The sequence below is a fragment of the Schistosoma haematobium genome, chromosome 1 (genome assembly GCF_000699445.3).
Source record: "Schistosoma haematobium chromosome 1, whole genome shotgun sequence".
Taxonomy (NCBI): domain Eukaryota; kingdom Metazoa; phylum Platyhelminthes; class Trematoda; order Strigeidida; family Schistosomatidae; genus Schistosoma; species Schistosoma haematobium.
Window position 1 is genome coordinate 61,491,215 of NC_067196.1, and position 60,948 is coordinate 61,552,162.

The following is a 60,948-nucleotide window of genomic DNA, read 5'->3' on the forward strand; positions in this document are numbered from 1 at the left end:
TGAACTCCCGTTTGTTGTGGCAGACGTGTACGACAGTAGAGGCTGAAGATATTCTAAATCGACTTCATGGTCCTAAAGTGTTCTCGAATGTTGACCTAAAAGATGCTTATCTTCAAGTCCCTTTATATCAATCGACCATTTGGTCTAAGTTGTTGTGCTGCCATATTTCAGGAAGTTATGAATAAAGTAGTTAGTGATCTTGAAAGTGTTGAAGTTTATCAAGATGATCTCATTGTTCATGGTTCTGATAAGGTAGTTCATGACGAGAGACGTATTGCTTTATTGCGTCGTTTAGTTGAGAAGAATATTATAGTGAATCCAAATAAGTGTTCATTTTGTGTATCTGGTTTTGAATGCCTTGGATACCTAGTTGATGGTAATGGTTTTAGACCAGAATTGAAACGACTAGCTCCACTGACTAATGCACCGTCTCCGAAAAATCTTACAGAATTACGTTCACTAGTGGGTGCTCTTCAATACTATTCCCGTTTTATTCCTAATTTTTCTTGTCGTGCAAATTGTTTATTTAATATTTTAACATCCAATTCATTCAAATGGAGTGAGGAACAAGAGTCATGCTTACGAAGTCTGCTGAAGTTTCTTCAAAGTGATGCTGTTCTTCGAACGTACTCCCCTAATGTACATTCTGTGCTTATTACTGATGCATCGCCTGTGGGAATTGGTGCAGTTTTGGAACAGGAAGGTAGACCAGTTATTTGTGTTTAACGCAAACTTAATGTTACTGAACAAGGTTATTCACAGACTCATCGAGAAGCATTAGCTGTGTTTTGGGCTGTTAAAAGACTTCATAAATATTTATTCGGAAAGAAATTCACTATTGTTACTGATCATGAAGCTTTAAAGTTTATTTATCATCCCAAAAAATCCTTAGCACGTTCCTCAGTAGCTATGGTTCAGCGATGGAGTATTGCTTTGAGTGCATATGACTATACGGTTCAGCACAGAAGTGCCAAACAGATTCAACATGTTGGTTACATTTCTCGACAGTCATTACAAGATAAACCTATTAATACTTCGGATTGTTTGTTAGTGCAACCTTTACCAGTGAGACGTTCAGATCTCATTAGAGAAACTCGTAGGTATTTTGGATGTATACTCAGTGCTATAAGGAAAGGTTGGAATGCTAATTTGAAACGGAGATTTCCCATCTATTTTTCAAAGCGGGATGAGTTATCTACTACTCCTGATGGTATTCTGTGTTTAAATGATCGTGTTGTCATTCCTCCTTCATTGCGTAAATCTGTTCTTGAAGATCTTCATAGTGGTCATTTAGGTGTTGAGAAAATGACGTCCTTGGCAAGGCTCACATGCTGGTGGCCAGAGATAAATGCAGATATATGTCGTACGGCAAACAATTGTGAGAAATGTCATCAGTTGAAAAATCATCCTTCGAAGTGGGTGCCATGGCCAGTATCGTCTGAGGCCTGGCAGAGGATTCATGCTGACTATTGTGGACCATTTCTTGGTAAATACTACGCACTAGTAGTCATTGATTCTTTTTCAAAGTGGCCTGAAGTTTTTTTCACAACTTCACCAAATTCTGATTTCACAATACAAGCATTAAGAAAGGTGTTTAGTCGAGAAGGTGTTCCCTTGGTGTTGGTGACTGATAATGGCTCACATTTTGCTGCAGATGCAGTCACTACCTGATTGAACGGTATAGGGTGCAAACATCTGTTTACTGCTCCCAGACATCCGTGTTCTAATGGTCAGGCAGAGAATTTTGTTAGGACATTAAAGACTGCTATTGATTCTATAGCCCCCTCAACATTTAATGAGCTGGAGAGGGGAGTAGATACCTTTCTGTTGCAATATAGAAATGCCAGACATTCGGTGACGAAGGAGACTCCAGCGAAGCTATTGAAGGGAAGAATTTTTCGGTCGAATATGAGATGTCTGGAGTCTGCAGAAGTTACATACTATCGAGGAAATGATCTTCGACCATCTACGGGTATTGTTCTGAAGAATGTCGGAAAATCGATGGTGCGAATTCTAGACATCGATGACTTAAGTACACACAGTCGACATGTAGATCAAATACAATTTCAGGAACCAGGTGAGTCAGTTCCAATTTCGATTGTTAATTCTAACGCTAATGAGCATATTCTAGATAATACAGAATCCTTATCCAATACAATGTCAGACAGACTCAGGATGAATTTGAGAAGACGTACGATTGATTACAAACACCTAGACTCCAATTTAAGCTGTGGCGGATGTGGTGTTTGAATGAACTAATGATACCCTCGTACTGGTTGAATGTTTGATTTCGAATTCTGAATACAGTACATTCGTTGTGCCTGTGTCTTCTTAATTCAATTGAGTTAATCCTGGAATTCCTAATTCATACGACAATTAGAATACTATATAGACATGAGAAAAATGAACAAGAGTTGGATGGAACTAGAAAAGAAGGGCCAGGACAGAGTGGGTTAGAGAATGCTGGTCAGCGGCCTATGTTCCATTAGGAGTAACAGGCGTAAGTAAGTAAGTAAAAGATAATGCACAAGAGTTGAAGGGAAGTGAGTAAGGACAAAGAATGTAGAACAGACTTAACAAAAATAAGTAGCGATATTGATATAACAACAGATTTCTATGGAAGAATTTTCGCATATTCTTTTTGTTACACATAATGTTCGGGGTAGTGGAAGCAGGTGACACTGGATCAGTACTTTTCCCCTCTTTAATATGATAAAAAATTATAATTAGACGAAGGTTACATTGATCACGTCATCCCATTCCTTCCTGTTCTCACTACCCCTAAGGCAGATAATCAAAGTGAATGTTTGTGAAAGTGGTTCTGCTGTTAACAGCACATGAATTGAAAGTTTCACAGATTAGGTAGGATCATCAATAACAGCGGAAACTCAGGTCAATGCTTGAAAAGGCTTTTAAAATCTGACTATATTTGAGTAAGTCTACATGAGCGTTAAGGCATTTCACCACCATTATATAATATTTAACAGTCTGTCTGGGAGCATGTGATGGATGTTTCATTTTAAACACAGTTTGAGACTCATGACCTTCGCGGTATATGACAAATATTTTACAAACTGTCACATCGAGAATTAGCAATGAGTTTACTGATGGTGTTGAAAACCGTGGTGAGTAGGGAGCTCTCAAACTGCCATTCAGGTAGTTTATAAATAAGTTCGAAAATAGTTTAAAAAACGCATGAAGAGTACCCGATAGATTCCAACAACTATTCCTTGAAGTATTTAACTGTTTACAGACTCCTTCAGAATACTGTCGCAAAGATCGTAACTACTTTTCCTCTATTCAACAAGCAACACCTTTCTCAAAATCTGAATCATGGCCGAAACCTTCGCAGTTGGAGACGAGCCATAGTATTAAGTTGGATCCATAGAAAATGAATCGGTTGTTAGTGGTAAATACCTCTTGAGAATCAAAGAGTTACTCCGCATATAATGTCAAATACAGTATATCCACAGACTGCTCCAAGAACACCCTTGACAACCAGGAAAGGGACTAAGAGCATATTTAAGGCGTAAAATTCAGCTTTAGGAGAAGACACCCGAGTACATTTTAAAAAAATCATCAAAAGACAAAATTATAGCATAACTCATTGAGAGTCTCAGAGAGACTGTCACTCGGATGCAAACAGAATTTAAAAACAAGGGCATATCATCGCAAAGACTGACGTTCAAGTCGCTGATAAGGTCAAAAACGTCCAGACAATCTGCTGGTACAACTGGAAATTTAACACAGAGTCCGCGAGTTTCAATCAGCGATGTACGTGATCTCGACAGACTCCTAGGGATGTTGGAAAAAAATATCACTTCACAGGCCACGACGACTGAAGAGAGGTGCCTGTACAATGTTTTCTTTTATGTTAAAAATGAATATTCGGATTTGAATTTTTTGCTGACCAAAGGTTATGCACTTCGCATCCGTTATGTTACAGGTTTGATCTCACCCATTATTGAAGCGCGGTTGATTGATCAACTCGCAACTTACAACCACAAATAAAAATAGAACCAGATTTCAATTCAGGTACCAAATTAAAGATGCCGCAAATATTCGGAGTTTGACAACACCGTAACCAATAACACTTTTTATAATCAAAAAGTGCCAACCCAGTCAAATCAAAAGTCAGAAGTGAAGAGGTTCGAAGATATATTTGATAGGCTATCGATATATCGAGAAGTGACCAATCTAAGCTGGCTAGTGATTGTAGGAGATGTGAAGCACGGCGTACCCACTCATGATCTGGTGCGGATGCGTGACTGAATGTCTTCAGCCAGGTGAGTTCATTAAAACCGATGCGGTCAGCATCAAATTTCGAAGACATACAGATCTATTGATTTTGAGGATTTATATACCACTACGTATCCAACCACACAAGACCTTTGTAACCAATACAATTCGAAACAGACGACAAGAACGATGGTCAGAGACGACTCAGACATTTCAGCGAAATACGTTGTAGTATATTATGTCCCAACACTGACAAATACTCAGCAAGGACCAGGGAGACTGATGCTTTGTACTTGACGACTACCCTGATACCAATTAATCCTGAACGAAGTGCACAAGATCAGTGATTAAGAGTCTAAGGTCTTTATTGTATTTAAGACAGAAATAGTTTGGAAACAAGCAAAAGAGGTTGCACCACATCATGAAACAAAAAAGAACGATAATATACGACCAAGTCGAAAAGTGGCTGAACGTAGAAAAAACTGTGAACAACAAGTTGGAAATAAACGAAGAACAGTAAGTTGTATAACAGTGGTAAAGGCGTTGATTGTAAGTTTATAGTAAAAATAATATATACATAGTGATCTACCTAATTAGTAACTGTACAATAATAATGCATATTGTAACAACTGAAATGCCAATATTCGATTTGAACGCAGAACTAAAGAACCTAATTTTATCCGATCAGACAATACTAAGTTCCCCTGTATAGCGCGCAAAGCGTTTTTGAGTTACTCGTACTAAATTGCATCAAAACACAAAACCTGTGTTCAATTTAAATGGTTCAATTTTAAGAAATAGAACAAATTATATCAACAATACAAAATGCCCCAAACGGTACAGCCTGTGCTATACAGTCATAGGGTTTCTATGACACAAATGAGCGTGCTACACCACGAAAGAAATAGTTAATACAAAAGTGTTCAGTATGTGAGAATCAATAGACCTATTCGCAACAAGATGAGATCAGATATCTATCTTCAGCGATTCCAGCAATCTTTCCAGGCAGATAGTCAAAGGTTAACAGTCATACGCTAAACCACGCCGCGACCTTGGGCTTGGTCAAACACAACCTCATTGTCAATAGCCCGGCAATATGCAACAGAAAACTTAGGTAATAAAAGGTACGTCTTTAGTCAAAGTCACACAATAAAAGTTCGGATGACGAAGACTGAAGAACACAAAGTGTGGTTAAAAGAGATCCGAATAAGGGTTAAAATGCATGACGGGAAGAACAAGTAAATGACAGTACTGTCAAACGAAATGCTGCGGAGGGATTTTCAGCGTTTTCTTTTTCGCTACAGATATACTAATGGTCCATGTATAAGTTTTTAAAGTAGGCATCCCTTTAATCTTCGTTGGGATACAACCAAGCATATAAGAGAAACACTATACAGAACAAAGTGCTTACTCGTTTGTCTACGAAAACACCGACCGGCAGCTTGATGCCATGAAGTAGCTTTTCTTTTGCCATTGCATGTGGATAACAATGGATATCACTGCAATTGGAAATATATCGATATACTGGAGGAAAAAACAGAGAAATCCAAGGAGCTTTTGAAGATTGTTACTACATTTATGAATCAATCAATAGGCATGTCCAACTTGACCCAGTTTATCAGCTAGTAAGTGAAAGGTTGAACATTAGCAAGGTTAAAATTCGGATTAGGGGAGAAGGCAGTCGAAACAAAAATGTCAAAACGATTACATGACTATTAAGATCAGGCCCACAGAATAAGCTATTAATAAACCAATGAGAAACCCTAACGATTCGCTTCTTGTTGAAATGTGCGCTGATGTTGCGGCGAGGAACAATAAAAGTTTTATGATCAAATTATCATGTTTATAGAACAATTTCGCCAAAAATTCTCATACTTATCTACGACTATATCGGTTTCATTTTGGAAAGGACAGGAGGCTTGATGGCCTGTGTTAGTTCTGGCACTAATGGCCTCTCGGTTGATCCGACTTTCTTTTGAAAGTCGACAGATAGAGTGTCAACCACATGCTGAGGTACTGACTTCCACTCGTTGATGATTCGATGGGAAAGTCGATAGTCAGCTGACGAGTAATTTGTTCTGGACTGGTGAACGTTTTTGAAATGTCCTCTTAAATCCTCTGTTTTTGATGACAAGAAAAATGAAGGCATATCAGGTGTAAATTTATCACTAAGCAATTTGAAATCTGTAATCAAGTCGCCTTTAGTTTTGCGATATGACAACGGGAATATATTAAGATTGGTCAGTCGAGCATCATATGGAGGCTTCGCTATTCCGGGAATCAACTTAGTTGCTGTTCCCTGAACCTTTTCCAAAAGCTCACTATCTTTTTCTAAGCAGGGGCTAGCCGCTTGTATGCAGTACTCAAGTTTAGGACGCACGAACACTGTATACAAAGTCAAAGACGCTTAACACCGACGTGACTAAAGGCCCTACGTATTGACCATAAAGTTCTGAAACCTTTGGCGGCTATTACACAGCAGTTTGCAATAGTCTTTAAGTCTTGGCTAACGATGACTTAAGTTATTGTATGTCTGGATAACAGGTAGCTCAGTGTTATTCATCGTGTATCTATCTGTACTTTGATGACTTATATGCATCGCAACACACCTGGAATTATCAATCGGCAACTGCCAGGTTTGAGACCATTCAGACAATTTCCCCAGGTCATTTGGGAGTTCCGAGCTATCACCCTTACTTCGTATCGCTCTTCTTATCTTGACATCGTCAGCATATAGCAAGACCGATGATGATAGTACACGAGGAAGGTCATTAACATACAAGAACAATAACACTGGCCCCGACACTGTACCCTGGGACACTCCACTAGGTTTATTATTTCAGCCAGATAGCTTTGAGTTCAATGAATAACACGACACTACCCATTAGGACATGAAAGCTTCACCTTTGGCTTGAAAATAAACTAATTTTCCTAAGTCATTAGGATTAAACCAGGTTCAGGGTATCAATGAAACATACCACTTTTGATTTTGTCTTGCAAATGTACCAAGTAGTAATATTTTTCGACTGACTAAAATTTATTGCATGTCATCAAGATATATTACAGTATGAATAACATACCTACTATTCTTAAGTGGAGTTTAAAAGGTGTTCTATAACAAATGATGTGGGCTGATTTCCATCCTATCAGGGTTTAAGAACTAGAATCAAGTGTTTGGCCGCACTACACAACGACCTTCAATAGCATTCATCCTAATAGTGGCATATTTGATATTAGCGATACTATTGGTAATATGTAGTTCTAATTTCACGAGAACTTAAGTTCACACTGGATCATGGCCACTACTCATAATAATCTTTTGAGGGTTACGAAAACTTTCATATAGTATCAATGGAGTGCGAATCTTCGAAGGTTGTCAGTCTTCAAGAAACCTTAAAGCTCAATCCTAGTACTTCGATTGAAAGTGAATCAACTTTGAACGATCAAACACAGTCTGTGAGTAAACATGAAGAACAAAAAGACAAGGGAAAAGATTTTGGTGGACAATGCGATTCAACAAAAGCCAATCCAAGCTCATTCACTCCCAACTCCGGTATTATCTCATCACTCCAAACGTCATGTTCACCAACAAACACTATACAAGGACACTCATTTATCAGACGAACATTACACAAACCAGCATACTGTCACCATTGTGGCGAGGTTATATGGGGTCTTTTAGGTAGTGGATTTCAATGTGAAAGTAAGTAACTTGGTCTATGAGATTAAGATGCTGTACAAAATCAATGAACGTCCGACGTTCTACATTTGTAGTAAGCTATACTGAGGCAAAAGCTAATTAGGAAGTTGGGAGCCTAAAGCCAGATGCAACTAAAAAGTGTTAACTGTTTGTAATTGAGTGGATATGTCCTTTTGGTTGATTGCGTTAGGAACTCTTTCACTTATTTTACATAAATGGAGGTTGTATGATTGTGAAAAGTATTTGTTGACAAACTGAATTACCTTACATGTTCTAGCAAAACTATAATTATTAAACATAATGTAAGCGAACTACTATTCATGCTTTAAAGATTTAAAACAATTAGTTCGTCAATCAACGTAGTGCAATTCTGCACAAATGTGCGTTAACCAAAGTCACTATAACAAATTGTCACGAAGCGATGAAATTTTTAAAAAAAAAACAGATAGGAGGAGAGTTAAAATAATGTAGTAATACTGATGTGGAGAATGGCTAATCATTGGGAACATGGTTCTAAAAAGTGGAAAGAGAAGCTATGAATGAAGGAATACAGGAAATTTTGATCTATAGGAAGATAAAGAGTGTATGCATCTACTCCATTGTGACTGATTGTGAAGCATGTCACACAACGTCTCTAACCACTGATCAAGGTTACCCAAGCCAGGCAGTTTCCATCTGTCAACATGACTCAGACCACCTGTCATTGACTCAATATAGTGATGGTACATTTTGACTTGGTCGACTTCTTTTCAAAGTTAACTGATAACATCATTTTCGCGAACTGGGTTGAAAGTTTTTTTACAACGCAAATACAAACATATTACTGCTTCATATAATGTGAGTCGTTTACTAAGTCAAGGAGTTCAAACATCTACTCCAAGAGCTTCAGCCTTTATCGATCCTCTACAGTGATGATTAGTGGCAACATGCTTTATTTTGCTTATCATTGTGTTGATGCTGTGGGGAGGTAGACTAGATAGTGTTTCTTCTTATGCTTAAAGTTTGAACTTGCTAGAAATAAGCGACTGTTTAAGCATAATTTCAGGAGACAGTCACTGTTGTCTGTTCGTTGGTCTGGGATATCAAAAGACTCATCCAGTTTTTTCTCAATTTAACTTAGTCTAATGACGAGTGGTATAGCCAACTCCCACAATTACCACATCTGCATATTCGGATTACTGAAGGTGGTCAGAGATCTTGCTGTAAAACTAGTCTTTTATTCTATCCGGGTCACAGTCAGTGGAAGCATAGGCGGAAACTACAAAGAGACAATGGTGTGATTCCCTCTTTTTCTGAATGCTTACTATGGCATTTGGACAGATGTCAAATAAGCGATTGTTGATAGAAATCTAAGCAAAGGGTGCCTGTTCTACTTTTAAACTTAGCGGTGTTCCTATAACCGTAAGACCACTATAAGTTTCTGTCAAATCTCCAGACTGACTAAGTAGGCTTAAGTTAATAATCATGTTAGGATTCTATATGCGCGTTTCGGAGACAATGCGCATAAATGGAATGAGATTCTAAAGACTTGTCTAGTGAGGGTTGTTACCCTATTCGACTTAGGGTTTAGAGCAATAAAAGCTCAAGCATGTGATGTGAAGCACGGTTTCAGAAAATCTGAGATTGTATTTTGTGAACTTAAATCATTAACACTAAATCAACTGCGGGGGGGGGAGGGAGAAATCGGAGATATATTAAGGTTGATGATGGGAATAGAAGAAATATTAGTGAAGCAGGGTCTTGATTATGAATGAGGTGGTCTCGGATACTGTTTGAGATTTAAGAGGGAATTTCTATCTCTTCTTGATGAATCTAAGAGGGGGGCTGGATTAGTAGTGGCTCGAATCATGACCGCACCACCAAAGAGGTGACAGATTGCTGGAGGTTACACCATATCGTGAGTACTTTTTAGTGTGTTGGCTCCGTACTTTAACGCTTTACCAACGGGAACCCATTAGGTTACGTAGTGTCCATTTTTTAGGACCGATCTTTTCTAAACCCAATTTTTGTTACAAGAAGATTGAATCTCCAAAGAAACTAGTTGCTAGGGGAGATATTTTACTGCTGTCACACTCTAGTAGTCGTCAGTACGACTTCATCTTCGGATGTTAAGTTGATACTTTTGGTCTTACCACTCCAACTGACATGCCTAGCATGATACTACCTAATAGACAAGTGTTTTAGTTAATATAGTTTTTTAAACCACAAATAGATAAAAGTTAGACAACCATTGAAAACATGAAAATACCGGGTATTCCAAGTTTTCAATGTTTTCCAACTTTTATCGGTTTGTGATTTCAATGAAGTTCAATAGTCTCCACAACCATCTACTTACAGCATAGTTCTGTTGAACCATCATGATATTCAAAATCTACCACCATATTAAGGCAACATCAGCCGTTTGGCACATGAAATGAAGTAATTCCAACTAATCTCACAATGTTTATTATTATTCAATAGCAAGGAAAAAAATATCCTAATTTCATAGACGTAGTTTGTGCCTCATTAGCTGCGTAGAATTGCCGTCTTATACTTTCTATTTATTGGTATTAATAATCTCTTTAGTCACAATACGTTCATATTATTGTTAAAGTTTTGGGACACTGTCACCACGGATCGTGTTTAACGGACGGCTATTCGATATGATCAGTGGTGACCTAAATATGGTTTTAAATCCACTCCATTAAAATGTGTAGCATTTCATAATGGCCGTTTTCATTCATATAAACATATCTCTTTATTTATACATTGCGTTTTAGTTTGCAACTTACTTGCACATGAACGTTGTCAAACCGTCGTGAGTTCTCCATGTACATCTGTTGCACCTCTTCATATAAAGGTATAGTCATTTTACTTAGTTTCTTGGAAATTATAGTGTAATTTCATGTTTTATGTTCGTTAAGTGCTGAGTCAAATATTTTGCTTATCTGTAAATCGTTGGCTCGACATGCCATCAAATCCTCATAAGGACGATTTAATAAAAAGCCTGCAAATAATAGTAATTTAAGTCGACTCAGCATTCGACTAAAGGTTCACGTACCGGGTTTTATCTTAGTTTCATTTGGATTATTTTATATAAGCGTATACGTTATATATATATGTAATCTATGTAAAATTGTTTTTATCATGTAGATTCACAAGCCTGTTTTTGTATTTCTAGTCATATTTTGTCAATGTATCCATAGTGCAATACAATAAGGTGAATTGATTTCCATGTGTGGTGCGATTTTAGGTGTCCGAAATTTAGAATGATCTATATGGTTTATAGTCATGTTATTGTAGTATGATTTGTTTTTTATATTATTTAGTCTAATGATGCGATTTTTTAAGATAGAAAACATGTATCATATTTTTAAAAAACGTCTACTTTAAATTTTTGTTGAATTTACAGTCTCCAGTATCTCATTGTTGGTCTGATGTGGGTCATTTCAAACGGAAATTTTGCAATGTTTGTCGAAAGCGCTTGGAGGATAGTCTTTCTGTAAGATGTGAAGGTAAGACATTGTGTATTTTTTAGGACTTAATGGCAAAATTACGTTTTTGTGTACTACACGTTTAACAATCTGCAGATAACGTATGTACCTACAAGCATTAGTAATTAGTCATGGTGTGTATATGATTTTTACAACAGTGTGAGCACCTGGTTTTTAACGTATATAAAAATTATACGAAATGGTATAGAGTTTCAATAAGCATATAACTTTGACATTTTCAAAACATCAGTCAACCTGATATACCGTTAAATGAATGTTATTTATTTATTTATTTAAACACACAAACATTAGTACGAAAAGGCACCAAATATATATGTGCCACACTTCGTCATTCGATTTGTGTAAGGACCGGGATACTTTCGGGCGCTCGAACTGACGCAGGTGGTCTTCTTAGGAGGCCACACCCCGAGCCTTTGACCTAAAGGTCTAATCCACAAGGCAGTGGAGCAACGTTGGGAGATGCAGTTCCACAGTAGCCGGTGACCAACAATAGGCTCATACTCCATTTTTTACCTCAGGATCCTGGATCTCATGTGTACCATTGGTCCGGGATCAGGGTTTTTAAACCCACCAACCCGGCTAAAGCGCTGGACGTTCGCTTTTCTTCCTCTCAATTTCGTAAACAACACCCTCGCCGCGAGAAGCAGCTAGTAGGGATTCCTTGGGAGTAGCTGTATACGCGTGGCCATGTGAGAGCATTTCTGGAGGAAGAGCGAACTCTTCTCACCCTCAGCCGTACCAGGGGACTTGACTTGAATAGGATAGTTTACCGCTTACAACACTGAAAGTTATAAATTACTAGATCGGGTGAATTGATGTTTTTTATGGTCATCTTTCTATCTGGTTAATTTGATCATATAACTTGAGGACAATTTCTCTGACTGCCCGACTTTATATACATGCATACACACATACATACATATATGTTTTTGCTCGTTTTCTCAACCTTTGAAGTCCTTAATTCGATCCCACATACAGTCGCAGGTGTGAACTACTTAAAAGTCCGTTATCGATACAGAACAACGGTCAAATACCCTCCATTTTTCAATGGTTTCCTAGTTGTTATCAATCCATGACGAAGTTCCATCTTACAGCTAAAGTAATTTCCACAAATCTTTTAACCAAATAGTTTATATTCTATCAAAATAGAATATTTTAGGAGACAGCTAGATGTAGTGTTTCCGTTAATATCAAGTTCCTTTTCTAATTATCTCTAATTTATAAATTGTTGTGAAGCGGCTAGTTATTGTCTCGCAAAAAAGATTGTTTTATTCTAAATGGTTTGTAAAACGATAGATATAGTTAATTAAATATAATGTTTTCTGACCGGGGCTTTTTTAGCACTTCTTTTTTAGGGTGTGTGGTTGGTAACTCCATGTCCATTCTCCCTTTACATGTGATCGCCAGTAACCCTAGGTGGGACTTCAGGCGGAGTTCTGTAGGGAACAGTGGTGAAAAGTGTATAAAACAACTGTTTTCCTTGAATGTAAATTGTTTAACTGTAAACCAAATAAGTTAGCTTCTACTTATGAGTTTTTGCAAGTGAAATTTTCTCAAAATGTTACTGAATCATTCTACAATAGTTTGGTTTTTCTGCCATTCCATTCTTAAAGAATCATTTCTTATCTACTCCATGATAAAACCAATATTTATGTTTTAAAAAAGATGTGTTATAACTAGAAAATACAATGAATATAAGTTTAATCAATATTTTAAAGTAATACTTTTCACTTATCTTTTACTCGTATAACTTAGTTTGTGAATATTATTGTCATGTGGATTGTCAAGATTATTCTATCAATGACTGTAAACAAGGTGCAACATGTTCACCAGGAAAACCTGTGGTGCGTTATTCTAGTGTGGGTGTGGGTATGGGTGTGTGGGCTAGTAGATTATCTTCAGCATGCATTCCGTTTACTGTTGTATGTATATCACGTCTTGAAAACTAAATGTTGTAATGTCCTTATGTCAGTTTTGAGTTCTCTTTACTTTATATATACAGTGCTGCATGTTCGTTGGGTTACCAATAATGATGTCCGCATAATGTATTTCATATTATTTTTAAATATTACACAAAATAGTGTTAATTATTTTTAAAACATATTTCTTGTCGTGTGTGGAGTTGTACGAGTAAGGCGAAAGATAGGAGTGATGGTTAGTTGGATTTAGTAAAATTAGGACGATGGTTGTATTTTCATATTACCTAACTTTCATGAAATTTTTTAAGGGAATTTGGTTGTTTTATAACATCATCTTATTGCGATGTTATAAACTATGAGATTAGAATCACTTCATATATTTCTTTCTACGAACTAGTTCTTTCTTCCTGTACTATGTCCTTATATGCAATCCTTTTATATATTACCACCACTACTTCTATGAATCCGGTGTTCATCTTGTTGTGCTAATGAGGTATAACAACTTGGACCTATGTACATATATGCCTGGTCCTACGTTGTAGCTGACTGACTGATTGAGATGTTAATAAATTTTTTCATATTGTAAATGGTTATTGCATTCTGGATTGTGTGTTTTCAAAATCATTATTTTGCTCGAAATAAATTCAAATTATTTTTTGTAGGCATTTTATTCCAGTTTTATAATTGAGGTAGTATCTATTTGATAAATAAGGAAACTTGATAATTACTGAAGAGTATACGTTCTATCTTATGGAGCAGTGGCCTAATGAATAAATTACTCTGTTTTCAACCGTTAGGCTGAAGGTTTGAACCCTGTTCTATCTACTTCAGTTTGCAAAGCTGTGTATTATCATCAGCTCTCACAAATTTAGTGTAGATCAAGGCTGATTGAAGTATCTCTGTGCTTGACAAATGATTTAGGTTAATCACAATCGATTGATCACTGGGTGGTGATCAATGTCGTGTGTGTCAGGTCCAATTGTGATTACATCTCAGTCCTACAGGAGATCGGTCACGGCCCGGATAACTCAGTGGTAACGTCTCTCACTGTGTAGCTGAGTGACACGGGATCAAATCCGTCAGGGAGCACCAGTTCCCTCAAGATTACAGGTACACCTTGCTGATGAGTGCCAAGTAGCACGAAACCCGGGTCCAGGGTTTCCTGTCGACTACCTCCAACCACCATCTGATTTAGATTCAATATAGTCTACTGATATTTTTTGTGCAAACTGAATTTTTGAAAATAGTTATGTGATTTGAATCACATTAAAACAGTTGCGTTTAAAATATTTACAATCTTGTCCCATATTATTTTAAAAAAAATCCCAAACTTTTTATACCCCGATCCAAGCTGCTACCTTGACGCGGTGGTCGGGCTTGCCTATCGTGATGACCCAACCGAGCTATATTGGCTGGAACATATGTTCCTGCAGGTTCTGACATGCCAGGCAGGTCGATTGGTGAACGGTAAAACTAAAATCAGCAACTCAAGGTCTGAGGGCGAAGTCGTACTGCTGACTGTAGAGAGGTGTGACAGCAGTAAGGTGTTTCCCTCAGACAACCAGCATCTGCAGCGATGCTGCCTTCCCACAAGGAGGGGTGGGGTTAGAAAAGGTCGACCCTAAAAATGTCACACCTCACCTTACCTCACGGATTTCCGTCTCCGGCGGTAAGGCCCTTTGAAGAACGTAGCTAACACATTAAAAACCTTCCACAAAAAGGCCGTGCGTGACCGGCCTCAAGCAGTTGTCCCTTGGGCTCTGCGGTCACGCTCCCAGGTCGTCAAGACCAACACTAATCCAATTTCCTTTTCAGGTTCCTCAAGAAATACACTTCCACGGTGTGGGCATCCGGTAAGTGATATCAGCCCTCATACCCGTAACAGCACACGAGACCAAGGTGGTCACATTCAAATCCTTCCTACACCTCCTAATACCTCTCTTATCTCCATGACTAACCCTCCTCACGTCTCTTTATCACCTCGCGTCGCTAGGGCAAACGATTCGAGTACGATAAACGCTATTCCTGGTCTCCTGAAACCACGCTCTAAACTACACGTAGGGGCTTTTAACGTACGAACACTTTGCCAAATAGGACAGCAGGCTTCCTTAGCTAGGACTTTAGAATCTCGCGCCATCGATGTGTGCTGCGTCTCCGAAACGCGCATTTAGGATCCAAGTAGCGTCATTCATTTGACTTCACCATGTCAAAATAAAGAACCGACTCGATTCACACTTCGTGTATCTGGAAGCCCTGATTCTGCTTCCCGTGGCCTCGCCGGCGAAGGTATAGCATTGAGTCCTAGGGCAGAACTAGCTCTCTTAGAGTGGATCCCAGTAGACAATGGTTTGTGCGCTGTCCGACTGAACGGAACAGTAAGAATCCGGAAAGATAGGGACACTCGTTGTTGCCTCTTCGTCGTCTCTGCCTATTCTCCCAGAGACTGCAGCTCAGATGATGTAAAAGATGAGTTTTACAGAAAGCTTTCTGACCTTCTCCGAAAAGCTAAGCGCTCGGATGTAGTAATAGTGGCCGGTGACTTTAATGCTCAAGTAGGTAAACTAAGCGATAGGGAAATACACCTAGGTGGATCTTATGGTGTCGTGGCTCAAAGAACAGATAATGACGACCGTCTGTTGCAGCTATGCTCAGATAACCGCCTGTTCCTTGCAAATACTAACTTTAAGCATAAGGAAAAACATCTTTTAACATGGCGACCCCTAATTCGTCCCAACGTTGGACCCAAATAGATCACATCGCTATCAGCCACCGATGGAGGGGCTCGATAGAAGACTGTCGCTCATTCTGGATCACATGCCTAGATTCAGATCATGCTCTAGTGCGAGCGCGTATTTGTTTGCGTCTTACTGGACGTAGGAAAGACGCTGCAAGGAAACCTCTTAGGGCCCTACTTAATGATAGTCAAGCCAAGAGTATATTTCAGGAACAACTAGGAAAACAGTTAGGCAGCCATATATGTGATGCCCACCCCGATGCAGCATGGAATGATATCCGAAAAGTTGTGGAAACAGCAGTGATGTCTGCAAGTACGGTAAACCGCAAGGTTAGGGAGAAACACTGAATCTCAGCAGCATCTACCGCACTGATAGATGCTCGAAAACGTATTCCATCTGGTTCTGAACATAACGAAGAGCGGAGTCAGCTTAAGCGCAAGCTGATAAGAAGTCTACGCAATGATCGTGAACAGTGGTGGGTAGCGAAAGCAAGAGAGATGGAAAAGGCAGCGGCAATAGGTAATAGCAGACAATTGTTCAGACTCGTTAAGGAAACCGGCATTAGGAACCCGACCGTTAGCGAAACAATCTCAGAGAAAGATGGACATATTATTAATTCTTAATCCAGGAGATTGGATCGATGGGCAGAACACTTTAGGGATCAGTTCAACTGGCCTTCAGCCACACTTCGGCTTCCCACGATCTCTAGTCAACCTGAATGGCAAGTTAATGTAGGTCCTCCGTCCCTTTACGAAGTTGAAAAGGCCATAGGAAATCTGAAGCGAGAGAGAGCAGCAGGCTTACTCAGGTTTACTCCTGAGATTTTTAAGGATAGTGGTTCAGTATTAGCAGTGAGATTAACTGAGGTCTTAGGTAGAATTTGGGAACTGGACGTAATCCCATCTGACTGGTCTCAATCACTGATTGTGCCAGTTCATAAGGAAAGACAAAAGTCATCTTGTGACAATCACAGAGGAATCAGTTTGACTAATATAGTATCTAAGATGTTAGCTTCAATAATACTTCGACGTCTAACTAAAGCTCGTGAAGAGCAGATTAGAGAAAACCAGGCCGGTTTTCGACCTGGACGTGGTTGTATAGATCAGATATTCACACTACGTCAGGTTCTAGAAAACAGACACACATTCAGACGCCCCACAATGGTAGTATTTCTCGACCTTAAGGCGGCATTCGACTCTGTTGATCGTGAGGTTCTATGGCAGTGTTTGTCACTGAAAGGAGTACCAAAGAAGTACATTAACCTTATAAAGGCTCTCTACTCGAACACAACTGGTCGAGTGAGAGCTTATGGCGAACTGTCATCAGAATTGATTACCTCAAGTGGTGTTCGTCAGGGCTGTCCACTCTCCCCATTCTTGTTCAACTTTGTGGTCGACGTACTTTTAGAGATAACACTCTCCTCATCTAAATTTCCAAGGGTTGAACTTGTACCGGGAGGTTCACTTGTTGACTTAGAATATGCAGATGACATAGTTTTATTTGGTGAAGACGCTGACAAAATGCAGAGTCTTCTGACCACTCTAAGCAACAATGCAAGCATGTTTGGGATGCAATTCTCTCCCTCGAAATGCAAAATGTTGCTTCAGGATTGGGTTACATCGACACCCGAACTAGTGATAGGGAGTGAAGTAGTTGAGTGTGTCGACCGCTTCACTTATCTTGGAAGTCTCATCAGCCCTTGTGGTTTAGTGTGTGACGAAATCTCAGCACGGATACAGAAGGCTAGACTAGCTTTTGCCAACTTGCGTCATTTATGGCGTAGGCGAGATATCCGTCTATCAACCAAAGAACGTGTTTACTGCGCAGCACGTCGTTCCGTCCTACTTTATGGCAGTGAAACATGGCCGGTAAGAGTAGAGGATATTCGTAGGTTGCTAGTATTCGATCATAGATGTCTTCGAAACATTGCTCGTATATCCTGGGACTACCGAGTAAGTAATGTAGATGTTAGGAAACGGGCACTAGGTAAGGGTCGCAAATCGATTGATGAAGTAGTGAGACTTCATCAGTTGAGATGGCTGGGACACGTGTTACGTATGTCCAACCACCGACTGCCACGACATGCGATGTTTCATGATGTAGGAGTAGGTTGGAAGAAAGCTAGGGGCGGCCAGACCAAAGCATAGCACAAGTCCATGAAGTCACTGACAAGTGAACTGAGTAATGTTGGTAGGTGTAGACTATGTGGTTGGGGACCGCGAGATGATAGCAACCGATGGTTAGAGACCCTGAATGACATGGCTCAAAATCGTTTGCAATGGCGCAGGTGCATCCGCTCTTTGTGTTCTCCCGAATTCTAAACTCCTGAATCCTCCTTGTCTCATTGTTCTCTTCCCAAATTTATTTCACTGGATTATACTCTTTAAATAACATCTCCAAACCCTAATGTTTCTGATTACAGCTTATAATTTTACTACATCTAGCACTACGGGATTTGAATCGACCACTGCATCTCTGTGCTAATGTGGTGTGGCAACTCGAACTGATGTACGTACGTACGAAGTTCTACGTTGTTACTGACTGACTGACTGAAACTTTTTATACCTTAATAAAAAAGCAACAAATTATGACCAATTACAACTTTTTATTGATCACTTTATCAGTTTTGTTTTCATTTCTTGTTAATACTTCCATGCTGTTACTTAAACTTAGCTTGATTCTTAAGACTGACAGGACTTATTACCGTTACCTACACTTACACAACTGTATTTAAATAAATAACGTATATATATATGCTGTATTTTTTATCACACGTATACTTACATATACTGTGATAACCTTATTCAGTGTTAGAGGATACTATATTTTGTACTGTATCACTAAAAGCAGTTGGTATAATTATATGTACCTAATTTTTTTCTACTGGTTAGTATCTACCAACTACCAGAGCATTGTTGCATGTAACGTCATGGAATCTTATACCTTTCTAGGACATTTTTAGTTTAACTTCTAATTCCTGAAGTTACTGAATAGTTCAAAAAACGTCTAATTAAATGTTGACAATAATAATATACTTGTCTATGACCAGCATTAAGAAGAATTCCGGAGGTGAATATAGCAAACTAGTTGATGAGGCTGTAAATCTTTGCCCACTGACGTGGTTAAGACACAGATTGTGTATTCCTAACTAGTGTCCACTTCGACGACTAATGATTTCTGGTGTGCTAATGGGTTGGGAGAAAGCTAGGGCCGGTCAAACTACGATGTGGTATCAGTTCGTGAGGTTATTGACAGTTGGTCTGAGTCATGTTGATAGATGGAAACTGCCTGGCTTGGGTAACCTTGATCAGTGGTTAGAGACGTTGTGTGACATGCTTCACAATCAGTCACAATGGAGTAGATGCATACACTCTTTATCTTCCTATAGATCAAAATTTCCTGTATTCCTTCATTCATAGCTTCTCTTTCCACTTTTTAGAACCATGTTCCCAATGATTAGCCATTCTCCACATCAGTATTACTACATTATTTTAACTCTCCTCCTATCTGTTTTTTTTTTTAAATTTCATCGCTTCGTGACAATTTGTTATAGTGACTTTGGTTAACGCATATTTGTGCAGAATTGCACTACGTTGACTACGCCTGACAGACAGCTATATCGATAGTGAGACAGATATTGCTGACGACGTCTCCAGTATATCGTAAATTTAGAACAGCGTATATAAGCGAACAATATTGTTTTCGACTAGATTCTCGTTGTTCGCTTATATATGTTGTTCCAAATTACAATATAGGAATTTTTCAAATATCATAAATTCGATAATGTTGGAAACCTTAGAACTACTGTATGCAAACTCAGTGGTGTTAAGTTATTGTGGTCGTCATGATACTTGAAGGTCCTTGGTCCGATATTTGGTGAAGCTTTATGTACGCACTGTAGAGGAGTCCCGAAGTAGGACAAAACAATCACTTTGAGATATGTGATTTCCAGAGTTTCTTCGTCTGATACCAGCTTGTAGTAGGAACCAAGTACATACTGCAAAATCTCCATATGCTCACGACTATACATACTAGCTGACAAACGCAACACAATATACCATACTATTTTGAACAGTTTATTCAATTCTTTGGTCAATGTGTTATCTTTCTCATTCAACGATTTCGATGGAGTCGTTTTTTTCAGCATATATTCCTGACAGAATTTCCTGAACTATTGTTACGTTGTTTCGACAACTATTACCATCATAATATCAAAGATCACACAAACTTGTTAAACAAAAATGCAAAAATTATAATTAAATTAGTGAAACTAGCATTAATTGGTCCTGATAAATTTAATTTTATTACACTAATTAAATATTCAAATTCCATCAGCCATCTAAACATATGTCATCCGCAACTGACCAGTTAACTTGTAACCTACATTTCTCAACAAGTACGAAATTATTTATCAAGTAAGCTGGTTGAAAGGCATCCATTCCATTTCACATTCTGATCACACTTTGTTGAAGCGTAAACTGAGTAGTTAAATAACTTTATTCTTTTTTACGTTCACTCCTCATGTTTAAATAACCTATTAGAGCATATATTCATCATAGGGATTTACTATAACCCACATATCATTAAGGTCATTAATCCTTATCAAAAGATCTTTGAAGTAGATTCACATAAATCATTAGATACATGTATCCCTAGTTATTCTTCAAACAACGTAGCAGATTGTAGTTCTTCAGTACAGTTAGACGGTTGCTATACTGTACTAATTTTAAAGAATATTATTTATCCTCCGAAATTTGTTATTTCCACTTTTATATCAGATTCAATTAATACTGACGTTAAATCTCGGCTATACTTCTGCTTAACATCACTTCAAACAGTGATTGCATTATTTTTTTTTAAACAATTGTCTTACATAACATATAATATAATTAACAGAATTGGTTATATCCACAAAATTTATTAGTTTATCAGATGCATTTAAAACATTTTGATTGATCTTTTTAGATACATGATACTTTTTAGTATTTTTAATTCTGGCGGTGTAGAGTAATGAATTATTGTCACACATTGATTTACGCTAGTATTTCGTTTTATTAATTTATTTCATTACTTGTGAAAAATTATTTTAAAAGATTTATTTTCTCTTGCCAACTATTTGTATAACCTACTAAAACGGATTAAAGATGACTTTATGAATATAGGTTTTAGTTTATCAAATGTTGACATTCTATATAACTTGTGCATATATATATATATATATATATATATATATATATATATTATGAGAACAAAATTGCCCTATCACCATATTGATACTAGAAATCCTTTTCTTACCTACATACGCATTTACACTGAGACAGATTTTTTAATCGATTGTACGGTTATTAACATTTTAAAGATAATGTATGGGTGATAGATAGACAAAGGACGCCGGTTAACATGGCTGAACTATAATATCATTTCAAACGTTTACTTTTGATAATGCTTTTTGTACTAGCTATTTCATTGCATGCTGACGGTGTTTTAAACAAATCAAATGATGTCTTCATTTAAATATTTGTTCTCTTGTACTTGAATTCTGTATGTAGTCTATGCTATATCTCTTTCTGTTGTCACTTTTTCTATTGAAAATGTCTAATTTCTAGTGAATTATTATTTTGCTCATTACTTCATTTCATTCCTAAAAAACAGTGTTCGCCACGTCAAACTCATCACTGGAGGGAGGGAAATTTACCAACCAATTCTAAGTGTTTCATATGTCGTAAGACATGCTGGTCATCTGAATGTCTTACAGGTTATCGTTGTCAATGGTGCGGTAGAACTGTGAGTTGTACTACTTGAATATTAATATTTTTACCGCTTACCTTGTAACAGTTGTCGTAGGCACATAGATATATATCATGATATACGATATTAGAAAAGCGGTAAAGTAACTGTACTTATGAGTTTCAATATGTATGTGGTTATTCATTAATTTTATGCTTAAACTCTTTAAGCTGTTCAGATATTTCTTTAATCAATTAGATATTGATTTAGTTCGGAGATAATTTTGTCATGAACTGGTGCTACTTTGATAGATATCACATCCAGTTAGCATAAAATATGACTAAATACTGTGTACTTCCGTGTTATTGATTGGTAAAAGGATAAAAATGACTAATTATCCACTTGATCAGCATTAAGAATGAGTTTTCATCGTCAATAAAGTTTGTATTATATCTATCCATCAAGCAGTTTCAGTATAATGAAATTATTACGGATTGTGGTTAATTATTTCTAGGAAAATAAACTAATGGGAAAAAAAATCAATTTCGGGTAGTTGTCGGAGTATTATCGTTTCTCCTGTTTTTTGTTAACTCGAATTACTTACATTATATCCACAGTCATTTCTACTACATATCAAATAAACACAGTCGTGTTAAATTTATTCCTTTCATAAGATCGATTTCTTAAATAGCCTGTTTTACTAACCATAAACTGTGAAGGGTAATATTGTATGTGGCTTTCGGAGTCCATTATATTTAATCATTCCACCTGAAATTCGGAACATTGGAAACGGGAACCAGTCTATTACTAGTGCAATTCAATATGACGTCTAAAAGGAGATCTTACTTTCACTGTACTCTGATTTCTCATAAAATACACGGTCTTGTCACCTTATGTATATATTACGTTTTTTCAAATCGTCATTCCAACTAGTGTGACCTTACAAGGTTGTAATAAATGGCTGAAATCGTAGGGTTGCTTGAGAAGTATTACAATTTGTGTAGCACGTAATTTTATTGATAGATCACAATTTTTTAAACTACTGATGTTACATATTATGAGAGTAAGTTAAATGGTTTGTAAATGGATTCTAATATTAATCTTTACTAGTCACTTCTTTAGTAATATACAGCAATCATTAAGATTAGTTTTCTTGGTACATATTCCAAAAATAGTATAACTATCGCCAATGTTGTATAAATTTTCTATAATTCAGAGTCATGCAGGATGTATAGAGAAAGTGGATGATGAATGTGATTTCGGTCCTTTACGCGATATCATGTTACCTTCATTCTGTGTTAGCCTCCCACGGATGAATATTCCTATTGAACATGTGATTGGAGTAACTAAACGTCCACGAGGTGAGTTGTTTTACTCTTTTCTAACTAATTATTTAAACAAGTCATTCTGAGGAACTAAAAGGCTTTTCTATTTCTTAGTATTACATTCATTCAATTTGACTCTTACTTTAGTCTTAAGGTTTTAGTTTGATAGTTTAGTTATTTGATATTCGGTCATACAATTTATAACCTATACTTTGTTGCATTTATCTGGATTCAAAACATCGGGTAGTATAATTCAATCTGATACATTTTGTCTGTGGCCTAGGGTTAGGTAATAATATCGAGTGTCGTATGCTATTATATATCGGCATCGGTAGACCAGTAAGGCATATTCTAATATAATATATGGTTCTGTTAAAATTTTATTTTTATTTTTTAGGCGAGGAGAATAACGACAAAATATAAACAACTTCACAAATTTAATATAATCTCTGTATTCTGTATTTGTTTATATCTATACCTTATACCGAAATTGCGTTGAAAATTGATATTCGTTCGTAATTTGTATCAGCAATTTTTAACACAATTGAAGACAATAATTATCATCAAATTGTGATTGATTCTTTTTCGGTATTTTTACGAGACTATGGTTCAGTTGGCTTGAAATTTTAGATGGTTAATAAGCTATATTAATTAGCCATAGATGATAACTTGTGGTGCTTTGAATTACCTTGATGATATGAATTTATCGTATGATAGGTTGACTTTGGTCAGTCTTTCAATGTGTTTTTACATCATTGATTGAATTCAGTTCAACTGATAATTTCGACTTCTGATTTCTGTTTTCTTTCAGGTCGAGCTATTTCAGCTGATTGGTCAAGCAGTGGAGAAAGCAAAGAGGATAGTTGGCAAGATACACGATCTCCGAGAGAAACTATAGACCGTGCTAGTAGTGATGGTAAGAATAAGTTGTTGTTGCTAGATCTAGATTTCATTGCATTCGGTACTTGCTACAATGGTGTATCTACAATTTTGCTGGGCGGTGCCAAATAATACAGAACCTAGTTTCAGTGTCCTGTCGATCACCTCCAACTAATTAACATATCAAAACAGTGCACATAATTTCAAAGCATTTAGACGGGAGGGTGCATCATAACTTGATCAATAGAATTTGATTAGCAGTAAGGACTAGAAAAATATGACATTGGTCGCTACTCAGTGATCGGTCAACTGCAAATCGTAGTATATTTGTTGTTAGATTTAGTTATAGTGATTACACTAAATGTTTGTCATACAAGTGTATTACGTCATGCTTTCATGTCACGATTTATTTGTTTAGCAAAAAAATGTTTCAAAAGAATATACTGGAATAATCTAAGAGAAATTGACAATAGTAAGTGGGGAAAGTTATATATATATATAGTAATGTAATCAAGTATAAATTTATTTATCCCATTTCAACTGATACTAAACCACATTACCTAGGCTAAGTCACCCGTGCATTTGTGTTGATTAGCATTCCCCCAACATTATCATATATTTCGAAATTTCTCATTTATCTTGAAAATTGAGTCAATTCACCAACAACACACATTGGTTGTATTTACGTTTCCTGGATGATTAATTTGATCTTGAAATGGTGGAGAAGATTTGTAGCTCAGGTGGATGATTTTGATGGAGTTAGTACAAGCTGTGAACCACATATGGAGAAATTCGAACGCTTCACTTCTATCTGAAGTTTGTGCTGATGATGTCGTTCAGAAGAACGATGAAAGCTCCACGACCAAACCATCCAGCTCAGGGAACAAAACTCCATCAAAATTAATTTGATCTCATATAAAATCTATTTTCAGATAAAGACGCTATCAAAGTTGTGCGTTCGTCATTAAAAGTTTTATCATAAATTGAGACTGCTTCAAGAATTTATGCTTTCCATTGATTGTTGTTATAAGATAACTATAATCCATATTACAGACGAAAATCCTCTTATCGACATTTTATGTTACAACTTCGCTATTTTATTTTTCAATCCCTTACTAGAATATTTATGTGTATTCGATGGTGTCGGAGCTTTAAAGAGACGTTCATGTCGAAGTTTCAGTTTTTCTAAATCAATGTCTACTTATTCGGCAGTTAAACGGTTTTTGAAAACATTTCATTTAGCTGGTACGCCTGATTATTACAATGTATATGAAGTTAATGAACATGGTATGTTGTCGCCATTTTGTTCAGAAAGAAACTTACACTTTTTTATTTTTTTAGTTATATTTTGTTTTCTTTGTTACATATGTCCCGTTGGCAATTTTCAAATCTAGTTTAGAGAATATTTGTAATATCCATAGTTATCTTGCTTAAAGAACATAAGTGAAAAGAAACCAAGGACTGATCTTAAATAGTTGTTCATTAAATTATCTTATCTGACTTCTTCTGTACAGGGAGCCTGGTTGAATCTTTAAACATTTTACATTATTCAGAAATGAACCTGTAAATCAGTATTTGGATGGTGGGTGACCAAGTACTTTAACCACACTGCCTCGGTGCTCCATTAAATCAAATTGAAGTACACACGTACTTTTATCATGAAAACTTTCAAGCTTTGTTAGATACCTTTTGGCCATTTCATGTAGAAATAATTAATGTCTACCAATAAATTGTGTAACAAATATTTTTAAAATGCGAAGTACTTTCACAAGGTATATTTTATTGTTTCCAGTAAAGTCATTAATCCTATGATATATAACTGTTTAAGAATTACCAGAAATATTTGATATTCCAATCTATCTATTTTCTTACATAATTTTCTGATTATGTTAATATTTGATTTGTAAAAAGTCGTATAACCGTCTTGTAATTATGTTCGATATATGCGTATAGTAAAATGTTAGTATTGTTACTAATATGAGACTATAACGTTGTCTTACTTCTACAATTTGTATTTATTATTAGGTGGAAAGCAACTTCAGTTTATTGTTTCCAGTGAATTACTTAGTTGATTAATATATTTCCTTTTTATCATAGAAGTTTAATACTCGAATAATTTATGTGAAATTGCTTTTTTTCTATACTCTTCGGTTATATTTATCTATGGAACAGTTGTCTACGTACTAATTGTTGATTGATTATTGATCAGCTGCATATGATTAGGCTAAAACAATGGTGATTTGGTTTCTTCACATTACTTTTCATTTCTTTTTTAAAAAGTGAAGTAATAGTAGTAATAGTTAAACTGTCTTGTACATATGTCTAAAATAAATGCTGGATATGTAGTATAATAATAATAATAATAATAATAATAATAATAATAATAATAATAATAATAATAATAATAATAATAATAATAATAAAAGTATATCACAACAATAGAGCTTTGAAACATGATTACAATGTTTTATTCTCTATATATATATATATATATATATATATATATATATATATATATATAAAGAAGGAAACCGTGTGATGACTAGATGGGGAAAAGGGAGAAAATTGAGGAAAAATAGGTGAATAACACTTGAATTAGAAACTGTTGAGTAGAATGTACGAGGGAATACAACTATATGAAATTCAGTGTAATGAGTTAACTAAGTACATGTTCGTGTAATCGAGTTTGAGTTTCGTTTTATTTACGAGCATCAGTGATAAAACCATATTATGTAAACTTAAGTAGATAAAGTAATGTTCAAACCTGAAAACTGTAAACACTAAGCCATTCCTCCATGCAGTTATGTTACTAGTATCCTACATTCTTAGCAGCATTACTCTGTACAACGTGAACAATGGATATGTTTTTGAGATCATAGCTATTTGTCATTGGATTATATGTTCTCAATCCATAATGATTGAATTATTAATTAAAGCAGACAGTATTTAAATAATTATGCAAGTTTTATGTGGGATTTCGCGTTCATATTATGTCTGAATTCACACTAATTTTTTCCATCTTTTTTTGCATAGATGGGACTGAAAACAAACTTAATTATCATGTCAATCTTCGTAGTCAGTTGAGATTTGATTTAAAGCAACCTTCCATATTGATTCGATCTAAAGAACCAGAGGAATCAACGATTACCATTAAAGTGTACGCTGGAGATTTACGGTACGTTTCAAAGTGTTACAAGTTCAGGTTTAGAACCTATGTAAATCTTTATTCTTCATTCGTTTGGTTATATAGATTTGATTATAGTGAATAGTAAAAAAACTGGTTTTTTTTCCAAGGTGGTCCAAATCTCGCTTATTATGTAAATTCATCAATATATGGTTGTCCTAATTCAAAGAAATAGAATGAGATTTTATTATGATTTATCCTCTAATTAATATTAAGTTCTTTTAACGAATTTGCATAAAAATAAAACACTTGATCGAGTTAATTATACCCTCATATATGAGAAAACAACAGTTTGGGAAATTGTTTTTGCCATAAGTCAATATAAATATTTCGTAAAACGTTTTCATATTTACATTTGGATACAGTAGATTGAAATAATAATAATAATAATAATCTATGCGTATGTTTTTGTTTATTTTTATCTTTTGCCTCTTCCCCTTTAATGTATTCTTTAGTTTTAATACTCTCTATTTATGGATTGTATAGAAACTTAATATAAGCCAACTAGTAGGTTAAAAATTTATTTTCAGATCAGTTTATTACGAAAGAACACCAAAAAATATCACTGTTAGATAGAGAAACGTGTCTCACTTGTATATTTTTTATTCAGCTTTAAATCAAACCTATTATTGTTCAACGGTGATGTTTGGCAACTTTTACGGAATCCCCATTTCTAATAGGATATACTGTACTCATCTTGAGTGGTGTATCAACGTTTTGTTACGTATTCATAGTGACTACTTTTTATTTTCTCTTTCTCTTACAGAATACAATTATCGGTTTTATTTTTTCATTTAATTCTTACTTCTTCGCTATTGACTTCATATGAAGTACTTTGGCGTTGTGTTCTTTGCTCTTAATGGTTTAATTTAAGAACTTTCGTTGTCGCTCTGGACAACATCATCGTCTGTTTCACGTAGAAATGAGCTTTTTTGGTGATTTTACAAGTCCTTGTTTTGATGATTTCGTTTCTACATAGTTGTCTTCTTAGATACTGTTGTTCTCAGTTGTTTTTGCACTTATTTTGACTGTCATTTTTGATTAATCTCCTACACTGTGATTAAATGAACTCTTCCGCGTAAATTGATATGTCGATATGTCTACAGGTTGACAATTGATCTGTATGGCATGCTTCTATAAATCTTGTGGCATTCTTATATCTTCTTTTATCCAAAGTTTCAACGTCGCTCTAATTAACTTCGTGGTCGTGATTCTCCACGTGCGTTGATATCAGTAATAACATATCATATCATTCCACTGCTAATCTGTGTTCATTTTTACGACCACCTCATTTGAGGAACATTCATAATCCCTCCAACTGGTTGCTCATCTTTGCCTTGTACCCTGTATTTAACTTCAACAGTACTTACCCAGTCGTTCCGTGATATGTGAGTAATGCTTCGAAGACATCTATGAATTAAAATTGGCAGTCTACACGTTTCTTCTTCTTTCATAGACCATTTTTCACAGCCATGAAGTAATACAGAGTGGAATTCTGCACAATTTATTCATCCTTTAATTGGAAGACGAAAATTTTCATAGCCACGAATGGCGTAAATTGGTCAATGTCAACTGAGCTTTGTGAATCTGTGTCGATATTTAATCAGAAACTGGCACACCAGAGTTGATCAGGCTTTCAAGATAAACAAAATCGTCAATCTGCTCAACTATTTCACTGTCATTTTTAGTAGTTACTGACGCAGACCAGTCCTGAAGCAAAATTTTAGATTTAGAGGGATAAAAACATCCCACTCATGCTTGCATTGTTAATTAGGGCGATCAGAATGCTCTGGATCGCCTAAAATGCATGCATTATAAGTATTTAGTCATTTTCTCTTATATAATTTGAATTTTTTAATAATAGCTAAAATAACAATTATGAGCATGTCCATGATTTAGACTATCATATGATGTTCCTAATGTTGGTCAGTATTTACGTATGATATTAGTTTCTAGTCAAAAAAGGATTGTGTATTATGTGCTCTAAGGAACTGTTGTCTTGATCTTTATATTTTCCATATTGTTGGAGCTTTCTATTATTTTTATAGATTAGATTGTTGAGTAAAATATTTTATTACGAACTCCATACTAGGTTTCTATAGAAAGAAGATTGAATTACCAATTATATGTATTTACTTCATTATGTCCAATTCATTGTATGCTATCATTTATACCAAATATATACATATAAATATCACCTAGGATACAGGGTTTAATTGAAATATTCTGATACATTTTACTTATTAACTTATATGTGGTTAAAAGTAGCATTAAACTTAATATGATGTGATGTGTTTTAGTTTGTATTTTACTCTTAAATGGATCGGACCTTTTTTTCCAGTTGTCCTTATAGTACACTATTTATTGTTTTAGCTACAAATTTATTTATGTACTCGCACAATTTATTAGTTCTTTAAAACCAAAAACAGAACTTTTCTTGTTACAGCTTACTACTTGCTCCTCATGTACCGCCATATGAAGAAGTGACTATTAATTCCGAAACTACTGCATCCAAAGTGGTTGCAATGGCTTTGAATAATTTTGGTTGTGGAGTAAGTTAACATTAAAGATAATATGAAGCTACTTGTTGTTAAGTTGTTTTAAAAACACGAATTTTATCAAGTTCCTAATTGCTATTGAAATAATCAAATAAAAAGCATTTTTCACTTGAGTTGTCTGTCCTTATTGTTAAATCTCGACCGTAGCTGCTACCTTGACATGGTGGTCGGGCTTGCCTATCGTCATGATCCAACCGAGCTATATTGGCTGGAACATACGTTCCTGTAGGTTCTGACATGCCAGGCAGGTCGATTGGAGAACGGTAAGACTAAAATCAGCAACTCAAGGTCTGAGGGCGAAGTCGTACTGCTGACTGTAGAGAGGTGTGACAGCAGTAAGGTGTTTCCCTCAGACAACCAGCATCTGCAGCCATGCTGCCTTCCCACAAGGAAGGAAGGGGTTGGAAAAGGTTGACCCTAAAAATTTCAAGCCTCACGGATTTCCATCTTCGGCGGTAAGGCTCTTTGAAGAACGTAGCTAACACATTAAAAACCTCCCACAAAAAGGCCGTGCGCGACCGGCCTCAAGCAGTTGTCCCTTGGGCTCTGCGGTCACGCTCTCAGGTCGTAAAGACCAACACTAATCCAATTTCCTTTTCAGGTTCCTCAAGAAATACCCTTCCACGGTGTGGGCATCCGGGAAGTGACAGCAGCCCTCATACCCGTAATAGCACACGAGACCAAGTTGGTCAAATTCAAATCCTTCCTACACCTCCTAATAACTCTTATCTCCACGACTAACCCTTCACACGTCCTTTTATCACCTCACACCACTAGAGCAAACGATTTGAGTACGCGGAACATTTTTGCTGGTCTCCTGAAACCACGCTCTAAACTACACGTAGGGGCTTTTAACGTACGAACACTTTGCCAAATAGGACAGCAGGCTTCCTTAGCTAGGACTTTAGAGTCTCGCACCATCGATGTGTGCTGCGTCTCCGAAACGCGCATTTAGGATCTGAGTAGCGTCATTCATTTGACTTCACCATGTCAAAATAAAGAACCGACTAGATTTACGCTTCGTGTATCTGGAAGCCCTGATTCTGCTTCCCGTGGCCTCGCCGGCGAAGGTATAGCATTGAGTCCTAGGGCAGAACTAGCTCTCTTAGAGTGGATCCCAGTAGACAATGGTTTGTGCGCTGTCCGACTGAACGGAACAGTAAGAATCCGGAAAGATAGGGACACTCGTTGTTGCCTCTTCGTCGTCTCTGCCTATTCTCCCAGAGACTGCAGCTCAGATGATGTAAAAGATGAGTTTTACAGAAAGCTTTCCGACCTTCTCCGAAAAGCTAAGCGCTCGGATGTAGTAATAGTGGCCGGTGACTTTAATGCTCAAGTAGGTAAACTAAGCGATAGGGAAATACACCTAGGTGGATCTTATGGTGTCGTGGCTCAAAGAACAGATAATGACGACCGTCTGTTGCAGCTATGCTCAGATAACCGCCTGTTCCTTGCAAATACTAACTTTAAGCATAAGGAAAAACATCTTTTAACATGGCGACCCCCTAATTCGTCCCAACGTTGGACCCAAATAGATCACATCGCTATCAGCCACCGATGGAGGGGCTCGATAGAAGACTTTCGCTCATTCTGGAGCACATGCCTAGATTCAGATCATGCTCTAGTGCGAGCGCGTATTTGTTTGCGTCTTACTGGACGTAGGAAAGACGCTGCAAGGAAACCTCTTAGGGCCCTACTTAATGATAGTCAAGCCAAGAGTATATTTCAGGAACAACTAGGAAAACAGTTAGGCAGCCATATATGTGATGCCCACCCCGATGCAGCATGGAATGATATCCGAAAAGTTGTGGAAACAGCAGTGATGTCTGCAAGTACGGTAAACCGCAAGGTTAGGGAGAAACACTGAATCTCAGCAGCATCTACCGCACTGATAGATGCTCGAAAACGTATTCCATCTGGTTCTGAACATAACGAAGAGCGGAGTCAGCCTAAGCGCAAGCTGACAAGAAGTCTACGCAATGATCGTGAACAGTGGTGGGTAGCGAAAGCAAGAGAGATGGAAAAGGCAGCGGCAATAGGTAATAGCAGACAATTGTTCAGACTCGTTAAGAAAACCGGCATTAGGAACCCGACCGTTAGCGAAACAATCTCAGAGAAAGATGGACATATTATTAATTCTTAATCCAGGAGATTGGATCGATGGGCAGAACACTTTAGGGATCAGTTCAACTGGCCTTCAGCCACACTTCGGCTTCCCACGATCTCTAGTCAACCTGAATGGCAAGTTAATGTAGGTCCTCCGTCCCTTTACGAAGTTGAAAAGGCCATAGGAAATCTGAAGCGAGAGAGAGCAGCAGGCTTACTCAGGTTTACTCTGAGATTTTTAAGGATGGTGGTCCAGTATTAGCAGTGAGATTAACTGAGGTCTTAGGTAGAATTTGGGAACTGGACGTAATCCCATCTGACTGGTCTCAATCACTGATTGTGCCAGTTCATAAGGAAAGACAAAAGTCATCTTGTGACAATCACAGAGGAATCAGTTTGACTAATATAGTATCTAAGATGTTAGCTTCAATAATACTTCGACGTCTAACTAAAGCTCGTGAAGAGCAGATTAGAGAAAACCAGGCCGGTTTTCGACCTGGACGTGGTTGTATAGATCAGATATTCACACTACGTCAGGTTCTAGAAAACAGACACACATTCAGACGCCCCACAATGGTAGTATTTCTCGACCTTAAGGCGGCATTCGACTCTGTTGATCGTGAGGTTCTATGGCAGTGTTTGTCACTGAAAGGAGTACCAAAGAAGTACATTAACCTTATAAAGGCTCTCTACTCGAACACAACTGGTCGAGTGAGAGCTTATGGCGAACTGTCATCAGAATTGATTACCTCAAGTGGTATTCGTCAGGGCTGTCCACTCTCCCCATTCTTGTTCAACTTTGTGGTCGACGTACTTTTAGAGATAACACTCTCCTCATCTAAATTTCCAAGGGTTGAACTTGTACCGGGAGGTTCACTTGTTGACTTAGAATATGCAGATGACATAGTTTTATTTGGTGAAGACGCTGACAAAATGCAGAGTCTTCTGACCACTCTAAGCAACAATGCAAGCATGTTTGGGATGCAATTCTCTCCCTCGAAATGCAAAATGTTGCTTCAGGATTGGGTTACATCGACACCCGAACTAGTGATAGGGAGTGAAGTAGTTGAGTGTGTCGACCGCTTCACTTATCTTGGAAGTCTCATCAGCCCTTGTGGTTTAGTGTGTGACGAAATCTCAGCACGGATACAGAAGGCTAGACTAGCTTTTGCCAACTTGCGTCATTTATGGCGTAGGCGAGATATCCATCTATCAACCAAAGGACGTGTTTACTGCGCAGCACGTCGTTCCGTCCTACTTTATGGCAGTGGAACATGGCCGGTAAGAGTAGAGGATATTCGTAGGTTACTAGTATTCGATCATAGATGTCTTCGAAACATTGCTCGTATATCCTGGGACCATCGAGTAAGTAATGTAGATGTTAGGAAACGGGTACCAGTTAAGGATGGCAAACCAATTGATGAAGTAGTGAGACTTCATCAGTTGAGATGGCTGGGACATGTGTTTCGTATGCCCAACGACCGACTGCACCGACGTGCGATGTTTTGTGGTGTAGGAGTAGGTTGGAAGAAAGCTAGGGGCGGACAGACCAAAACATGACACAAATCCATGAAGTCACTGACAAGTGGACTGAGCCATGTTGGTAGGTGTAGACTATGTGGTTGGGGTCCACGAGATGATAGCAACCGATGGTTAGAGACCCTGAATGACATGTCTCGAAATCGTTTGCAATGGCGCAGGTGCATCCACTCTTTGTGTTCTCCCAAATTCTAATCTTCTGAATTCTTCATGTCCCTTCCTTTTTTCCTCTTTCCAAATTTATTTCACTGTATTATACTCGTTGAATAACATGTTCAAACTCTAATGTTTCCGATCACTGCTTATACTCTTACCACCTCTACCACTACGGGATTTGAATCGACAAGTGCATCTCTGTGTTAATGTGGTGTGGGAACTTGAACTGATGTACGTACGTACGAAGTTCTACGTTGTTACTGACTGTCTTACTGACCTTATTGTTAAATAGTATACCAAATCAGTTGTTTTTTGTTAAAATGTATTATTGAACAAACATTATGAGTTTACTTAAGTTGCCGTTTAGCCGTTTGTATAATTCGAAGCGTTAAAATTATTTGATTGATTTAATTATTATACGTTTTCTGGGGATTTCTGTCAGGATGTCGTATTCAGGGAAAAGGGAAGTTAAAAAAAGCTAAGATTTTAAATTTGTAATGAAGAATTTTCTTATCGGTTGAATGTATACTGTGAAATGTGGATGGATTTGTTATGCTGATTGAAAAAATCTTTTAAATCATTTTTTTAATTTGTTCTTATATATGATGACCTCTTCAAGTGCGTATCAGTCAAGCATAACTAACTGTTTTAATAGTTTTTTTTTTAAAAATTTGGCCCCCATTTACCGGAAGAAAAGCTGAAATCTTCATCTCATCAAGCATTATTTGAGTATGTGTGTGGTTTCGTCGTCTCTCAGATCACAGTCGTTACTTACAGCTTAGTACTTGAAGCAGTAATCAATCATTAAGTTGAATTTTTCTTATTTAAGTATAGGGGCTCAACTTTTGTTCAGCTTAAATATAAAATAAACTATTCTGACTAGAATATTCCTCAAATATGATTCTTATTAGATTCTAAAAAGTTTGGTAAGTTGAGCTAGATATATTAACACCTTACATAAACAAGTATATTTTCCTATAATCTACATAATGCGGTGACTAGATGATTGTAGTGTTTAGTTTTCAGTCATGAGGTTACTGTTTCAGACCCTTTCTTACATTTTTGTTTTGATAAGCTAGATAGTCTAACTAGTCTGTTTGTAGAAGAATTGTCACTTTAACTGTAGTGCATAAGTATTTACTTGGCAAATAACTTACATCATATAGTAATTTTACAAGAAAGTTTTTCGGTGTAATCCTGTTTATATATACTCATAAATCCTTTTTTGTGTTTTTCTTTAGCATATGAGCCCAGATGACTGTTATTTAAGCAGTGTTTGTGTTGATCGTACAGTTAGTGAACAATTATTAAATAAAGATGATCGTCCAATGCTGCTACTTGATCAGTTACGTGAAGAATCAGCTAGAATATCACAATTCACTCGATTCGAATTACGTTTTGTTGAAGATCCTCCTATCGGTCCTAGCGTCTCCTTGTTTGTTGGCAATCTTAAAGAAAACCTATCACAACGATTGTATGAACGTGTATTATTAGACAAATTAGGTGAAAAATGTCGTTGGGATTCAATTGAAGTAATATATTATGAAAGTGGTTGTCTTGTTTTAAATTATCACTCAAGTGAAAAAGCTGAACAAGCTTATGAATTATTAAATGTACGTCATTAATTTTTTACAAATTAATTCCACTTTTTATTTATTTATAATTTTCATTGAAATCGTGGATGCATCCAAGTTAGATCACCATTGAAAACCTGGAAGCACTGGACAGACATTTCTTTCCAGTATGGGACTCCTCAGGAAGAGGCGGTCATCCAATGCCTTCAAGTTTTTACTGATGGCCTGACTTAGATTCGTTCATGATTTCTATGAAAGTCAACAATTTCCACAATCCATTACTGACTATTTATTATTCTTTTTATATGATCTGTTTCCACTTTAATGTTTAAGATGAAATCCTTTCGCAGCTGCTTTTAGTCCACCTGTAAATATTTCAAAATCTGCTCTATGAAAAACTAAAGGATATTTATAAAGCTTGTCAAAATAATGGGCAAATGGAGACGTAAGAAGTTTTAGAGGAACAGTCAATCATAAGCAATTTAGAACCTGACATATTGTGCACCTGGTTAGCTTTTCTTACCAGAGTTGTTTTCTGCGAGATGTGGTTGATGACCACATGCGCAACTCCCTTCCTTTACCGGGGCATTGGACCGGCAATAACCCTGGAAGCGCTATAGGCGGAGCTAAAGAGGCGGTCTTCACGCATCAGCCAGACTGTCATGTGAACATCATCCACAGGTTCTATCCAGCTAACATACCACACGAGGACGTCTGCCTGTTGTTTCCCCCTGGGTCGATCCGTCCCTCCTTGGACGACCTGGACAACCCTCACTCCGATGGGTCATCCATATCGGCGTCTTACTTAGCGTGGATGCCCGACCAACATGAGCACACATATGCCAGTACTCCCGGTCCCACGAAACTACTCACCCTGGCCTCCAAGTATCTAGCTTACTGGCGGACGCCATCACAGACTACACTGCATAGTCGTTGGTGGAGGACATGCATTCCAATTCAGGACCGGTGTCAGACAAGTGTGCTTACTCTCCTCTTTTTTCTTTCTTCTGATGGTTGACTGGATTTTGAAGACCATATCTGAGGAGAAGCATGAAATACAATGGACAAGTTGGATGCAACTAGACGATTTGGACTTTTCAGATGACCTGGCTCTTCTATTCCATACCCACGAACAAAAGCAGGTCAAGACAACCAGAAGTTTCTGCATCAATGGGCCTCAGGATATACAAGGTAAACCTCAGGATCGTCAAATACAACACAGAGAACATCAACTCAATCACAATTAACGGAGAAGCTCTGGATAAGATGGAGACTATCACATACCTGGACAGCATGATCGATGAACAAGGGGTATCTGATGCAGACGTAATGGCGAGTATCGGTAAAGCAAGGACAGAATTCCTACAGTTGAAGAATATATGGAACTCAAAACAACCATCTGCAAGCCAACTTCAAAGTGAGAATCTTCAATATGAACGTCAAAACAGCTATACTGTACAGAGCTGAAACTACGACAGCCATCATCATAAAAGTACAAGTATTTATAAAAAATGGTCTACACAAGATACTCAATGTCCGTTGACCATATACCACGAGCAACAGTCTACTGTTGGGGGGGGATAAACCAGTTTCTAACTGAAGAGGAAATTGGAGGAAGACTGGAAGTGGATAGGATATGCATTACGGAAATCATCAAACTGCATCACGTGGCAAGCACTAACTTGTCATCTTGAAGGGGGAAACGGAAAAGAGGAAGACCAAATAATACACTATCGATAATTGGAAGCAGACGTCACAAGAATGAATAGCAACTGGAAGCAAGTGGAAAGTATTGCGTTGGATAGAGAATATTTGTGGGCGGCCTATGCTTCATGAGAGGTAACAAGAGTAAATAAGTATATTGAGCACCGATTCAATTCGCCACACCATATAATCATATCAAGATAAAATTATTAAGACAAATGCAATAAAAGTAAAAGTATCACTATAAGTAGTAAACACTAATCGTCACTAATATTACTCGAAAAGTGAAAAATGAATTTATTGAATAAAAAAGTACAAGTCTTTCAGAGTGAAGGATGGATACATTTATGCTATTGTTATCTATTCTAAGTTAGGTTATTCAATGTTTACAACGATTCAGTGCTAATTTATACAATTTCTTTTTATTTCATTGCAATATTTGTATATATAAATCTATGCTTTAATAGGAATCTATATTTATGAATAAACCAATAACTGCTCTACTTCTCCCAACAATTCACCCACAAAATTTACCTAAAGGAATTCAACCACTTTTAGTATTTGTCAATTTAAAATCTGGCGGTTGTCAAGGTGTCGATTTAATTGTTGCTTTTCGTCGATTACTCAATCCATTTCAAGTAAGTGTATATATGTTTTCCTGTGTTAGTATATTTCAATGTCTGTTTTGTTTTCATTTGTTTTGTTCACTAATTTACTGTATACACAACTATCGCTTATAAAAGAATTGTAATATTGTTTTATATACATTTTTTATCCCGTTAACAATGTGTACCATTTATTGTAGCTCATTTCTTACGTCTTTTGAATTTAGTTTTCAAGTGTAATTGATTCAGTTGTGTATGTGATTAATGATACTTTTCATTGATATCTTCTCTAATGACCTATTTTTTTCAAAAGTGCTTATTGATTTAATATAATTGATATCCGTTATTCTCATACTTTTTTCACTTTCTTTTTCTTTTCTACTTCCCAATGGCAATATCAGGCTGGGGATAAACTTCACTTTCCCAACTTATCTGTGTATCGTAGTCAGTAATTACGGTTATGTTTTTTCTAGTCACTCATTTGTATGTATTTTAAAGCAATTTCTATCATAGAATTGATTGGAGGCATGTTGTTTGCTGTGTTGCAATTTTTGATGGAGTTTTGTTCTCTGAGCTGGATCGTTTGGAAAAGTAAACACAAACATAGGAACAAAAATCAAACCAACGGGAGATACAACCAAAACAAAGAAGTAAACAATGACAGGTTTAAGGTCAACAAGAACCAATCAACATTGGGGCGTACAGGATAAGCTGTGAACCACGTGTGGAAAAATTTGAACACTTCACTTCTACCTGAAGTTTGCACTGATGAAAGCTCTACGACCAAACCATCCAGGTCAGAGAACAAAACTCCATCAAGATCATCCACCTGAGCTACAAGTCTACACCAGCTGTGTTGTAATGTTTCTTCCATCATGACTGACTCGCCTACATTTGACGCGTTCCTAGCATAATGGAATGATATTTTTGTCTTAGAAATCTTTACATTTTTCATGCAAGCCAGCAAAAACAACAGGTAACGAAACACACCCTCCATCATGGATTACGAAAGTGTATATAATAATTCATTTGGGCTGGTTATCAGGCGAAAGGTCAAAATTGTGAACGAGAATGGAGTTTATCCTCACTCCAATTTCACCAACTTTAAAGGATCTCACTTTATTTTTGTCTGTTTGACACTTTATGATTATTAGTTGGAAAGTATAGATAACGAATTCGAATTTATATATTTTTTAGAGCAGTTTAGTTAGTCAATCGTACACATACTATACTTAAATATGATAAAGTAGTGTAATCATCTCGTATTTTATTAATTTATACCTTAATTATTGGTTAATATTGTGTGATGCTTAATAGTGTGGCGTATATATATCTGGCGCCCCTTTGTACCAGTATTTATACGTTCAAATAAATAAACAAATAGATGCCCAAAACATTACATCATTTAACGATACTTCTACCTTATTTCCATTGAATTTTTTTAAAAAAAATATTTAGATTTACATAAGAATTAAATAATTTGTAATTTGAATTTGTTCAATTATTTTTATAAATTAAATGAGAATAATTACTTGGGTATTATTCTGTTCTTAATTTCGAATGATCTGCTGTTTTGTTGTTGTTTTAGATTATTATTATTTGAACACATAGATATTGATAAAGGAGGCACCAAATACATATGCGCCACACAGATCTCATTTGATGTGTGAGGGCCGTGATACTGCACGGGTGCCCAAACCGAAGCAGGTGGTTTTCTTAGGGAGCCACACCCGAAGCCTTCGACCTACAGGTCTGATCCACAAGGCAGTGAGGGCATCCTAAGGAGTTGCAGTCCCATGGTAGTCGGTGACCAACGATTGGTTCATACGCCATTTGTCCCCTCAGGGTACTGGAGCCCATGTGCACCATTGTTTTGGAATCAGGGTTTTCCAACTCCTCTAGATGGACTCTCCATATCCACCAACCCGGTTAAAGCGCCGAACGTTCGCTTTTCGTCTTCTCAATTTCGTAAACAACACCCCCGCCATGAGAAGGCAGTGAGTAGGACTTCCCTGGCGGAGACTATATTCGCGTGGCCATGTGAGAGCATTTGGAGAGGGAGAGCGGACTCTCCACACTTTCGGCCGTACCAGGGCATTTGGGGGCGTTGTTTTAAATATTTTCATTTCAATGAAGTGTACAATTTCATTTTGTTAGATATGGCATTATGACTAACTTTTTTAAACTGTTCAAATCCAATTAACATAATTATATTTAGACTAAATAAATATTATTACTATTAGTTTTTGTTAATAATTAATCTACCTTGTAATCTATTACATTAAACTTCATCTTATGATTGAGTTGTATTGTATATTTCTTTCATTCAGCCTGATACTAAAGAATAATGAATATTTTACATCGAATTCATAATAAAATATATTTAATGCATTTTTGTTTTGTCATTTTATTATAAACAATGAAACGTTTGGAAATATAATCATGAATGTTGATGAACTTTACCCACTTGCTTAAATATCAAGTATGACATTTCGATAGTAATGTATACAGTTTATTTATTTGTTCGACTTCAATCATCATTTCATCTGTTGTTCCACTGTCTTTGTTCTTTTTTATTAGGTATTTAACCTTGATTATGGTGGTCCTTTACCTGGTCTGTACTGCTTTCGTCATTTAGCTTCATATAAGATTCTTGTTTGTGGTGGAGATGGTACAGTAGGATGGACATTGTCATGTTTGGATATTGTTGGACAGGATGCAGCATGTAACGCTCCTCCTATTGCTCCTCTTCCTCTTGGGACTGGTAATGATCTATCTCGTGTTCTTCGATGGGGTTCTGGTTATTCATCAGCTGATGATCCTCTAACTATTTTAAAGGATGTAGTTGCCGCTGAAGAAGTGAAGTTAGACCGGTAGATAACATTATTTCACTTCATATTTTATCGAAAATTACTCATACGACCATAATTTACATCACTGACTGATTTCAGCCAACCGCTGTACATCAGAAAGCACTGAATAGAGCTAGTTCATTTTGGTAGGAGACTGCTCATCAGTGTGTGTCAACGACCTTATCTGGGATCCTACCCAGGACCTTCAGGTTTCGCAGCGAGTACTCAACGTTTAGTTACTTGGTGGGAATCCAGTGGTTTACATTTCTAATGCCGATTTATTCGCGATATCGCACACCTAGCTTCTGATACCATTGATGAGTAACTGTTTCGCACCACAGACATGGTTGAATCCTACTGGTTACGGATTCTCACTAGAACTCCGGGAATTTCCTATCGAAATTAGTCACTAATGAGGACACAGTTATTATTGATGATGACACCACAAAATAATGATTGTCATAAATGTTAACTATAATATTTAACAATCTCTACAAAACTATCAGCTACGTACTTATATAATTGTGTTTATCATATGAACTTCTGATAACTGTATTCTTTACTCAGTAGCATTTTGTTTATCGTATTGAAGAAATGAACCTTTTTTTAATAAACCTACTTAACGCTTAGATATTACAGAAGGAACTAATTCATGATACATTAGTCTCTTGTCAAATGCAAACTCAGAACATTTTTCTTCCCTACTTGTATGACAAATCAATTGAGTAGTTGTAGACTATGTAGTAGTTATAATAAAAGTACAATATTTGTTAGACAGTTTTTGCTTTCACTCCTGATAATGATCATTCTGAAATATTAGCTAGCATGTAAGGTACTCTTATAAAATCATGAGTGACATAACTCAGAATTAATCTCAGTAGCGTTTTCCTTTTAACTTAGACTTTTTAAATTGCTTTACTTTTTTATTCCATGAATTCATTCCTTCTTGAATCATAATTTCTATGCTTAATGTTTTCTACCTTTATCAATGGTGTTACTACTTCTATCGTTGTTATTCTTGTCTTGATAACTTCATGTTGTTGTGTTGATATGATATAGCGAGTTGAATCGTTGTATAATGTGCCGGAATTCTAAGTTTCCTTACATATTGACCGACTTTATTTGTTAAAACAACACCCTCATTGTTACTTCCTTTTTTATTACTACTGATAATCGCTTATAGATGGACGTTGATTGTTCGACCAGAAGAAGATTTTAAAGATGAAACAAAATTAGCTTTAGAATTGCAAACCAATGCATCGAATACAAATGAAGATAATTCAATTATGATTATTATGAACAATTATTTTGGCATCGGTATAGATGCTGATTTATCATTAGATTTTCATAATGCACGTTCAGAGAATCCATCAAAATTCAATAGCCGGTAAATTGTTGTAATTTTTTTGTATGTGTCCCTTCTTCAATTTTTGTGCTAGTTTTCCATTCTTCATTGTGCATATTAGAGATGATTGGAGGAGTCAGTCGTCAATAAATCTCAGGCATAAGGTGGTTACGTATTAGTTTCATTTTTAAAAGGATTGTTTCTCTCTATAGGATTCGAACCCATGTCACTTAATGTCACAATTAGAAGCGTTTCTCAGTGAGCTAACCAAACACCGATCGATCTTCTGAGGAAATAAGATATTTACGTTGGTTGTTCACTGATTAATAACCAATATTATGTTATGTTATCGTAAGTGGTGAACATACTCTATCGATCAAATCTGTGCCTGAATTGGTAGGATTTGATCTGACATGAAGGTAGTTAATGCTTTAAGGTAAAGATGCTATTTCTACCGTGACATCAACATCATTTGGATAAATTATATTGAAAATCAAGTAGTGTTGGACAGTTTGTTTTTGTTTTCTGGCTTGCTAGAATTACTCAGTAAATTTACTGATTCATATCTTCTAAAACTTTTGGAACCCTTAATGGTCATTTCAGTTTGTGGAAAACAAGGTTCACTACCAAACCAAGAGATATTTTCAGCTACTAACTAGGTCACTAGGTCACCCTACCTTTTTGTATGGTTCTTATAATGCGGAGGAAAAACTGTATGTTTATATATTAGTATGTGATCACTTGCCTGAGCTGAAGTGAGTCTTTATCGTTAAGTGACAAGTACATGCGAAAACTAACCTACTGATGATGGACGGATATTAAGAGGTAAGACAAATGAGTTAAGAGTTGTATTTTTATGCTAAGTGGACCTTATATTCAAAATATTAAGCACAGCATTAAGTATAATTAAATGTCATTCTAAGCATAAATGATTGTAGCATATATGAATATTATAGGATCATATTATAATTTGTCCATCAGATATGTTTTTTTTATTATGTCTTATCAGTTCTTCAGACAGCTTATCACATGTTTAGTATTTAATAAATATGAAAAAGTTATTTTCACTTTTTTGTGTGTACTCAATGATTTCACATAACAACTAAACTCTAGAAACATTTCATTGGTTATCAATCAGTTTTAGTGTACTGTGCCATGCTGTATTTTATTCTAATCTCTACATATTACACATTGAAACTCTATTTTTAAAGCAACAATGCAAACATGTTCAGCATGCGATTCTCTCCCTCGAAATGCAAAATGTTACTTCAGGATTGGGTTACATCGACACCCGAACTAATGATAGGGAGTGAAGTAGTTGAGCGTGCCGACCACTTCACTTATCTGGGAAGTCTGGTGTGTAACGAAATCTAATCACAGATACAGAAGGATCGACCAGCTTTTGCCAACTTGCGTCATTATGGCGTAGGCGAGATATCCATCTATCAACCAAAGAACGTGTTTACAGCGCAGCACGTCGTTCTGTCCTACTTTATGGAAGTGAAACATGGCCGGTAAGAGTAGAGGATATTCGTAGGTTACTAGTATTCGATCATAGGTGTCTTCGAAACATTGCTCGTATATCCTGGGACCATCGAGTAAGTAATGTAGTTGTTAGGAAACGGGTACCAGTTAAGGATGGCAAATCGATTGATGAAGTGGTGAAACTTCATCAGTTGAGATGGCTGGGACATGTGTTTCGTATGCCCAACGACCGACTGCACCGACGTGCGATGTTTTGTGGTGTAGGAGTAGGTTGGAAGAAAGCTAGGGGCGGACAGACCAAAACATGACACAAATCCATGAAGTCACTGACAAGTGGACTGAGCCATGTTGGTAGGTGTAGGCTACGTGGTTGGGGTCCACGAGATGATAGCAACCGATGGTTAGAGACCCTGAATGACATGTCTCGAAATCGTTTGCAATGGCGCAGGTGCATCCACTCTTTGTGTTCTCCCAAATTCTAATCTTCTGAATTCTTCATGTCCCTTCCTTTTTTCCTCTTTCCAAATTTATTTCACTGGATTATACTCTTTAAATAACATCTCCAAACCCTAATCTTCCCGATTACTGCTTATACTCTTGCTACCTCTACCACTACGGGATTTGAATCGACAAGTGCATCTCTGTGTTAATGTGGTGTGGGAACTTGAACTGATGTACGTACGTACGAAGTTCTACGTTGTTACTGACTATTTTTTCTTTAATACTGTTGTTAATAAATAGATTTTATTAAAAATGGTGAGAATTGTTACAGGTGAATTTTATTATGTTCAAACGAATAATTACAGTCCATGGATATTTTGATTAACGTATTGTTTATTTTATTTCTCGTTTAGTATTCACAATAAAGGTGTTTATTTTAAAATTGGTTTAAGAAAAATGATTAATCGAACTATTTGCAAAGATTTACACAAACAAATTGTAGTTATTGCTGATGGGAAAATTGTCATATTACCACCAATTGAAGGTCTAGTTGTATTAAATATTCTTTCTTGGGGTGGTGGAGCTAATCCATGGAATGTGGAAAAGCATGATGATGAATTTGTTAAACCTACACATTATGATGGTTTACTTGAAATTGTTGGTATTTCTGGTGTAGTTCATATGGGACAAATCTATTCTGGTCTTGGCACTGGGATTCGTCTTGCTCAAGCAGCACATGTAATTTTGACTTTTTTATATTAAAAATGATTTGTTAGATTTCGTAAAATTAATCTATTTTATTTTCAAAATTTCTTAAAATACCATAGTAAATGTTAACAACATATTTTTTGAATCTTAAAATTATTCTTTTTTCCAAATGTAGTTAATTTAACTTTTCCAAACTAGTGGTTAATATATTCGCTCACTTTATGTAGGTAAGCGTTGATGTTGCCCACTATAATGTGAATGTACTTAACGACTAAATCATCAAGTTCAGAGAATACAAAACAACGTAAAACGTCTGCCTAAATTAAACATCTTTATCGTTTCATGATAAACTAAAGATAACGTAAATGAATTAAATTTTTTTTTCAAACCACCATTTATCACATACTTTAAGAGCTTTTAGCGAATGTAGTTAGCACTCGGGTGATTGTTTATCTTTATTTGAAATTTAAAGTGTCTTTCTTCTTTGAAACATGGCCAACAAGCTTAAATATGTAGACAAACGTACATGTGTTCGATTATATATGTCACCAAAGTATTGGTCACGTGTAACAGAACCACTAGGTTAGAAATGTTGATGTTAGATGTAAAGTTTTAGGTAGGTAGAGAAGATTAAATGAAAGGGTTATTGACTTACTTTGATTGCGGTAACTAGCTCGTATGCTAAATGTGCAAACAACTACTCATCCTGACATATGCTAGGCGAATCAGACCAAAATATTAAGGATTTCATTGCTTTTCCGGCACATCATTTTTTTTTATCAGAATACCTTTTCTTGTTCAATTCTGTTGTTGCAAGGTTTACTTGATACTTAAACTTACGAAAATTTGCGCAAATTCCCAAAATGTGATAAACTTTTTTTCATTCTCTTGTTACAGTTTTTGCTGTGTAATCCGTTAAAGATTTTATTATCTTGTAAAACACATTTTTCCTAAAATATTGTCCAATTTCAAGCTACTTTTCTAGTTAGTGCGTGTTTCTAACTGATACTTTTTTTTCAGTTTAAAAGATAAGTCTTTTCTATAGACATTGAATTTAAAAATAAACGATATGAAAATTTGTTCAACTATCCATCGAATATAGATTAAACTGATTGTTTTTTTTCTTCCCCGAACTAGTTTCAGTACAGTCCATCTTATTTTATGCTAAGCTATTTGGTTTGAATTTTTCTTTACAAAGAACATTTTAAATATATATATTATCTGTCTGTTCTCTATTGTCGGCATGGGTCCACTCAGTTATCGTGAGTTATATGGCCCATAATTGTTTACAAGATTAGAGATGTATTCAATTCCCATAGATCTTGAGTTTTAGGATTACCGCATACTTTTCTATTTCTTTAATTCATTCGTTCTTCTCGAATCATATTGTCTATTCCTAGTATTTTCTCATTTTACTGATGCTGTTAGTAATTATACTACTGTGAGATTTGTTTTGATAAATTCTTGCTAACTTATTATTTATTCAGTTTAACCATCTTATCAAAATTTCGTAGTAATTCTTAGGCATAACATGGATAGTTAAGGTATTCATTAGCTTTCCTATTTCTTCATTATCTAAAATTGACATTGACTTTTTAAAAAGACAATTTTATAACTAGTTCACTTCAAGAATCAATATCACTTCCTGGCTTATTATTTACAATTAAGAAATACTAAACAAATATAAGCAAAGATGGATGGTGGCCAGCAGTGGAATCCAGAACGCGCGTTTCGCCCTATTTGGGACTCATCAGCTGGGTGTACCTGCATATAATGCTCGTGACTTAAGGATGCACATATGCCAATAAGAGACTGATCAATTACAGTCTTAAACATCAATGGGAAAATCCAAGCAAACAGTATAAAATGAATTTACTAAACAGATAGCTTGTTTATTCTAATTTTGAAAGCTCTGCATACAGAAATGACTAGCGATATCACGAGTTTTGTTTTCCCATATGTATGCATTTTTTGGGAAAGCTATATATGTATAGGGAAATGCTTTTTGATCTTTTCACTCGGTGTTCCTTTTTAAAAAAAATAAGAATTATTTATGTTGTTGAGTGATTTATCTACCTATTTGTTTATTTATAGTTTCCTATTGATTAGCTCTCTTTATACCATGTGATATATTATTTCTTATGGGGAGTATAATTTTCTTCACTAATTATTTCTTATTGTCGTAAACTGTCCTATCCTTTTTTGTTTTTTAATCCCTAATAGAATCTCTATTTTAAATTTGTTTGCTTTTTTTCAATTCGAAAAAGAAAAACAACAAATCAACGCAGCATTTATTATGCACATCTACTTTTATTATTTATAATTAGTTGGATAAATTATATCTTAACTGAATTTCCTTTGATTATTTGTGCTTTCTAGATTAAATGTTTGTAGATACAAGTAATATAAATGTATGATTCACTTGTTTCTATTACAGAAAAATGAATAGGTCAATGGGAAGATACAAGTAAAACAATACCAAGTGAATTTAAATTCACTCCATTGCACAAGCAAGTGGCTATCAGGACTCAGTAGCTGAGTGGATAACGCGATGGCGTTTGAAGCGAATGATACTGGGTTCGAGTCCCGGAGTGAACATCAACCCTGAGACGCAGGTACATCCAGCTGACGAGTCCCAAATAGGACGAAACGCGCGTCCTGAATTCCACTGCTAGCCACTATCCATCATTGCTTACAAAAGGCTCGTGAATTAAGGCAATATCGAGGCATACGCACAGTATGCATATATGCCAACAACAGACTGATCAGTCGCAGTCTTAAACCTCAATGGGAAGATACAAGCAAAACAATACCAAGTGAAAATGAATAGTCGTTTTCATTAGTATTTAATTGAGTGTGATATTTCAATCATTATCGAGCATAAATTAATTGATACTGAAAAATTTCTGTTTTTTCATTAGTTGAAAATTTGGCTTAAATCTGAGCTTCCTATTCAAGTTGACGGCGAACCATTTATTCATCCACCTGGTCAAATTACTGTACTACGTTCCGCATTGAGTGTAAGCGAGTCATTTTAGTTATTTTAATATAATGTTAAACTATATTCATTTAATTTTTTTTCTAGTCTATGTTTACATTTGCAAAGTTTTTATCTTCAATCTCTCACTTACATTTGATGCGCATGCTTTCATTGTGAGCTAGTAGATCATTGATAATTAAGTGACATTGATGTTTTGTCGTGATTTACGGACACTTCATCCGAAACTCAGCTTGAGATTAAGCCGTAAACATTACGATCCTTGTAGCAAACACAATACTTCAAGACTAGATTTGAAATCCGGTCATCCACACCAACTTACAGTTACTTCAAGTCATTTCATCTTATGGTAGACACAAAATAGCGGGATTCTTATTAATGATCATATCGATAGTATGGCTGAAACACGTAATAAGTCTATTATTTTACGGCTTTTCATTGACATAAAACTTTAGATCAGCTTGATTACTTTAGTTATTTCCGCAATTTGTTTTATTCCATAATACGTATGTAGGCCAATATGTTAAGAAAGGTTAAACGACCTAAACGAAGACCTGGTACAGAGGACTATGGATTGAATCAATTATCATCTACTACAGATCAACAGTATCAAAATTCAATACAACAATATTCAACCACAAGATTACATGATTTCAGTTCATCATCTGATTATTCATCTTTAAATGTGATACAGAATATAAAGGAAGATTTACAACTTCCTATAAATAAGTTAAATATGGATCCATTCATTTCTGATACACCTACTTATAGTAAACCAATAATTAATTTAACATCAAAACCAATTTATAATAAGGTTAATACACCAACCAATACTGTACAGTCATCAACAGTGTCTGCAGTACATTCAAATGATAACGACAATACCGCTGTTTATCATCAAGGAAGCCTTACAAACACTTTAAATCAATTAAGTTTAGGCAGTAATATTCGCAGTCAAGAAGTATTATCGTCTTCTTCTTCTGTCAATCTTCCTTCATCATTATTACGTATATGCTCATACACAACACTATCAGGTGACGACAGTGTGTGAAATTCATTCCTTTTCTTAATCGGATGAAAAGATATCTATTTTTGTATTTTTATGAATTATACTGCATGTGTTCGTCAGAAAAAAAAACACTAAGCAAGACCATTGTAATAATATATGCAAGCTGTATAATGTAACTTTATTATTTCATATCTTTTAGTAATGCCATTTCGAATTTTCCTTTTTTATTTTAAAGATAGGTTTGTCTTTTTCGAGACATATATATTTGTTTCTTTTTGTAAATTCCATTATATATTAAGTCGTCTTTGATGTCATCGAATATTCTCATCCATCTTGTTTTATTCTCGTTAATATTTCTCTCTTCTGTACTTCCCTCCTTTTCAACGGGGTGTGTATCTTTTAATGGGAGAAGACTTGTTTTATTTGTTCATCTGTACATGTGTGTGTTCAATTTCAAAAACAGGTAGTAGGAATACTTAATTATTGTTGTCATTTTGATTATCTACTGATTAGCAGTGTTATTAGTAGTATACATGACAACAATAAATTATTAAATTCAAACTATTGTTACGGTATAATTTAATCAGTCATTACCATTATTGAGTCGCGTTTTTTTTAAAATTAGATTATTTGTTTGTTAGTAGAATTTCCATATTTTACTCATTATTATATTGTTACGAAGATTAAAAAAGTTAATCATAGAAGTCTATTGTAAACTAATTTTCATTAATGTATTCAAATATACAATGGGGTAAATAATCAATCATGAGCCGTGGTTTTACAGGTTAGCGTTTTTATGTCAATTCGTCTATTGTAATTTTGGTAGTTCCATTATACATTGTCCTGAATGAAGTAGATTTGATGTGTACTTGTCAAATATTGGTTACTTATTTGTATTTGTCCTTTAGTTCATGGAAAGTGAAAGTAGTTGTTTGCTTCAATTGCATAATTCTAAACCAAACTGTAAGGTAATCTAAATGTTACACATCTTGTGTCGTATTCATTTAATGACTATTCCGAAATGTGTTATAGGTAAACAATACTTACAATAATTAGTCAGCTGTTAGTTATATTAGATTTTGTGAATGATTATGGACGGTATGCTTTAATATGGTAATAATTTTCGAGGATGAACTTATCCATTTATAATCAATTTGTCCTATAAAATAGCGATTTCTAGAAGACTTAGTTTCTAAGTACTAATCCGAATTTATTTTCCGACTATTTAGTGTTTCACCTTTGAAAAATAACTGAAGCAGTCTGTTCAGCCTGTAGTAATCTAATGATCCTTCCAAACTACTAAACTTTTTTCAAAAGTGGGAATCCCCTATTGATTATCAATTTTTGCAATAGCAAAAGAATGTTTATGTTGTTTAGATCAAGTTACATCTAATTAACTATTTAGTGGTTAGTTTTTGGCTGGCTTAACCGTAAAATCACAATATAGACAGATCAATTTTAGGCATCCAAAATAATCTCAACAATAAAATTCCATTAGTTTACAAGATCATTTGTTCAAACTGTTTGAGATGTGCAAATGTCCCGATTTAAATTCTCGAGATAAAATTCATCTTTCTCTGAGTCTTGGACATATTATTATCCCCACATTTCATTTTATTTATTCCTTCCAATATTTCCCGCTTGTTTTACACCAATGTTGAATATTCATTCTTGTGATGTTATGTGAGCTATAACAATATGGACAGATAGACGTTACTATCAGGTTCGGAGTTGTTTATGTCTCTCTGGCTACAAGATGAAATGCCTTGTTCATGAACTGTGTACAGCACATTTAAGAGATCACAGCCATTGTATTCTATAAATGCACTCCAATAAGCAGTAAGTGGAAATACTTGCTGGCGCTAAAATATCACTATTCTACAAACAATGGCAGGGTAGTAGTTAAAGTAAGCTACTCAAATATATGTAGAAGTTATACATATTCAAATTACGGATGTTCAAGTCAGTCTCAAAATGCTTAATAGTGCAAACAGACTGCACAAAATAAGTACAATTTGTAAGAAACGATTATAACGAATTGTATGAATTCAACCTACTCGTCGATTACTCCAAATTAACGAATACGGTATAAGAACTTTTTTTAAAGAGTTACTGAAGATCCAAAAGTTGCACACTTTGTAGGTTGAATGTATTTTCTAGCGTACAATAATTATGCATCACACTCATCAAACGGATAAACACAATTATCTCATACAAATAAGACCATATTATAATTCAAATATTGCTTATCACATATTGTTGGTCAGTCAAGAGAAAAATGACAAAAATGCAACACTACCAAGGAATATTTTGAGGAATATAGAAAATTAAAAAAAAGAAAAGTAGAAAAAAAACTTATTTTGCTCACTACAACAATATACAAAGTGACAAAAACGAAGATAAATGCAAAAGTAACTAGAAACACAGAGGTCGTTATGAATAAAATTATCAGAACCGTATACAGAAGTGTTTGAATTGTTACTAATTGTTGTGGCGAGACTATTATGTAATTCATGGTGATTAGTTCCAGTGTTCAAATCATGATGACGGCTGGAGACCGAAATCAATTAGATGTAACCAGACGACGACGAATGCATGATTCAGTTACATCACCTAGTAAAAATTAAAGAATATACCTTATCATTGCCAGAAAATGAAAGGACACATGTATTACTTACTACCGCTAAAACTCATGGAGCATAGGTCACCCACCAGCACTCTCCATTCAACTCGGTCCTACGCAATCCTTTCCGGTTCTTTCCAGATGCTATTCATTCTTCTAATGTCTGCTTACAATTCCCAACGCAATATGTTCCTAGGCCTTCCTCTTTTCCATTCACCTTCAGTAATACAAGTTACTGCTTGTCTCATGATGCAGTTTGATGATTTGCATAATGTATATCCTATCTACCTCCAACATCTTTTCCTAATTCCCTCTTCATCTGGAAGCTGGTTTATTCTGTCACAGTGGGTTGTTGTTGATGGTATCCGGTGAACGAACATTGAGTATCTTGTGTAGACAGTTGTTTATAAATACTTGTACATTTTTTATTATGGTTGTAGTCGTTCTCTAAATTTCAACTCCATAGAGTAGAACTGGCATCTGCAAAGACCAAATCTCCTAATTGCATTCAAGTTGTCCATTGTATTCGGTGCTTCCACTGAGATGTGGTCTTCATAATGCAGTAAACCACCAGAAGAAAGATAAAGAGAGAGGGTAAGCAGCTTTGTCTGACACCGGACGCATCTCATCCTATGATATCCTCGTATCCGGTGTTGTCCATTCCGACTTTGGCGTTTAGATCTACCAGGATGGTGAGGTCCTTTGTTGGGTACTTTGATATGATCGATTGCAGCTTCGCGTAAAACTTATCTTTATCGTCTTCATTGTTATCATTAATGGTTGCATAGCACTGGATAACATTCATTGTGATTCCCTTCTTTGTTTTGATGCTTTGGTGATCCTGGATCCATGAGATTTCCACCCTATAAGTGTTTTCCGTGCCTCTTTGGACAGCATCAGAGCAACTCCCTGTGTGTGCGGAACCAATTTTTTTCTTCGTGACCCGAGTACAGCAGCAACTCCCCCAAATCTAACCTTTTCTGTCCAACTTGGGTCCACTGATCCCGAGCACCGTCAAGTTGTATCGTATTATTATTATTAATGGCTTTACTCAATATTATATTTTGGTACAACATAGAATTCTCATTCCTGTAACTATTTGACTGGTCCTTCCGGTCTCCAACATTGTTCGAAGATTCCATGTGCCTGTATTAACTATTGCTCTGGTTGTTAGAAGGAGCATTGGCCTCGTGAATTCCGAAAAGTCTCGGATTTCATTATGAAGCGTCATAATTCTTCTGAATAAATATCCTACAACTCCCAGGGCAGAGTTTAAATGGTTTGATTTGCTTGTTCTGGTTAGCGTTTTTAACAAGGTTTTCCACAGGATGGGATTGCTGACGCCATACCCAATTCTCTTCCTTTACATGGGCTTGGGACCGGCAGTATATATTTACATAGGGCGAGAAAGGTTGATCACATAGTGAACTTCGGTTGTACTTTAGTTATAAAAAGCCTTATAAAGTGATTTACGAACGTAAATTCTCGCTTTTGACCAGTCATAAACCACTGTTTACATTATCTTGAAAAGTACACAGGCGTACAAGCCTATTAAAACATATAGCTTAGGAATAATCCTGTTGAAATTCGATGGCTAATGTATAAGAGTTGATAATGAGAATCGGAGAAACTTTTGAAGAAGGAAACTGGTACCAAGCAAAGTAGACTCTAGTACTATTAAAGATGTGTGAGAGGTTGATACTAAAATTCACGACAATGTGAGAGTTTCTCCTTGAGAACACTAACTGGGAAGCATGGGCAACAAATGTTCCAAGGAGTACACGAGTTCAACCTTGTAGTAGTACATGCATTCTAAGCCTCCCTCATAACGGATTTCGTTAGAAAATTAAGAAACTTTTACCATGAAACAGATTAAGTTATGTAAGGTCGGTACTTCATATAAGAGTTTTTCAAATGATAATGAAAAGATAAGGTTGAATGTAATTGAAATAATGCTAGCAATCATATATTTAGGTGATCAGATAGCACCTTGTACACATGTCCACTTCATAATATTGCAGTTTACAGTACGAATAAAGAAAATTAATGTTCGCAAGCTTAAGAGAGCATATTACCTGCATAAGATATTACGAAATCAACATTGCGGAATCCATTTCTCTAGGAGATTTCCATATTCTCTTCAAACATGCATGTATTGGCTTTTCTTACACGACTAGTCTGATATAATATAAAAACTGCTTATTTATTTATTTTAACACATAAATATTGATAAAAAGGGGCACCGAATACATATGCGCTACACAAGTCACTTGATTTGTGTGTGGGCTGTGATACTGACCAGGTGCCCAGACCGAGGCAGATGATTTCCTTATGGGGCCACACCCGGAGCCTTCGACCTATAAGTCTGATCCACAAAGCAGTGGAGCAACGTAAGAAAATGCAGTCCCATGGTAGCCGATGACCAACGATTGGTTCATACGCCATTTTTTCCATCAGGATCCTGGAGCCCATGGGCACCATTGGTTTGGAATCAGATTTTTCAACTCCCCTAGGTTGACCCCTCCGTGCCAGTAAATATGATTTAAATACACACCATTGTCTTAGAAATCCAGCTTATCAGAACGGAAAATATCATCTATTTCTCAGCCTTCTTTAAACTACTGCGATTTTACAGTGGAGTGAAAACCTAACTTGCTATACTTTCACCCACTATATTTCACAATTTTCACGTCGTATCTGTTCATAAGTCAATACTTCTTAGGGATTTTAGGATCTGTTTATAGAACTCACAAGTCATCTTGTTTTCAATTAGCTTGATGAGTGCATAAACCACTAAATATTAATGCGCATTCCTCTCCTTACCAATTGACCATTTGAAAGAAATCATTTTATAATTGCACTGGGTTGTATAAAGTAAATACTACGTTGTTTTGTATGGCCAAGTTGGAGTAGGAAAAACTACCCGACAATCATGAGCGGATGCAAACGTAGAAAACAAAAGTACTTCGGAATAAGAAGAGTGGTGAATAGAGAAAGACTAGAACTGTTAACCGTCTGATTGAAACTTTACTATCTGCATAGTAAGGTCAGAGTTTACGTATAAATGGAAGTCAAAATAAATAGTAGTAATGAGGAAAATACCATTGAATAACTGATTTGTAAATATAATGCTAACCTTTGTTATGGTCGTCAAATGTCGTCACCTCTTCATAGGGTATTTCTAAATTCTCCTTTGACTGTGAGATATTAAAATCGCGTTCTGATTCATTTTCCTCAGTGATTTCTTTGTCTAACACTTCACTTGCCGTATCTTCATATTCATTCAAATTTACTCCAGACTGTTCCCTGTCAGATATGGTAGTGAAAATTCCTTCATCTATCTCTTGTTCTTCAATTGAACCACGTAGAGCATCTTCTGCAGATTGCATTGCTTGTAGTATGCGTGTCATTTCATGTTCAGTTTGCTCGAGTCTAACACGAAGACGCGACAGCTCTTCCGTATCTATAATTTTCGAAATATGAAATATCAAGTTACTTAGGATTATTTATTATTATTTAGGATTAGCAACAATGGATGCGTTGAAACAGTTATGAAATACACGTTAAAATGCCTGGCTGAATTCCCTCTTAAAATCACCCTGATAAATAATCTGACAGTAAAATCTATAGGTCAGTCAAAATTACATGTAGGTTTTGGTGGGAAAAAATAGTAAATTAAATATTGGCTGAGTTATTTAAACAGACGAATGACGTAGAATCTTCCACACTTTGCATCAACACGAAAAAGAACATCTGCAATCTTGAAAAACGGCAAAGAGTAATGAGGAGTTAAAAGATGGGGAACAAGTAAAAAGACGTAATTAGACGTATATGATAGTCAAATTAAGAGTAGTAAGTAGACCGAACTTACCCAAATCTTGGCGTTCCATCCTCATAAGCAATTTTCCCAAATCTTTGGGTAAACTTTTAGCCGAGCGATAAATATCTGGGTAAGAACCCTTGAAAACGGAACCCCATTCAAATGGTTTGCGGTTTGAATCTACATGTTGAAAGAAAATGTAAACTTGTTAATTTCAGTCTACTCACCACCTAGCGTAGGTCTTTGATTTTCAATTAAGCAGAGATTTTCAAGCCACAATAAGCTAAACTAATGAGTGAAATATTTCTTGTTTGTATTCCCACTAGATGTTTGCTTTTTATTTAATATTCTCTTCTCAAGCAGTTTCTGTCAGAATAGTGCAATAAAAATGCAATGGTGAACAATGTGAGTTAGCATCTAGCGCTTTATACGTTTCTTTGAAGTTTGGGAGAAGCAATATTCAGCCTCTTCTACCAAGTGTTCTCCAAACCTATTTCTACATCTATAGCAAACATTTCGAGAAGTGGATAACTTATATAACAAGAATAACAATAATTAGTAGCATACAAAACTAATGGTTTGGTAAGGATCAGTGTGAAGTTATGGCATGGTTGTGCACAAATGAGATATTTTAAAGTAAATGTAATAAACCATCACTCTTTATTGGGTTAAGTGAAAAGGGAAACAAATTACCTCCAGATGATTTTCTAGAACTAAGAAAATTTAAATTTGGATTTCCAAATGTGTCTGTTTCAGCGGTGTCATCGTCATCATCGGACGAGTCATGACCCATGCGAAATTTACCCCGATCAACATCATAATGGAAATCACGATAGTATTGTCGTAGAAACTTCTCTTTTTTATCAGTATTTTTCCGGCGTTTTGACGAAAATATCTACAAAAGGATGAAAGAGATTATTCGGCATATCACTTCATAGATTTCCAATACTTTGTAATCGATAGTATAATGCTGACTAAAGATAAGAATATGGTAAATCTCGAAATTTGAACAGTTGGGCTACGTGTCTGAAGCCTGCATCATTTATTTGAGTCTGCACAAACAAGTTATCTTTTTAGTCCACGAATTAGAATGTGTTTATTTGTCTACTTAGTCGTTTCCATCGAAAACTGCTCAAGAACGTTACTTGTTTCCGAAACAAAGCAAATTACGAATCACTAATAATGAAAGTAGCACCAGATACAAACTATAAGAGCAACAAAATCGAAACAGGTTTACTGATTATTGTGAACTATCATGAGTAGAGATTTGGAGAACACATGTAGCTCAAGTTAGTCAAGGTCTTTCTGATGTTTTTACGAGTTGAGTACTTGATGTTATCAATACGTTTAAGCTCTTGGTAGACAGTGAGCAACCAGAGTTTTTGGATATTAGACTAACTGCCCTCTGAAGTTTTAAGCTTGAAGTTACGATCTTTAAGTTTCCAAGTGGATAACCTATTCACATTTCACCACGGAAGTAGCACTTGATGCCAACCGCTTAGGCTCATTATCTGTGATAAGTTGAAGCGATTGTCTACCATTGTCAACCAACGCTAGCTTCCTCATCCTCGTTGTCTAATAAAACTTATTATTGTTACATAAACATTTTATCAGTCAGCAATGATATTGATTTCAGTTTTCATACTGGTTGGAGCTCCCTGTATCAATATTGAGGAAAATAAAAGTAACACCTAGATTCTAAATATATCACAAAAACGACATAACCATGACACGGGATTCAATATTTTGATAAATGATCCCCACCGACTAATTATAAGTAGGGTCGAACACTGACGGCTTCAACATGTAATTTGAACGCAAATTTAAGTAGCCAGGAAGATATTGCGGACCCAATATTCCGGTATTTGGTACATATAAACGGGACGTTGAGGCGAGCTTATGTAGAAGAAGTGATAATAAAGATGGTAAAACTGAGGAAGGAGGAAGACTGACGATAAGCAAGACGGACTCCAGTTTTGCTAAATGTATAGTTGATTAGTATTATTTGATTACATACACTATGAGAAGTTATTTGTTTCCTAAACAACTTAACACAAAGTACATTAGCAATATACAAGCCTGTGGCTAATAAGAGATCTGATTGAAGCAGGTTACATGAAAATTTTGTGGATGCTTTTTCTCGTTTTAGCTATGCTCAGTTTGCACAATTTAAGTCTTACAGATCACCTTAGACATTCTCATGATAGGTGTGCGTTGTTTTTAGGTTTGACATATTCTATTCCCTTATCTCGTCTGTGAAGTAGGGTAGGTGGTGTTCGACCGTGTAGAATAACTTACTGCAGTTAAATTCCGACATGACTGGCAGTAAAACTTCATTTTGAGATATGAAATTTTCGTAATAAACGATTACCAACTAACCTATCTGAGATGGTAGGACCTCGAAAAACAGTTGTTCCAGGTAGTATATTTCGACTGGGTTGTTACGATAGACAACAACTACATCAGAGTGGTATCTACAGTATGGAAAATAGTCAATACGGAATCTGCGTAAGTGGGGCAGAGTTCGAACAAACTAGTAAACAAAATATAATTTGGTACTGTCGCAATCCTATTTTGGCATCTGAGACTACGGTTAATAACGAAATATAAAACTGAAGATTATGAAGAAATATACAAAATCTCACCTTTGAAAGTGTGTAAAACAAATATAACACTATACCAACAGCATAGACAGGCAAAACGATCGACATAATTCCACCTCTTTTCCCTTGATCCTGTTGAACAATCCCTTCTGAAGCTCTGATAGGTTTTTGTGCGTGATGACCCTGTAAAGCGCTCGATAAAGTCACAAGAACGTACATTTAACCGGAGGTTTTCAAACCTGGTATGCTCTATACATACAGTAATTTCGTTAAAGTGGTACATTACCTACCTTCTGTGTGCCTATTTTTTGTAAAACCCAGTAGATGAAGAAGCATCGGATGGAAGATTTTGGGATACAGTATTGAGAAGCATGCTATTATAACACCCAAAACCAGATAGGTTTGTACACGAACTGATATCTGGGACATGTTAATAGTCAGTGCATTAAATCTAAAATAGTTTATGGAGTAATACTGAGTTATAAGTGATATATCCAAGCACACAATAACATTAGCATCGTTTGATTTCTTCATTAAAAAGGCATCACGAGATAAAAGACTCGTGTAATATTAAGGACATGCAGATATTGTTGTATTCAAAGAGATCTGATATGACAAGATTATAATGTGATTCACCTTCTAAGTGGTTTCAACACTGTATGCACATACTATGACTTAACAAGGCTAATAATAAAACCCAACTTACGTTTCTTTTGCTTTTGATCTAGATGGTTTTTTTGCTGTGCTGATTTAAACTGAGGGACCTCGGAGGAGCGTATAATTGTCAGATAAGAATGATAACCGACCATCTGAGCAAAACTAACATAAGCCGTTTAGTCTTCTGTTATCACTAAACAAAAAATCGATACCTACGTAGTCTCCAGTCCTTAACATATAAATGGATGGGGGAACAACTGTTTTATAATTTGCTGGTGGTTACCGAGTACTTGATCAATGGAAACAGATATCCAAACAGTAAGACTCTTGAGAACTTAACAGTAGTGCGGAAGGCAAATAGCACGAACATGATCTGACACCCTATGAGTTGTTCTAAGCTTATATGGATAGTTTGGTTTCTTTTGGTTTGTTTCCACCTGTTTTGCTAAGGTTTTAGGATTTTGAAATGACCATTTGTCAGTCCAAATAAAGCCAACCCAATCTCCCGATTTTGGGAAAAATTTGACCCATTTTAGGGGAGCTACTGTAGAAAATTTTGAAGAAATAGCACCAAAACACCAATATTTTCCTTGAACCTTGGTGAAGGGTATTCGACTTTGGGAATTTTCCCAAAATTCGGGAGATTGAGGAGGTCACTGCAACAGTTTCTCTTTGAGGCATACGACCCTATAAGAGGAATTTTCGGTTAGAAAACGTTTTGTGTATTAGGTCTTAACAATTACAATCAAGTAAAGCGGACAATCAGTTCATCACTAGTTTCAACAATCGACCAGCTGTAACACAACGACATACGACAGCTTTTAGGCGGGAGATCCACTACAACATGATGCTTATTACAGGTTTGATATGTAATGACCTAATCACGAGGCAAAGGAAATATTTTCTAACTTGAACTCTTTCCTCTTTTGTGTTAGTATGCCTCACAAAAAACCCTTACGCTCATGAGAACTTAAACACCCCACTGATACTTGAGGTTATTTACAATGATCAATAGTTTTGAGAAAAACTTGTCCGAACCTGAAATTTAAGAGCAGAATTAGTACACTGAATGCGCGAAATAATAAAGCATAGCTTCTGCTTACAATTAACAGTCTGGATTTACTGATATTGAGTTGAAAGGGATTTTCCTAGTCTAGTTATATCATCTGGAACAGTTAACTAATAATCTGCGTCTAATATTTACCTCCAAACCTATATATATATATATATATATATATATATATATATATTAGTGTGCGTGGAGATCCGTTTTCCGTTTGCCGACTGTGAGTTGGAGACCTACCTTGCAGCTGATACTAATTATTCGCAGGAATTACGCCCGGTTCCACGTCAATGTTGAAAAGATAGAGGACTTTCGTCATCAAATCGATGTACAACAAACGTCTATTTCGACCGGCCACAGTCGCGTAAATGCGTGCCGGTGAGCAGGTTTTCTGAGAGGTTTATCATGCTGTATGGTTCGGGCTGGAGGAAACTTCGAGATTTCTGGCGATTTCTAGGAGATCTAAAATAGTTACTGTGATACTAACATCATTCTATGATGTCTGTTTCTCGTGGTCTCGAAACAAATCCTTTACGTGGCGGGTTTCTTTAGGGACTCTCGGAGGGTCTGCGACTATGATAAATGTTGGGGAAACGAGTGGTAGTATTAGGTAGATATGTAATGTCATTATGCGTTGTGATCGCTAGTATCCAATCGGCAGATGCAGCCAGTTTATCTACGGCGTCGTATTGGAATGAGACAAAAACAGCCTGCACATGTGGCTGTTGTGTCGTGATCGCGGGGGCCAGCTTCTGCATAACAGGGACAGGCATCCAATTCGCCAGGCCGGATCGTCATGTAGTTGAAAGTGGGGGAGGTAATAGTCTCCATATTTAAAAGCGATCTTTAACACAAATGCGATGCGTTCATTTAAACCCATTTCCAATAGATTTCAATAAACCGATGTTTTTGTCCAACTCATCATACGACTTGGTAAACATGTTTTTGTACGTCACAATTCACCACACCGATCCGTCGACGCTGTATATGTGGGGCCCTATGAAGCAAATAACTGTGATTCCAAGTCAGATACCATTGGTAAGACCTGGATTGAAAGATACCATCAGCATCTACCGTCTAAAAGCGATTAACTTTCTCATTAAATAGTCGAGCCACATGGTCCTTACGGCTAAGATGAAACCAACCAAACAACCAAAGAAAAGGATGAAATGTCTCTATCATCCGACAGCTGGCCTGAAATCGCATGCTCTGGAAGAACTGAAAAGTTTCCGGAACGACTAAAGGATTACGCAGAGTATTTTATAAGCTTTTGTATTCCATAGCCATTAGGTTGAATTCTCAGTTTTTTTACTTTGTGAAAAACACAATAAATAAAATATGTTTATTCGTATAATTCATTTAAAATCATACCAATTTTTTTCAGTATGCATGAGTATGTGTGCATTTCTCTCACAAAATCACCCTACAAAAATCTTTTGTGCAAGATAGTTCTCGCCGCCTCACGATATTTATTCATATATATATATTCATGAGCGGCTTTTTTCATCAAGCCTTGCATACTTAAGCAAGTACGAGTGTAATTTGGCAATCACTTACATGTATAGATTGACAAGTTTCCGGAAAAAATAGTTTTGTAAGTCTTAGATATTGATACTGACCCTATTAGTTTACTTAAACACACCTTAGCTGAAGGCGTTCGGTTACTCATGAGCATCAGTTCACCATTGGGCGTGATATGCTACACATCTTTCTCGACATTTAACCAGCCCAAACCAAGTACTTCCCAACATACCGAGTACCTTACAAATATATCTTCGGACTCCTTTGTCCCCGACCTCTGGTTTGATTGGGTTTGGTAAGTTTTGAATGCAAATGCGTTACAGACAAAAGCGTTATCAAACCTCTAATATCCATAACACCTAGGGCATTCCACTCACCA

General features: G+C 36.2%; 2 protein-coding genes across 3 annotated transcripts; one reads left to right on the forward strand and one right to left on the reverse strand.

The window, feature by feature from the left end:
• The first annotated feature begins 7,459 nt into the window (after nt 1-7,459).
• MS3_00001785 (uncharacterized protein) lies at nt 7,460-49,289 on the forward strand. Of its 2 annotated transcripts, XM_051209280.1 has the most exons (17): nt 7,460-7,942; nt 10,699-10,778; nt 11,331-11,433; nt 13,189-13,277; nt 21,740-21,871; nt 23,031-23,175; nt 23,951-24,055; nt 25,138-25,305; nt 27,052-27,193; nt 29,649-29,754; nt 34,803-35,174; nt 37,307-37,477; nt 40,025-40,317; nt 41,480-41,683; nt 43,981-44,305; nt 47,197-47,295; nt 47,788-49,289. In XM_051209280.1, exons 1-17 carry the CDS (start codon nt 7,591-7,593, stop codon nt 48,322-48,324), a joined length of 3,423 nt encoding a protein of 1,140 aa, XP_051074721.1. In that variant the 5' UTR covers nt 7,460-7,590; the 3' UTR covers nt 48,325-49,289. The 2 variants fall into 2 exon arrangements, with proteins under 2 accessions (XP_051074721.1, XP_051074722.1); XM_051209281.1 differs by lacking the exon at nt 13,189-13,277.
• A 1,120-nt stretch (nt 49,290-50,409) lies between these two features.
• On the reverse strand, nt 50,410-58,984 carry RIC3 (Resistance to inhibitors of cholinesterase protein 3). The gene is made up of 8 exons (XM_051209282.1): nt 58,895-58,984; nt 57,619-57,779; nt 57,546-57,577; nt 57,371-57,511; nt 55,419-55,620; nt 54,777-54,905; nt 54,042-54,368; nt 50,410-50,895 (listed from the first exon to the last, which is right to left on the reverse strand). Exons 2-8 carry the CDS (start codon nt 57,755-57,757, stop codon nt 50,846-50,848), a joined length of 1,020 nt encoding a protein of 339 aa, XP_051074723.1. The 5' UTR covers nt 57,758-57,779; nt 58,895-58,984; the 3' UTR covers nt 50,410-50,845.
• Nucleotides 58,985-60,948: the final 1,964 nt, after the last annotated feature.

Bases quoted from the DNA above. Each gene is read 5' to 3' on its own strand.
- RIC3 (XM_051209282.1), bottom strand. From the start codon at position 57,757: ATGTCCCAGATATCAGTTCGTGTACAAACCTATCTGGTTTTGGGTGTT. The intron at 57,578-57,618 runs GTAGGTAATGTA...CTGTATGTATAG, and splicing joins AAAAAATAGGCACACAGAAG to AGCATACCAGGTTTGAAAAC. The intron at 55,621-57,370 runs GTGAGATTTTGT...ATCCTTTTGTAG, and splicing joins TGTTTTACACACTTTCAAAG to ATATTTTCGTCAAAACGCCG.
- MS3_00001785 (XM_051209280.1), top strand. From the start codon at position 7,591: ATGGAGTGCGAATCTTCGAAGGTTGTCAGTCTTCAAGAAACCTTAAAG. The intron at 35,175-37,306 runs GTACGTCATTAA...ATGCTTTAATAG, and splicing joins AAGCTTATGAATTATTAAAT to GAATCTATATTTATGAATAA. The intron at 44,306-47,196 runs GTAATTTTGACT...TTTTTTCATTAG, and splicing joins GTCTTGCTCAAGCAGCACAT to TTGAAAATTTGGCTTAAATC.